General features: G+C 33.7%; 5 protein-coding genes and 1 long non-coding RNA gene across 8 annotated transcripts in view; 4 read left to right on the forward strand and 2 right to left on the reverse strand.

Moving 5' to 3' along the window:
* The window catches only part of LOC132623443 (uncharacterized), a 6,089-nt gene extending 2,492 nt beyond the window's left edge, over positions 1–3,597 (forward strand). The window contains exons 2-4 of the long non-coding RNA XR_009576239.1: positions 2,288–2,392; positions 2,797–2,885; positions 3,206–3,597. This is a non-coding gene — a long non-coding RNA (uncharacterized LOC132623443). The remainder of the gene's footprint in view (positions 1–2,287; positions 2,393–2,796; positions 2,886–3,205) is intronic.
* A 6,792-nt stretch (positions 3,598–10,389) lies between these two features.
* On the forward strand, positions 10,390–11,298 carry LOC132629118 (uncharacterized). The gene has a single exon (XM_060344853.1). The coding sequence runs from the start codon at positions 10,390–10,392 to the stop codon at positions 11,296–11,298; it is 909 nt and encodes a 302-aa protein (XP_060200836.1).
* A 24,640-nt stretch (positions 11,299–35,938) lies between these two features.
* Positions 35,939–37,067, forward strand: LOC132627908 (transcription factor MYB73-like). The gene has a single exon (XM_060343523.1). The coding sequence runs from the start codon at positions 36,175–36,177 to the stop codon at positions 36,913–36,915; it is 741 nt and encodes a 246-aa protein (XP_060199506.1). The 5' UTR covers positions 35,939–36,174; the 3' UTR covers positions 36,916–37,067.
* A 4,408-nt stretch (positions 37,068–41,475) lies between these two features.
* On the forward strand, positions 41,476–43,813 carry LOC132627911 (small ribosomal subunit protein uS14m). Its single transcript, XM_060343526.1, has 2 exons — positions 41,476–41,940; positions 43,511–43,813. Exon 1 carries the CDS (start codon positions 41,592–41,594, stop codon positions 41,916–41,918), a length of 327 nt encoding a protein of 108 aa, XP_060199509.1. The 5' UTR covers positions 41,476–41,591; the 3' UTR covers positions 41,919–41,940; positions 43,511–43,813.
* Positions 43,814–44,386: 573 nt separating this feature from the next.
* LOC132627910 (uncharacterized) lies at positions 44,387–54,055 on the reverse strand. 3 transcript variants are annotated; one of them, XM_060343524.1, is made up of 16 exons: positions 53,589–53,873; positions 53,036–53,299; positions 52,818–52,915; positions 51,039–51,201; positions 50,847–50,957; positions 49,216–50,154; positions 48,659–48,811; positions 48,471–48,570; positions 48,290–48,384; positions 47,072–47,263; positions 46,926–46,982; positions 46,774–46,845; positions 46,171–46,269; positions 45,451–45,582; positions 45,171–45,344; positions 44,387–45,069 (listed from the first exon to the last, which is right to left on the reverse strand). In XM_060343524.1, the coding sequence occupies exons 1-16, from the start codon at positions 53,691–53,693 to the stop codon at positions 44,899–44,901; spliced, it is 2,925 nt and encodes a 974-aa protein (XP_060199507.1). In that variant the 5' UTR covers positions 53,694–53,873; the 3' UTR covers positions 44,387–44,898. The 3 variants fall into 3 exon arrangements, 2 of the variants coding, with proteins under 2 accessions (XP_060199507.1, XP_060199508.1); XM_060343525.1 differs by lacking the exon at positions 53,589–53,873 and having other exon boundaries at positions 51,039–51,190; positions 53,036–53,051; XR_009577996.1 differs by lacking the exon at positions 44,387–45,069 and having other exon boundaries at positions 45,206–45,344; positions 45,451–45,571; positions 53,589–54,055.
* Positions 54,056–54,536: 481 nt separating this feature from the next.
* LOC132627912 (mitogen-activated protein kinase kinase kinase 5-like) lies at positions 54,537–60,037 on the reverse strand. Its single transcript, XM_060343528.1, has 11 exons — positions 59,205–60,037; positions 57,615–58,181; positions 57,443–57,530; positions 56,855–56,917; positions 56,606–56,769; positions 56,390–56,465; positions 56,142–56,201; positions 55,911–56,036; positions 55,605–55,826; positions 55,383–55,483; positions 54,537–55,226 (listed from the first exon to the last, which is right to left on the reverse strand). Exons 1-11 carry the CDS (start codon positions 59,624–59,626, stop codon positions 54,995–54,997), a joined length of 2,121 nt encoding a protein of 706 aa, XP_060199511.1. The 5' UTR covers positions 59,627–60,037; the 3' UTR covers positions 54,537–54,994.
* Positions 60,038–60,948: the final 911 nt, after the last annotated feature.

A 60,948-nucleotide genomic window follows, 5' to 3' on the forward strand; every position in this document is an offset into this window, starting at 1 on the left:
TGCTAAAATGAATAAAGTAGGAGATAGAGGATCCCCTTTCTTCACTCCTCTTGAGGATTTGAAAAAACCCTGAGCCTGCCCATTAATCAAAACTGAGTACCAATTGTTAGAAATGATCCTGTACACCATATCTACCAGCATCTCTCCAAGCCCCATTGTTCTAAGCACTTTTGTTAAGAAAAGCCAAGACACTTATCATATGCCTTTGCCATATCTAGTTTAATAACGGTGTTGGCTGGTTTTCCCCTACTTCTTATCTCATGGACTATTTTTTGCACAAGAAGAATATTCTCCACAATGCTTCTACCTTTCACAAATCCTGTCTGCTGAGGTAAAATTAATTGTGGAAGTAATTTCACCAATCTCTCATGGATAATCCTGGAAAACACTTTGCTAATAAAATTGCTAAGGCTGATTGGTCTTAAATTTGAACATATGACCACTTCTTTTTTCTTAGGCAGTAGTACAAGATTAGTGCTAGTAACATATCTTGGAAGTTCATTCCCACAGAAAAATGAATGCACCATAGTTGTAACATCCTTAGCAATAATGCTCCAAGCTGCTTGAAAGAATCTCCCTGTATACCCATCTAGACCCCTGCACTATTAGCATTTAGACCAAAAACTGCATTTTTGATCTCATTCTCCTCAGGAAACTCATGAATTTCACTATTTTGCTCATCTGAGATCATTTTAGGGATATGATTCAGAAGTGCAAAATCTGTGGCTTCAGTCTCTGCTGTGAACTGATTCTGAAAGAAATTAATAGCTTCCTCTACAATATCTTCTTCTCTGTCCAACCAATCTCCCCTATGATTCTGGATTCTAGAAATTTGCAATTTCTTCCTTTTTCCTTGCACATGTTCATGGAAATATTTTGTGTTCCTGTCACCATCCATAAACCATTGCATACCAGACTTCTGTTTGTAGAATTGCTCCTCTATAGCATAGAATCTAATGAGATCAGCTTGTACTTTCTGCAACTTGGCCCTATTATCACTGTTAGGACATTCTTCAAACTCCTGTTCATGAACTCTAACCACTTCTTCCAATGTAGCTATCTGCTTGAATATATCCCCATAAGTATCTCTACTCCGTTTAGACAATAATTTACTCAATTTCTTTAGCTTACTATGAAAAATGTAGAAAGGATCTGAACCATGATAACCAACCCAATGTTCTTTCACAACATCTAGAAAAGTAGGATGTTCAGTCCAGAAATTTAAAAATCTGAAAGACTTCTTAATGGTCCTACTGTCCTCCTTACAAGTGATTAGTAAAGGAGAATGGTCAGAACCTTGCTTGATAAGGTGTTCAACTTCACAATTAGGATATAATCCCTGGGAACTCTTGATTAGAAAGACACCTATCCAGCCTTTTGAAAATACATTGCCCATATGATCTCCCATTCCACCATGTGTACATGCTACCTTTGAATCCCAAATCTGCAAGCTGACAAATATTAATACACTGATTGAAATCTTCTACTTCCACAAATGGCACTTCAAGCCCACCATATTTCTCACATTCATCCACTATCACATTAAAATCCCCTCCCACAAGCCAATGAGCATTAATGTTACAAGAGATATGGTACACATCATTCCACAATGCCACCCTTATATCTCTATCAGTGCTAGCATAAATCAGAGTAATAATACTCTCCTGTCCTCCATCAACACAAGTCAACTTAACGATAAGAGCTGATTAGTGTCTAATTGAATCTCCACTTGATACCCCTCTGCTACAAACAACCAAATTTTTCCATTAATATTATGCCAAGCAGTTTCCATTCCCACCCATAATTTGTACATCTCAATATGCCTTGTATGTTGAAAAGGTTCCATAAGAGCAATAAAATTGAAAATTTTCTGTCTGTTTAAACTCACCACTCTTTCAAAAGCTTGCTGAGTGTTAACAGATCTAATATTCCATATGATTGCACTATTCATTGAGAACCTTTAGATTTAGAAGCAGTTTTCCTTGTTTGTACACCCCCAATGAATGCTAAGGGTACACTTTTCTCCCTTGTATGTTTCTTGTTTGCCTCCTTTTGAGCTTTGCAAGGTGCCTTGGTGATATATCTCCTTTCTTCATGGCCTGATGCATGTCCTGTGTTGTAGCATGATCTTTTACCCCTTCATCATCCCCTATATCAATGTTGTTTTGCTTCTCTTTTGCAAATGTTTGTTCTGCAGGATCTACTTCTGATGTTTGCTCTTGTAACTCTTTTGTGTTGTCCCCCGTGTCACTGATTATCTCTTTATTGTTGTCATTTGATGGTGCAGCATCCTCATCTCCTTCCTTTTTCCCATCAGTTGAGTGGCTATCTCCATTTGATGTTTCAGCATCCTCTATCCCATCAACTGTTAGATCATTGCTCAAATCAAGAGGTTTTTCTGGCACTTTATTAAGATCAACATCATTTCTTACAAACTCTTTCTCACGAGCATCCTCTGTTTGTACATTTTCTTTTGCATCTGGTGCATTTATTCCTCCACAAATTTCCCCTTTATCATGTTGCTGCACCTGAATGTTGTGATTTGCCATAGAATTTCCAGCAAGCTCTTTCAATACTTCACCTTGGCTTTGACTTGTCATATCACTGACTTTTCCTTTAATTTCTTGTTGTTGTACCTTATTGCTACAATTTCCTCATTGGTTTCATTGTTGCTGGTTATCTCCTTGGTATTACTGCTTTCTTCCTTGTTCCCTTTGTTCTCTATTTTACTGCATGAACTACTCCCTTCTTCTAACTGATCATTCACTTTTATTGCATTTTTTTTCTTTTTACCAGAAGCAGATTCTGCCCCTGGCTTTGCTGCCTTTATTCTTTTTTCCTCCTGCACATGAATGATCTCAATGGATTGATCTTCTTCTACTGTGGTAAGAGCCTCAAAATTATTGCCTGTATTGATTTGCTGCCATTGTTATTCTCCTTCTGCATCTTTTCCCCAACACTGCTTTGTGCCAAGCCATTTCTTTGCATCTCTTCCTTATTCATATTTTTCCTCTTCTTATTTTGTACCACATTCCATTCCTTATTAAAATTGTTTCCCTGATAACTTGAATATTCCCTTTCGGAGCAGATTTGCCATTTTTGCCACTCTCCTTGTTCTGCTTCTGGTTATTCTCCTTCTTATGCTCATGATTTTGTTTTTGCTTAGCCTGCTGCTCATCATTTTTCTGTTGCTTTGAATTCTCAGGTACACTGATAGGCTCGGACTTTGGTTCCTCTTTTTGGGCCGAAATTCTGGATGAACCACCCAACAACTACTCACATCATGCCCTTGTAATTTACAATTTATGCAATATTTAGGAAGATAATTGTATTGTATTCTTTGCCATTTGGATTTTATCTCCCCAGTCTCCTCATCTACACAACTTATATGTATCCTCTTTGGCAATTCCTTTAACAGATCAACTTCCACTTTCACCCGAGCACAACTTGGTCTAGTTTGATTCTTAGTAGCTTTATCAATCACCAAATGGTGTGCCCACTGCCTGGGCCATTGAGAACATCGATTCTTTATCAAAAAGATTGGTAGGTAATCCAGGAAAAGAGATCCATGCTACTGCAATAATTGTTTCCTCCTCGGGATTATCATATAAGAAAACGAACATGATAAACCCTTCCTCTGGAATGTAATTCAAAAGCCCCTGTAGAAAGTTTTGCATAGTCCTCCATTAATGATAACCGAATAAGTATGTGCCTTTCTTCTAATAATCCAACAGTGCATCGTCCTTTGACCTCCAATTGAATTGGTAGGATCGTTTGCAGTTCATGAACATCAAGTCGACCATATGAGAATTTCGCTATTAGAGCATATTTTAAATTTTGACGTCGCGCGAATTCTTCAAACTCCTTTGTCCACGCAATCGTAGGTTCCCCATGCAAATACGTGATTGGTTTAAGATTGAGCTCTTCTACATTTTCAGATGGTTGTAACGCTTTTGCATAACTAAAGGTTGGTGTGTCTAGTGTTGTGTTTGGTAATATGGTAGAAGGCAAACCAACCACCGATGGAGGTAGGTGGCCGCCGGCCGCCTACCCATGGATGTTTAGGTTTAGGGTTTTATTTTTATTTTTGGAAGAGAGAAGAATATCGTAAAATTAAAAATTGTGTGTGTATATCATCCAATTAAAATGCTCTTTGAACCACAAGACTGGCAAATAAATCCTATAATTTCTCTAAAGGTTTTCAAACAGATACTTGGAAAATATTTTTCCTTAGTGCTTTGAGATTTAAATAAAATAATTATGACAGGAATTAGTGAAGATGATATACGCCCGTCAGCACATCACAATCAGGTTCTCACCCTCATGCATTAAACTAATGGAATTATAAGCAACAAAAGTCCAAATAACGAAGCCAACTACATTTGCACGAGTTGGATCTTTTTTTAATAGTTGCATGCATAATGTTCAGATATAAAATTATCTCGTTAGATTCCATATCTTATATATGCGTATCTGTAATGCAGATTTTCATCTGGTTTATTTTATTTTATTTTCCTACAAAGTTTGGTAGCTGATACATATTCATGCATTCTAGAATGTGACTTTAAAAGACCAACCAAACAATTTTGTGGTAGTAAACTCGAAATTCATGCGTTCTGGCAGGTGAAATTAAAGTCGGAGACTTATGAATTTTTCCATTATGCATTACATTTGTAAGATGTTTCAATTTTACCAAATGCCGTCCATTTTCTTACCACATATTCATCAAGGTAAATGCTTACCTGCATCATGTGCTTACATCAAATCATGTAAATTTACTATAGTCAAGTGATTTAATGAGATGCGAATTCATGAAAAATAATCATTGTTAAGTGATATAAGTTACAAACACATATCATGCATTTATTTGCTTGATGTAAACACCAGATGCGCATATAATTTTGCTTATTCACCAATTCACACCCACTAAAAGAACCTTAAGGAAAGAAGTTAATTAGAAAGTCATTATCAAGATGGGATGAGGCTCCGGCTAATTCAATTAATATTGTGTATTATCCATTAAAGGAAAAAATAATTATTATAGGAATTAGTGAAGATGATATAGGCCCAATACAATCAGCTTCTCACCCTCATGTATTAAATTAATAGAATTATAAGCAACAAAAGTCCAAATGACGAACCCAACTACACCTGCACGATCGAGTTGGATCCTTTTTTCAATAGTTGCATGCATAATGTTCAGATATAAAATTATCTCATTAGATTCCATATCAAGAAGGGATGACTTTCTTTTTGTTTTTCACTCAGATGTTAGGTGTTTGATTTGAGGCTCCGACTAATTCAATTAACATTGTGTAAGATCCATTAAGGGAAAAAACGCCTTCTGTCATGACTTTTCCAATTCCAAAGTTTTATTTTTGACACTCTAAATAATTGTGGTAGTGTACATTTTATGTGCCTAATCAAGAGGGGGCAGGGTAGATCTAGTGGGAGTCCGGAACCAAAATAACCCAAAAAAAAGGGTATAAACTAAAATACCCCAGGAAAAAAAAGAGGTACAAAAGTACCTTTAACACATGAAAATCATGCGTTAAAGGTTTGTCTTTTAAAAAAAAAATCTTTCTTTCTTTCTTTTCTTTCTTTCTTTCTTTCTTCCTTTCTTTCACACTTTTTTACATACTTTAGCCATAGATTAATCATGCTTCGAGACTCCAAAACTTGAATATTTTATATAGAACCCTATTTATTTTTGTGCGATTAATAAGGTAGGCTCAACACATCAAGGATACACAAAACTTCGGATTGTCGTTTTAGTGGTTGAAAAGTGCTCGAAGTCCATTTTTGTTTGAAGACTTGTTGTCATTAGCTTTAAGTTATTTATGTTTTAGGGTTTCGTGTTATTTTTATATTAATGCGTAAATTTATTTTGACAATTTCACAAATAAATAAATTAACAAATTAATAATCCATAATCAATTAACAAATATTAATTCACAATCAATTATTTCTATGTATTTTTTTTTTGCGTTATACCCTTCAACACCCAACTAATTGGAGTCCGCAACTTAAATAACTTCAAAAGTGGGTTTGTGTACCAAAATAATCCATTAACGAATAACGAACAATAAGTTAAATCCCGAATAACGAATAATAAACTAAATCCCGAATAACGAACGATAAACTAAATCCTGAATAACAAACGATAAGCTAAATCCTTAGTTTTGGATTGAACATCATTAACAAAATTTCCGAAAAGGATTAGTTAGTTAACATAATTTTTTGACGAAGGATTAGTTAGTTAATATAAAATTTTGTTCGTTATTACTTTAACTACATGAGTTAAGTAAATTATAATCAACAATACAATATCATGGATTATTCGAAATAACTAATTAAATCCTCCATAACTTATCCTAGTTAAGTAAGTTCTAATTAGAGAATTTTTTTTAGTTAATTTCAAGAATAATGAATAATTTAGTATTTACAAATACGACACCTCCATGGATATCCGTTAATTATTTGTTAATTATGGCATTGTTAATATTTGTTAATTATGTCATTGTTAGTATATTTATTTCTGAAATTGTTTTTCCCATGTTATTTACTTGTTTATTCCATGTTAATCGTTAAATAAATTAGTTCATTTTTTTACTAATAATATCTTCTCAACGCTCCCGCTGAGGTTTGATCCTTGGTGAATGAGATTAAAAAAAGTCAAAAGCCAAAGGCTTTACCACCATGCCAAGTTGGTTAAAGTAACAATGTAGACACTTTTTATTATTTTGTATGTTCACTAATGCTATCTAACTTGTTTTCTTAAATTGAATTTGGAACCTTGAAATTGACATTGAAAACATCATTATCACGGGATTATGGAATTGAAATATATTTTTCACCATTAGATTTAAAAAAGAAATAAATGAAAATTGCGCACGAATTTGGGTGAAAATTGAAATTGAATGGGATAACTGACGTTTTTCGAAAATTCGGGGCGGCCGAACAGCCTTGCGGCAGTTCAGACGCATAGATCTCGAAAAAATACCCAAAAAAAAATATAAAAAAATCGCCTCAAATGGACATCCGAGCGCAAATTTATGACCATTTAAAATTTCACCAACTTACAAATAAATTAGTGCGCAAAAGGTTTTTTAACGGGTTATTTTGGTACCCAAATCCACTTTTTGGGTTATTTAAGTTGCAGACTCCAATTAGTCGAGGGTTGAAGGGTATAACAAAAAAAAAAATTACACATAAATAATTGATCATGAATTGATATTTTGTTAATTGATTATAAAAATAAAGTTATAATCACTAAAAATAAAGTTACGCATTAATATAAAAATAATGTGTAACCCTAAAACATAAATAACTTAATGCTAATGACAACAAGTCTTCAAACAAAAATGGACTTCGAGCACTTTTCAACCACTAAAACGACAATCCGAAGTTTTGTGTATCCTTGATGTGTTGAGCCTACCTTATTAATCGCACAAAAATAAAAAGGGTTCTATATAAAATATTCAAGTTTTGGAGTCTCGAAGCATAATTAATCTATGGCTAAAGTATGTAAAAAAGTGTGAAAGAAATGAAGAAAGAAAGAAATTAATTTTAAAAAAAAAAAAAAAAAAAGACAAACCTTTAACGCATGAAAATCATGCGTTAAAGGACTTAACGGGTCCGTCTCCATTAAGTCCTTTAACGCATGATTTTCATGCGTTAAAGGTAGTTTTGTACCTCTTTTTTTCTTGGGGTATTTTGGTTCCGGACCCGATCTAGTGGTAGGCTAAGTGTGATTTTTTTTTTTGTAGTAGGTTGTATATTGGGGTCCACGTGGGGCTATATAATTTGGTAACCACAAGCTTAGTCAATATATAGCTAGCTTGAGCCAACATATCTCATGCTACTAACCATAAATCCTATCTAGAAGTTATGAATTAGTCAGGAACAACCTCATGTTTAAACACACATTTTGAACATTCAATTAAATGTCATAGTAAAATACAACAGCTGTAGAGGTCGTTTAGTTCCAAAATTAGAGGATGAATCAATGTAGATCAGCCGGAAAATAGAAATTATTCTGTAGGTGGGTTGGTGAGGATCGTTTAAGAGAAAATTAGGAATTTCATTCTAGAATTAGTTTGACATTTGGTAGTTGACTTCTCTATTAGCTAATTACTCCTCGCATTTATTTCAAATGAGTTCATCAATTAGTTCAAGGGAGAAGGGTTTGGATTAGATAAGAAACCTAATATTTTGTATGTAACAACCAATATATGAGCAAACATTAGACCCGAGTTTAACGTTATTCAGAAGCGTAATTTTTCAAAGGCAATATTTACACAACTTTTAAAAATGACACAAGATGTAATAGTGACTTAAAAGTGAAACATTTATGTAAATCAACCAATTGACTGAGTTAATAAATGAGCGGGTTTATTTCAATAAGAGGTCACAATTAATCAAAAGTATAGTGTCATAAGGGGGAAATTCAGTAAAGATCTATGCTATCTTTCTTTCTTGTTACCTTTTAGTAAAAAATATACTAGAGCAACATATTTGACTAATGATGTGAATAATTATTTGGGAAAAGGGTCAAAAATATCTCTCTACTTTGGGAAAAGGGCTAAAAATATACTTCATTACAAATTTGGATCAAAAATACCCCTCCCGTCATTAAAGTTTTCAAATATACCCTTGTCTTAACAGAAATCCCCAACATAACCTGATTTCATTTTTAAACCCGACCCAACTAAATAAAAAATTATTTGGGTTACCAGTTCCTGTGCCTAATAGCTCTAGATGTAGGATTCGGAAAAAAGTTGGTCGCATATGAGTTTTTTATGTAGTTGGGTCGGTTTAAATGGAGCGGGTTTAAAAATAAAATCGGATTATTTGGGGGGATTTGGGGATTTCCGTTAAGATAGGGGTATATTTAAAAACTTTAATGACAGGAGGAGCATTTTTTATCCAAATTTGTAACGGTGGATATCTTTAGCCTTTTTTCCAAAATAGAGGGGCATTTTTTTGACCCTTTACCCTAGTTCTTTTTTTTTTTTTTTTACCTTTCCATTTAAATCTTCAACACCAAAGCAACAATTAGTCAAAGGAAAGCTGTAGTTGTTGAAAAAGTGGAATTACCTTTTGTTAATTACTGAGTAGCAGTAATTTTGAAGCCTCGCTCTCCCTCCTTTTATTAGAACTAATAATCTTGCTTCCCACGTTAATTATATAATATGATAAAAATTATAATGATAGTCTTATCTCTTATTATTCTAATTATCTCACTTGTAATCAATTTGTCTTCACATTAGCCAACCTACAATAGAGTTTGAATATTACTAGAACCCCAAACTCCAACATTTGTTTTAGGATAACTACCCTTAATCTGCAAAATTCACGTAAGTTCCCCTTCAATTTCTTAAAAATACAAAATCAATCCCTTCTTTATGGAACCATGATACACTATTTACTCACTTACCATTAGGACTAACAATTCCACTAATCTCAAGTTTGAAGTCGATTATATATATCTTCATCATTCATGTCATTTCATTTAACTCTATCTCGATCCAATATTATTTTTTACTAGTATTAACTTTCTTTATCAAAGAGCTCAAACTTGATGAAGCTATGAGACCCTTTATTCATTATTAAGAAATTTAAAAAGGAAAAAAAAACGAAGAGGATATATAAAAGAAGTACATAGAATGTTTTCATTAACGTCTAATCCTGGAGTAATAGATAACTTGGTCACCACTTTTACGATGATACTTTTAATAATATAGAGTCATCTTTTGCGCTGAGATTCTCACTCTCAGAGTGTAATTTTTGTGGCAAATTTGAATTAGTCGATCTCAAAGTTAATGTTGGAAACCAGACGGAAAACGAGCAAAAGAAATATACTTTTAAGACAGGATAGATCAAAGACTACGAGGATGTCAATACAATTCTAGAAACTATAGAGTGTTTTTTGCTATTACAAAACAGTAAAATCAACACAAGATGATGAAGCTCATTACGCATGGCTCTACCCTCTTTAATTACAAGTAATTCGTCATGTCATTTTCCAAATATCTACGTATAACTTTTACTTGAAGGACAATCCAAAATTTATATAATTGTGGGGTCATCATATTACATTATACAAAAATCAACTGGACATATCTGTACCAAGAAAAACATGACAAATTTTTTTGTTTGTATATAGAAAGGTAATAAAAGACGGCTCTTTCTTTAATACAATTAAACTCATTAGCCCCACATTAGTCAATAATATTTGGCTCACCTCCTTCTTTGTTATTTCAAAATCTTAGATCCATTTCTTTATATACACATCTTAAAAAACTCCATTTCTTCTGTTTCTGTTACTTCTCATAAACAGAAACCAGCAAAGAAAAACAAATGGAAGTTATGATACCCTTTAACGAAATGGATAATTTCGATTTCAATAGTGCAAGATCAACACCATTTACAAGTCCACCATCAACACCAAAGCCCTTTAATGGTGATTATTACTTCAGTGCTCCACCAAGTCCTTCTCATCTTAACCAATTTTATCGCGAATTCGACAGTTTATTCATTGCTGATGATGACAATAAGGGTGAGTTTGCTTTTGATGTTCGTCAAGAATTGGAAACTAGCTCTGTTTCAGCTGAAGAATTGTTTGATGGTGGAATGATAAAGCCATTAAAACCATCCCCTGTTTTGCAAACTGAAAAGAAAAACAGAGTATTTTCTCCAAGAAAGAAAAAAGATCAAGAAAAAACAGAGTACTCTGTTTTACATACTCAAAACCAAAGGGAAAGCAGGGGAAAACAGAGAGTTCATTCAAATGGTTTGTCAAATTCATCAAGTAGAAGATCAGCAAGGTCACTTTCACCTATGAGAGTTTCACAGTATCCATGGGAAGAAGAACAACAAGAAATTACAAAAGAATCTTCTAATTGTAATTGCTCTGTTTTAGCTTCATCATCATCTAAAGGAAGCAAAAAATGGAGAATCAAAGATTTTTTCTTGTTTAGGAGTGCATCAGAAGGAAGAGCATCAGATAAAGATCCATTAAAGAAATATAGAGTTGCTTGCAAAGAAGGAAAAAATTCAAGCTTTAAGGGAAATGATGGATCTGTTTCTTCTTCAAATAAATCAATTGTTACAACAAGGAGGAAAAAAGGACAAGTTTCAGCTCATGAATTGCATTATACTGTAAACAGAGCACTTTCATCAGATTTGAAGAAGAAAACTCTTTTGCCATACAAACAGGGGATTTTTGGACAATTGGCTTTCAATCCTGCAGTTCATGCAATGGCTAATGGCTTTGGATTATCACGAAAAAAATGAAAATTTTGATGTTTTGTTATTAACTCCATTTGTTCTTTTTCTTGTATAGACAATATTTGTCTTTTCTTTTATGTAATGTTGTTTTGTTTACGAGTTAAAGGGAATGGTTATTGTCGAAAAAAGTGGTGACACATATCCATATTCCTATGTAAGTTTTGCTTTTGTAAGATGGATTAGATGAATAATTCCTTTTTGTTAAAGGATTTAACTTATTATATATATATATACACTAATAATTATTTTAGTAAAATTCAATTCCCTGTGATTGCGCCGAATTTTGAGTTTTTATTAGGTTTTCTTCTTGATCAATAATAACACTTATATATACACACTAATAATTATTTTAGTAAAATGTAGTTCTCTCAATTCCTGGTGATTGCGATGAATTTTGAGTTCCTATTAGATTTTCTTCCTGATTGATAATAACTATAGCATTGTCATCACATCGTATTATCATTTCATTATCATGTTTGAGTTTTTTCAAGTTCACACAATTACCAACGCCGAAATTTGAGTTCCTGTTAGATTTTATTTTTTATCAATAATAATTGTAGCATTGTCATCACATCGTATTATCATTTCATTATCATGTTTTGAGTTTTTTCAAGTTCGCAAAATTACCAATCTGACTACTTGTTATCCTTCTAGGGTGTATACTTGGTACTGCTTGTTTAATCACAATAACAATAACAATAACGTCACCAATATAATTATATCGATAATTACTGGCTCCTGTGATTCGAGTACATGTCAATTCACCTAGCATGGCAGATGAGTCTGGTAGAGAAAAACATGAGCATGTACATAATCCAAGACAAAAATGTTAGTAGTAGTACGATTTAGTCCACGTCACGTGCAGTTTTCTTTGACAATTCGCTACCCTTTAATAATGACAAGATGGATCCATCATCTATGCTATGCTTTTGTATTAAATTAAAGATCATATATTGAAATTCGTTTTCCTCGTGGCTAGTTTATTGAGATGTCATCTTTCTTCGTTTTCTAGTCACTCAATCATGAAAATATCAAGAATATTTGTGTTTTACTTTTAGATTGATTTGTGATATATAACAACAACAAAAAAAAATATCCAGTGTAATTTTTACAGGTGGGATTAAACGATTTCAGTTGTCCAGAACTTAAACAAGCTCGAGTCATTCATCCTATTTTAATATATTCTGTCTTTGCTTAAGTCGATACATATATTCATTTTTATACTTTTACCTCATTTTTCTTTTCTTAAAACCATATGTACTGTTCATAATTTGAACCTTATTGGGCTATGCCCTTATACTGGTAAACATATAGTATAAACTTGAGCCCAAGTATCAAAGAACTTACCCGACACATGTTGTGAAAAGTTTTCAAAAGAATTTATTATGTGCTTCACTTATTTTCAAAAAAGAAAAAAATGGATCGCATGCTCAGATTCTTTCTTGAAAGTGCATATTATTTCAAATATATTTTTAAGGGAATAAATCAAAAATCACGCCAACAAATTATCGTTTATTGTTCTCATGAGTACTTACTATTTTTTATTTCTTTGTAAAGACAATATTATTTATATCCATATATTAATTGGGCATCTAGAACTTCTTATGCTATAGTCAAATTAATACAAAGACATTAATTCCCGTCACTTTATCCCAATAGTTTCGCTATAAAGTAGATATAGAGGTGAATAAAGGGATTGAACGTCAACAACACATGCTGTGTTACGCCAAGAAATGACAAATTTGACAGAAGGCCATTTTTGAAAAAGTAGTGAATTTATCATTTTGTATGTTAAGCAACTTGATGTGTATGATTATTCTATTAGTTCTATAAATTTGGCTGTGCAGAAAATTCTTTTTTTTTTTTTTTGAACTTCTAGAAGAGCCAAATTTCTATCCACATACATAATAAATAAAAGAACAGAATATATAAAACTGATTATGACCGGAATCTTAGTTAATTGAGTTCATTTAAAACCTAAAGCAATTGAAAATTCTAGCCCACCGGCTGCACCATCAATATTATTTTAGTTAATACTTTGTCATACTTGTAAAGTATATAAGATAAAGTTTGTTACAGACACTAAGAATAATTTTGGATAGCAACCTCTCCATTAAACTAGATTTGGTATTAGTTTCTGCTCTTAGACTTTTATTAGCGTGACATATTGTCCGTTCTGTTAGAATCAATTAAAAGAATTAGAAGAAAAATAATCACGTATTGGTCACGTAACTACGCATATCTTTATGATCTTGCTTTGCATGCCTTGTGTTCTTACAATAGAAAAAACACAAAAATGGACAATAACAAGACACATTTAAAATGAATTGATGGCCTTAACGGTCACTCAACTGTGATAATTGGCCATCAAAATCATCTATATTTAGTCTCACAAAAGTAATCTTATTTTTTTCTAATTATCCTATAATCATTCTTTTAAAGAAGAAGCATTATAAGTAGGCTTCCAAAATTTAACATCAACAATCAAATGTTCTAGAAATAGCAAAAATGTGCACTCCTAGCTAATTTATTCCCAACCCGACTAAGAAGAATCTGAAATTTAATGCTAGCTATTTTTACTATTGTCAGTTGTCACCCGTTGCATTGCATAGATTAGGCTTAATAAGCATAAACTATATTGAAGTAGGCTTGCAACTTTGCTAATTAAAAGAGCCTGAATTTTTATTCTATCGGTATTGTGTTAGCCCCTAAACAAAAGAACTTTATATTTGTTTCCATAATTTAATTTTCCTTGGTTCGTACACGATGCGGTTCGTCTTTCTTATCATCACAATTCACACATAGGAGGACTCACCGAAACAGTCCTGTTAATTATGAGCTCATCAACAAATTCATAGTATATGATAATATCATTTTATCAGCCCTTATAGAGACATTTTTTCTTTCTTTTCGAGAGGGTACTCTGAGTAGCTGTTAGTACTGAATAGGACCTCGAGCCACGCACAAGGAATCGGGTAATAATGATCTACAGAATATTCATCTACAGAAGCAAGAGACAAGTAGGAATGGTATAAGATATGAAGAGGATGTGTCATTGACAAAATACAGTAGAATTAACATCAACTGGCCACATTTCGATCTTGTTTCTGAAAAATAGTCATTGTCATGGAATTTTAAATTTCACAAGTAAAACTCCATAACATTATCATGAAATTTCACCGGTGGAATTTGAAATCCATGACAATGACTATTTTGTCAATTTTAAGGACCAAAAGTAGTTGTTTGTGAATTTTGTCCCAAAATATACTAGCGACCACTCAAAATAGGCCCTTTCATTCGTTCGTTGTTATAACGAAGAAATTGCACGATTTGTCCTTCAAATGGTTTGGTCCTTAATTTTTGTCCTTTAAATGGGTTGGTCTTTAATTTTTGCTCTTTAGCCATCGAACTTATGCCTAGTGGACATAAGTTCTTTCAAGGCGCGAGGTACAATTTGTAAAATATTATGATGCGAAAATATAAATTATATCCCGCGAAAAAATTGTTTGTTACGAGGGACAAAAAGTAAAGACCGACACAAAATAAGGGACAAGTGCCAACGAATCTATAATAACACAAAAGTTTCCCCGTGACCTGTTGGACCAACATAGACCAGAAAAAAAAAAAAAAAAAAAAACCTCCTGCTTAAACATTCCTGGACCTCATGCCCTGAGGCCCAAAACTGTCGAGCCAAGTTAGACATGACTGGTTTAATGGACTAAGCAAGCAACAAGAATTACAGTTTTGGCCCAGTTAAGGGATATTTTAAAAAAATATATAACTTTTGAAAATATTTACGCCACGTAGCCCAGTATACAATAGGGATAACTACATAGCATAACTAGCATTACTACATATTTATATTTAGTAGCTATAGTTTTAAAATAATTACATTCCATAGCTAATACTTATATGTTAAATACAACTCATAGCTATATATATATATATATATATATATATATACAAAGTAAAATACCCCATCATCACATTATTCACTTCCAACCCAATTCTCCCATCTCTCTCTCTCGCCTCTACCCCACCCCTGCTCTGCCGCCTGCCACCACGACCTTTCTCTGGCAAACTTTTACGGTCAGATCCGGTCAGATCTTGGCTGGATCTGACCGGATATACATCAGATCTTCACCTATTGGCCTCTCATCCTTCTCCGGCGAACTTTGACGGTCAGATCTTGGTCGGATCTGACCGGATATAAATCAGATCTTCACCGATTGGCCTTCCATCCTTCTCTGGCGAACTTTGACGGTCAGATCTTTGCCGGATCTGACCGGATATACATCAGATCTTCACCGTCGACAAGTGTTGCTTTGTCGGAGTCTGGCCGACGGTGGCTTTTCTGGTCAAATTCCGGTACCGAATATGAAAAATCACGTTTCTTTTTCAGTGTATTCATTAATTTTTTAGCATACAATTTAGTGTATTCATTATTATTTTTTTTGCAGTATTTTTTGTATATTTACCGTGTATACAATGTTTTTCGCTTGTATTTGTTAATTTTTTGGTGTATCTATGTTGTATACAGTATTTTTCGCCTGTATCTGTTGTATACATACCAGAAAATATGGTGTATTTGTGTAATTATTGGTGTATATGTATTCAGTTTTTTACTTGTTGTATTCATGAATAAAATAAGCCAATTTATGAATACAAATAATTATTTCATGAATACAGTGGGAAAAAAATTATTTTAGTCATGAATACAGCGAAAACAAAAATTGAATACAGCGAAAAAAATGAATACAACAAACAAAAAAGTAGCTACGAGCTGTAAATAAGCAAAATGTTGTTATGCCAGATTTTTAACCCTTAAAATATAGTCATTTATGAAATTTTCCCTATACAATATTATGCAACATTATAGTATTATACAATATTATACATCATTATACCTGGGGGAAAAGCATTATACATAATATATCAACATTGTATAAAATGTGTAATAGTGTATTTAAATCAGGCGTTTATACATGAAGTATCAGCTATTGGGCTTAATATTTTCAAAAATGGACATGGAGCGTAATTTCCCCCCAGACTATTAAAATGAGTTTGGTATAGAAGGCCTTGTGATCTTATCCCACTGAATTGATACAGCCCACACAGTTTGGACTATAGTCCAATCCGGTTCAGTCGGGCTAAAAAAATAAGGCCCAAGAAATCGTAGTTGGAAATTCTTCAGCCCAACAACAACAAAACAAAGTTATTAGATCAACGCAACTTAAAGAGAAGACACTTTATTTTGTCGGTCCAAAAATAATTGAGGTTTTTAGCTTGGGTACATGGATTGAGAAATTCACTAACTACTAAAAATTAAGAGGAGTTTTGACTAAAATATCTTTAATTATGATTTTTTTCTTTTTAGGTTGGCATAATTATTATAGGGATATGGAAATGTGTCAAGGATAAATTTGAGAAAGAGAACTAAATACTTTCTTGGTTTTGTAAAGTATCAATTATTTTGGACCAACTTTTAAAGGCTAAAACCTCAATTATGTTGAACCGGAAGGAGTAGCTTTTTTCTTTTTAAATTTTCCAAGAAGCTCAGCTTGTATAATTAGTGTTCTCAACCTCATAAATGAAGCAGATGACAAGTTGTTTTATATGTGATAAATAAAAGTTTAAATAGTAAGAAAATCGCAACGCAGAACTTGCAAAATTCTGCCTTGCAAATTTTTTTTTAGGGAAGAATAAAAGTTAAAGACCACCAATTTGAGGGCCAAAAATTAAAGGGAAAAGGACACTGTGTGTCCACTCAGCCAAATTAATCCCACATTTAACCACTGTTTGGGCTTAATCCCACTAGGTGTCCGGTCGGTCCAAATTAATGCCAAAAATGGTCGGTCAACCCAAAATAATGCCAAGGCTGGCCGGGCCAACAGCCCAGACGCTTAAAAAAAAGACTTTTTGTGGCGACTAAGTCCCCACAAAAACGTTGCCTCTAAAGGACTGCTACAGCATATATACATATGTTGAAATTATATATACACTTTATATACAAGAATTATACAGTTTATATACATATGCTGGAATTAATCATACATTTATTATACATAAATTATACGTTAATTATATATTTATTATACACATATTATACAATAATGATATGATATTTATTTTTAACATATACAATAGTGATGCATATTCTATACCACAATGATACGATTTCTATAATATATTTTTTATACGTATGGTACACTTTCTATACAAGACTGATACAGTTTATATACACATGTTGGAATTATATATACACTTTCTATACAATAATGATACATATTATATACAAAAATGATACAATTTTCTATTCTATACAGGGCAGTTGCACTGTGCTGATACACATTATATACACAATGATACATATTATATACAAAAATGATACATACCTTAGTGATTCATATTTTATACAGTTTGTATACATTATAGATAGGTACTGATACATATTTTATACACAAATGACACATATTATACATAAAAATCGCCTCAAACATTTTTGTGTTTGGATTTTTACTTGAAAATTGTCTTATTTAAGTTTTGGCTAATGGATGAGATTTGTTTAATTGCTACATTTTGGGTTTGGAAAAAATTGGCTAGAGGATGGGATTATTTATGGCCGAGCGGCCATATATGTCCTTTTCCCAAAATTAAAGACCAACCCTAGTGAAGGCCAATCCTGCAAATTGTCCAAAAAAAGCCTCCTGCTTATACATTCCAGGACCTCATGCTATGAGGCCCAAACTGTCGAGCCAAGTTAGACATGATTGTGGTTTAACGGACTAAGCAAGCAACAAGAATTACATTTTTTGGCCTGGTTACAATACCAGAGGGATATTTTACAAAAATATACAGCTTTTGAAAATATTTACGCCACGTAGCCCAATATACAATATTATGCAACATTATAGTATTATACATCATTATACCTGAGAGAAAAGCATTATACATAATGTATCAACATTGTATAAAGTATATTGAGGCAGTTTATACTCAAATATGGGTTAAATTGGGCGTTTATACATGAAGTATGAGCTACGTGGCGTAATATTTTCATAAATTGACATAGAGTGTAATTTTCCCACAAGACTATTAAAATGAGTTTGGTATATAAGGCCTTGTGATCTTATCCCGGCAATTTGCAGGATTGCCCTTTGCTGGAGGTGGTATTTAATTTTTACCCCTCAAAATTGTGGTCTTTAAAATTTGCCCTTCAGGTAGAAATTCTGCCTGAAGGCAGAATTTTGCCTATCGAAATTCTGCAAATTCTGTCTATCGAAATTTTGGCTTGCAATTTTTTTTTAACTGAGCTGGGGTTCGAACCCACAACCTCAGGATGTTAGGCGAAGGGCAATACTTAAATACCACCAATTTGAAGGGCAAAAATTAAAGACCACCCCAAATGAAAGGCAATCCGCGCAAAAAAAAAGACCTTATCCCACTGAATTGATACAGCCCACACAGTTTGGACTATAGTCCTAGCAACAACAAAACAGAGTTATTAGATCAATGCAACTTAAGGAGAATGCACTTTATTTTGTGTGTATTTATTACTCCCGCCGGTTCAAAATAATTGAGATTTTAAGCTTGGGCACATGGATTGAGAAATTCAGGCTAAAAATTAAGGCCCATGGATTAAGGCCCATGAAATTCTGCAAATTCTGCCTATCAGTCAGGCTAAAAATTAAGGCCCAACAAATCCTAATCGGAAATTCTTCGGCCTAGCAACAACAAAACAGAGTTATTAGATCAATGCAACTTAAGGAGAATGCACTTTATTTTGTGTGTATTTATTACTCCCGCCGGTTCAAAATAATTGAGATTTTAAGCTTGGGCACATGGATTGAGAAATTCAGGCTAAAAATTAAGGCCCATGAAATTCTGCAAATTCTGCCTATCAGTCAGGCTAAAAATTAAGGCCCAACAAATCCTAATTGGAAATTCTTCGGCCTAGCAACAACAAAACAGAGTTATTAGATCAATGCAACTTAAGGAGAATGCACTTTATTTTGTGTGTATTTATTACTCCCACCGGTCCAAAATAATTGAGATTTTAAGCTTGGGCACATAGATTGAGAAATTCACTAACTATTATAAATTAAGAGGCGTTTTGACTAAAATATCCTTAATTATGATTTTCTTTTCTTTTTAGGTTGACATAATTATTATAGGGATATGAGAATGTGTCAAGGGAAAATTTGAGAAAAAGAACTAAATACTTTCTTGATTTTGTAAAGTATCAATTATTTTGAACCAACTCTTAGAGGCTAAAACCTCAATTATTTTGAACCGGAGGGAGTAGCTTTTTCCTTTTTGAATTTTCCAAGAAGCTCAGCTTGTATAATTAGTGTTCTCAACCTCATAAATGAAGCAGATGACAAGTTGTTTTATATGTGAGAAATAAAAGTTTAAATAGACTGAAAATCTCATTGATTGTAATTCTTTTTTATTTATTTTAGTGGAGGGATACGTGTACAGTGAGATCCCTGCTAATCGGAGGTGGATCCTTTTATTTAAACTTGATGATTTCAACCTTCAGTAATTTTAGTAATGAACTCATTGTATTTTGTAAATTATGAGTACAAATTTAACATTTGTTGAATTCTGATGGTATTTCACATCTATATATTTGAATTATAGGTGGAAAATACTGAATATGATTGACCTCGCAACATAAAGCTTGCCTCCACCAATGCCGATAATGAGAATTACAAATGAGATAAACTAATTACAAATTCAACTATAGAAAATTGCAAATTATCCATGAGGAAGCAAAAAAAGTAGAATTGCCATATCGTAAATTTCAATAATTATCACACCTTAACCTTACCATTTAATAATGTTTTATATGTAGTACACAAACATAATCTTTTTATAATATCTTTTGAAATTAAAGATAGGCAACAACTCCATAAAAGCCAATACACACTCAATTTCTCAAATGTTAGCATTTACAAGAATCAACACAATAAAAAAGAAAACAGAAAGCCAAAACAAACAAAAAAATTGTAAATACCTGCCGGAACCTTCTTGGAAATGGCATACCGAATAATTTTCAGTATTTAAAGTTTCCAGAAGGAATGCGTAATAGCTCTATTGATGAATGAGAGTCTCATCCTATTTTCATTTTATATTTTTTTCCATAGTTCATAGTATCTTGTTTGATTCTCTTTGCATTTTACAGGTATACCTAATCCATTTGCGTATCTACAAGCACCATAATTGTATCAAATTTAGGCGACATTTTAATAGAAAAAGGGAATAGAAAAGATGAACAATAAATATTCATGAAGATCTTTTTTGGACATATTAGGTATCAATGGGTACATTGCACTAAGACTAGTGTGGGATTTTTGTATAGGATGAAGGGAACCTTAAAGATTATTGTCTTTGTGAATAAAGCTAATGTAAACACTTTCTATAAATGGCAAAATATTCAAAGGTACGTAATTTACTGTTATAAGCAGATATTTAACTAAATGCAGTGATCCAAAAGGGAGAATAACACTTTCCCCCAATTATTGAAAAATACTAATTTTAATCTTTATAATATATGACTATGTACATTTAACATTCAATTAATTATAATGTGCATTTTTATAGCTTTATATAGGAAGAGTGTAACATTTAGACGATTTCTATTTGCCTCAAGTATGGAGTAGCAATACAAACTTAACATAAAATATGGATAATTAAATGATATGACGTTAATGGTTCATTAAATTTCTGAAAATTCACGAGAAGAGAGATCAAAAGAGTATATTTTAAATAGTTAAAGGTTAAATATGTTGAGCCATATATCATAATTAAGGGCCTGCTCAATATTTAATCGACTAAAGTACGATTTTCCCGATCCAAATTGATACTCTAAAATTAATGAGCTGGATGTGCCCCATTTTCAGCAACAAATTTACAGCACTATTATACAAAAAGACCAGAAAGATTAATACTCTATAGAAGTCAAATGGTGAATTTAATAGATCCAATATGCTTGGAGACATATGGGCAGAGGAATCTTCACTGTGTTGCTTTGAAATAAGTTGAATGGTCAATTTAACAGGTCTGAAATCCTTAACAGACAAAAGAGTCACTTTTCATCTTCTCCTTGGATCATTTTAATTATATAAAACGTTTCTAAAGACACATAGTAGCACATGTAGAGATATTAGAAAATAGACGGAGAAAAAAGGAAGAGGAATGCAAAACCACAAAGAAGAATTGAGGTGTGATATTGTCACTGTTTCAAAACGGTGATTGTCTATCCATAGAACTAACAGAGACGACATTCCTTTGGGACACAACAAACATATAATTGATTGAATTTGAAGAGTTGATGAAGTGACCTGTATGAAGTGAATTACGATTCTTTTATAGAGAACTCGTAATTTAGGTTTAAGGTTGTAACTTTAAGTTTACAGACATTTTCTGCATCCACATCAGAATGTAATCATGTTCATGGGTGGTACTGTTATTCACTCGTGCTATCGAGAAAATAATTTTGATTTAATTCCAATAGAGTTGGTTGCTTGAATGATCATTCAATTTATAGTAATTGGTTAGCAACGTCGCTTATCTTTCTTTGGTCTACCGAAGTCATCTAACTTTGCTTAGTCAATCTCCATGGTCATTTTAGCCGAAAATACAACTTTCAGTACCTATTTAATGATGTGGAAGCTATAAAACTTTTAGGAAAAATATTTAAAAAATTAAAATCAATACTTGAATTTATTTAGGACCCAACCCACTCTAAACCCGACTCAATCCCTAATCGGTGATTAAAGCAATTTCCCGAGTCACATTTGTATTAAGCCAAATGTTATAATTCATGTTTCACGCGGCAAGAGTGGTAGTACCGATGCAAAATTGCAAATTAATGTTAAGATTAAGAATCGGTAGACTCAAAAAAAAGGACAGAAGGATCTAATAATATTATCAATACATTCAATTATTAATATTCACAATATCATTTGTGAGAAGGAGTTGTTCCATATCTACTTAAACTTGGGATATGCCTTGATAATATGTGAAAGGTCATTCATATCATCATCATAACTTTGCATTTGGTAATTCTATTATCTTCCTGGTGATTCTAGGTACATTTGAAATAAGTTTGTTAAGAAACTACCGGAGAGATATCTCATTCTCTATCCAGTAACACGTCAGATCGATATTTTAATAGAAGTGTCATTCTGGTTAATACCAATATTAACTTTGTCAATGAGTGGTCCGTATAGTCACTACAACAAAATATGCTTTTAGTGGAAATTAATTGCGGCAATAAATTAATTGACGCTAATTATATTCTAGAATCAATTATTAGCGGCAATATCAAACTTCAACTCTAACAATAAATGCCGCTAAAGGCTTTACCGACCTTGGATCTAATGACATTAACCAATTGCTGGTAAATGTTTTTGTGGCAATAACTATTGCCGCTAAAAGGAAAATATATTGCCGCTAAAAGCCTCTTTTAGTGTAGTGAGTTCAGCTTTTGTAATTTCTATTATGTGGCATATGTATAAAGGAAAAATAGAAATTTGATAGGAAAGAAAATGTCTACCTACAGATCTGATATGCAAACATAGTAGAGATAATGCGATGAAAATTGTTGAAGCATTTTCTAGACAAACATCTACATCTAAACAAGCAAACTAATATCTTGGTCTCCTCCTTGCGCATGAAAGGTTAAATAAACTGAACATTGACAGTAGTGTGAAGGCTCAAACACGAGAGACTGACTTTTTACAGATGACCAAGGAAAATGGATATTGAAAATTTTAGGTAAGATTAGACCTGCCTCTAACTAAAATTAACTAAATAAATGATACATAAAGAATTAGAAATGAAAACATAGTGTCTACTTAAGCTTATTGTTAAGTTTATCGAAAGATGATGATATACAATATATCTTACACATCTTGAGGCTATTAATTAAGATTGCAAATATTTGCTTGAAGCCAACAAAACGAATATTGTAGACATCTCTTGATACGCAAATGAAGGACACATGCATGGCAGACATATGCTACTATAGAAGGAGCGATCAAGGATATGAAATTTTGCTCTTGACAGATTTAAACAATGTAACTTATGAGAGGTTTTAGTATTTCTATTTAACATTTCTATTTAACATTTTTAATATACAAAAAGAAAAGTAATCGAGGAATAATTTTACTTTCTGAATTTGTAACCCCAAACACTTGGGATTTTGCAAGTAAATAAACTAAACGAAAATTTTGGACTACGTTAATTATAAAAGAATATATACATTTTCACTTATATTAAACAAGCTAAAAACCTACTGGAACCTTCTTGGAAATGTCATTCCAAATGTTTCTTCATTATTTAAAGTTTCCAGAAGGCATGTGTAAGAGGAACAAGTATGCTTAATCCATTTGCGTATCTACAAGCAGCAGGATTGTATCAAATTTAGGCGACATTTGATAGAACATGGAATTAAAGGACTAAATTGTAAAGATTTTTTGCCAGAGTATCATTGGGTACATTGTACTAAGCGACTAATGTGAGATTATATAGGAAGAAGCGAACCTTAAAGATAATTGTCTTGTGAATAAAGCTAATGCAACCATATCCAATAACAGGCTTAATACCAAAAGATAATGTACTATAAGGTGCTGAAACTTTAGTGAATGCAGTGATCCAAAAATGATACTATAAAAAATAATGAGCTGGATCTTCTTGCATTACTGTCGATTCCTTTTTATCATACAATAGTTTGTATACGAGCAATTTCACCTCCTTCATATGAAGTTTCAAGTCAAGTTCCTAACCAGTATTGCTGACACTGTCTCATAGATTTTCGTCATTTCTAAAATATACTAGTACTGGTAGTAAGCATCTCAATAGTACTAGTACTGTATTCAGTTAACAATATGTTTTTAGTCACAAATAGATAAGGGAGAGACTAGTCATAAAAGTGAACGTTAATTTTTTTAACTGACATGGTGGTGGTCGTTCAATATAGAGCTTATGGAGCTGTAAAAGCCCCAATTCAAAATTGACCCTAATTAAAGACTTTATGGTCTGGTAATATTTCTCATCACAGCTCATAATCGATAGAGACAAGACGAAAGCAGAAGTCCCACTCTCCTTTTATTTCAACTCATAGTCTCCAATATTACCAATTTCATCACGAAGAAATTAAATGGTGTAATATTTAGAGTGGAAAATAAATATATTTCCGACTGTTATAGAAGTAGAAAAAGAATGGTACAACCACCGTAACCAATTATGTTGACTATGAAAAGGAAAAGAAAGGACAAAAGATCTGTACTCTCCCCATGTCTCACGCGGAAACAAAGTAAGTAGTATGTACCAACTGGCAACAACAACTGTAGTCTAGAGGGAAGTACTTTTGCCGGAGTGTTCTATTTTGGATATAAAATATCGATCCACGGGGTGGAAAAAAAGAGTAACAAACAAATAGTGTCAATTAGGCCAGGCAATTGAATAATGGCCGGATACAGCCAAAACTGAGCGGCAGTAAGGGAACACTATGGGTCCTTTTATTTCTCTTTATATTTGTATATACGGAAAAGGGTCAAATATACCTCTCTATTTTAGTTTATTGGCTAACTTTGTATTTCGTTAGTCAAAGTAGTCAAATATACCCCTTCCGTTATAAGTTGGGCTAAATATACCCAGACCGTTAGCAAAGTTTTAAAAATATCCCTTATTTCTAACATATTCCCACATAAGCAAGTCTAGTCATTGGAATTGGGTGACATGAACGCCACATGACATTTAACTTATTCTATGTGTTGCCCACATGACAATTTTTTTTAAAAATAATCTGGAAAATTGATTTTTTTTAAAACAAATGTAGAAAAAAATGACTTTTATTAAAAATCTGAAACTTTTTTATTTTAATAAAACCTTTTTTTTAAAATATATTCTCGAAAATTGGACTTTTTAGTTAAAAAATTTGGAAAATGTTTTTTTTTTTTAATTGGAAACTGTAAAGTATTTTTTTTTAAAAGTGTCCTAATTGTTTTTAAGAAGCGGGTTTTATAAAGTCAAAAAAATTCAGATTTTTAATAAAAGTCATTTTTAATAGACTTGTTTTTAGACAAATCAATTTTCCAGATTGTTTTTAAAAAAATTGTCACGTAAGCACCACATAAAATAAATTAAATGTCATGTAGCGTCCATGTCACCCAATTTCAATGACTAGACTTGTTTATGTGGAAATATGTTAGAAATGAGGGTTTTTTTGAAAACTTTGCTAATGGTAGGGGTATATTTGGCCCCATCTTGTAACGGGAGGGGTATATTTGACTACTTTGACTCACGGAGGATAAAGTTAGCCAATAAACTAAAGTAAAAGAGTATATTAGACCCTTTTCCCTTGTATATATTACTATTGGCACGGAATCTATCTAATAAGGGACTACATATGGTAAAAAATACTGCTGAATGATTAATCTTTTCGCGTGGTAAGAACACTCTTCTTAATAGGAGTAATACTTTACCAATATTGATGGATCTCCAAAAATTCATCGAGCTCTTCTAGTTAGTATAAATTAAGAATTAATTATTAGTACTTATTACTTAACATGTGCCACGATACTTTCCTTTGGAGATGCTACTCATTTTTTTAACACGTACAGAACCATTCACCCATATACTTTGGTCCAAGTCCTGCAGGATATTTACACTCCGGAACCAAAATGCCCAAAAAAATCATTTTGAACCAAAATATTCCAACAAAAAAAAATGTTACAAAAGTATCTTTAGCGCAGTAATTTACTGCACTAAAGCAGTTCACGGAGGCGGAGCAGTTAACTGCTTTAGTGTAGTATTTTACTGTGTTATAGAAACAGTTAAAAAAAAATTATTATAACGCAATAAAATACTGTGTTATAGAAACAATACAAAAAAAAAAATTGGCCAACTTATTTTTTGCAACACTTAGTGTTTTTTTCATACTTTGACCAATGATTAGTCGTGTGTCAAGACTCCGAAACGTCAATATTTTATATAGAACCTGATATTTTTTTCTGCTACAATAATGTAGGCTCAATACATCAAAGATACATAAACGTTCGGATCGTGATTTTAGGGGTTGAAAAGGTGCCCGAAGTAAGTTTTGTTTGAAAAAAACTTAGTGTTTGACTGTAAGGTTATTTTAGTCAACTTTATATGTTGAGAAAATTAGTCAACTTTATTTTCAAAAATTGAAACCGCAGAAGTGAAATTGACATTCATAGCTACATTACCCCGGGATTTTTATGTTGAAATCTATTGCATATCATCATCTTATAAGTAAATAAAACTGAAAATTTCACGCCAATTTAGGGAAAAATTGAAATTGAATGGGATAAAAGGTATTTTTTTTTTTAAAATCGGCTTGGCCCGCATAGATCTCGAAAAAATACGCAAGTTAAAAAAAAACGCGTAAAACGGACGTCCGAGCACAAAGTTATGACCATCTAAAGTTTGATCACTTTACAACTAGTTTTTCTCCCTATATTTTTTAGAATTATATTTATATTCAAAATAAAGTTATGTCTTGATTAAAAAACATCACGCTTAAATCAAAACCTTAAAAAATAAAACACTTAAACCTTAAACAAAACTTACTTCGGGTACCTTTTCAACCCCTAAAACGACGATCCGAACGTTTACGTATCCTTGATGTATTGAGCCTACATTATAGTACGCAGAAAAAAATATCAGGTTGTATATAAAATATTGACGTTTCGGAGTCTTGACACACGACTAATCGTTGGTCAAAATATGAAAAAAACACTAAGCGCTGCAAAGAAAAGATTTATTAAAATAAGATGTTGCGATCTTTTTATGGAAAAAAACACTAAGTGTTCCTTAAGTGTGTTATTTTTTAATGCGTAACTTTATTTCGAATATGTTGCACAAAAAAAAAAATCGCGTAAATCGGACGTCCGAGCGCAAAAAATCGCGTATATTCGAAATAAAGTTACGTTTTAAAAAATAACACACATAAGCTAATGACAACAAGTCTTCAAACAAAAATGGACGTCTATGTATATAGAACACTTAAACCTAAAGTTTACAAACAAAACTTACTTCAGGCACTTTTTCAACTCCTAAAATCAAGATCCGAACGTTTACGTATCCTTGATGTATTGAGCCTACATTATTGTATGCAGAAAAAAATATCAGATTCTATATAAATTATTGACGTTTCGGAGTCTTGACACACGACTGATCATTGGTCAAAGTATGGAAAAAAACACTAAGTGTTGCAAAAAATAAGTTGGCCAATTTTTTTTTTTTTGTACTGTTTCTATAACGCAGTATTTTACTGCGTTATAGATTTTTTTTTAACTGCTTCTATGACGCAGTAAAATACTGCTCTAAAGCAGTTAACGGCTCCGTCTCCGTGAACTGCTTTAGCTCAATAAATTACTGCGCTAAAGATACTTTTGTAATATTTTTTTTTATTGGAATATTTTAATTCAAAATGATTTTTTTGGGGCATTTTAGTTCCGGACTTGGATATTTACTACTCAAATTACGTACTATTCCAAAAGGTTAAACTTTTGATTAGTGTATGGGTCACGTGACGGCACAACGTCCTGTTCAGCCATTGTCAAGATTTGTTTATAATGTAAACCGTTTCATGAGTCAACAAAAATTGAATTTTGAACACAGATAAACTTCGAAATTGTACAAATCTTTAGAACTACTAATTGTTAAAGTCCACTGCAGAGTTTGGCGTGGATCCAGAAAAATGCTACTGTATGTAGTTGATTTCTAATCAAGGTTCTTTCATAGAAGTTGTCTTTTTAATTTCTTTGTGTTGTCAATAAACTCTTATTAAGGTAAACTCCTTAAAGATAATTTTTTTAAAACTGCTTAACTGATTCTTCAAACGTTATCTATTCAGTTTTTTCTTATAGTTGTTACTACTAAATTTTCACCAAAGCATGTCATTCAACTGATCATAATGATCTAGTGTGTATATATATATATATATATATATATATATATATATATATATATATATATGATTGCGTCCATTTCACTAGAAAAATGATTGTAAGCACTAGTTGCTAGTTGCCACTAAGATTGAAAATCAATATACTATTTCAACAATTAAGAAGAAAAAAATAAGCAAATAATCATGCAAACCATTGATGTTTTTGTCTTCTTTCTTGAGCTACTAACCTGTCGACTTCATTAGTAAACTACAAAAAGAGATAGAGAAGGGTCATTGTCTAATGAACAATATCAGAGAAACAACTACAATAACCACGACAAACTCAGTGTAATCCTACAAATAAGATATGAGGGTAGGATGTAAGCAGATCTCCCCTACCTTTATAGGATAGAGAGGTTATTTTTAATAGACTCTTGGCTCAAAAGAAGTGTAATCTAATCAGGATTGAAATCCATTCAATTTCAATAGTCCCTAAGGGGGTAAAAAATCATAAGTTGAACAATAGTTCACAAGAGCGGGGCCGAATGTAGATAACAAAGTTATGGTTTATTCGAACCCAGTGACTTTAACTCACGTCATGCATATGTGCTAGCTGAAATATACATAATAAATTTGAAACACAGTAATTAGACAAGATATGCTACAATTTCGAACCAAAACCTAAAAAAATTAAAATTCTTGAGTTCATTTCGTGCCCAAGCTAAGTTTGAAGTTTAATAAGCTCATAGTTACTTCGCTAGCTCAATATGCAGGCAAAAAGTATATAAAAAAACACAAGGGAAATACTAAAATAATGAAAGGACAAAAGAGAATGATTTAGGAGTGAAAGGGGAAGGTAGTTTCGTGATGTAGGAGAAATAAAGAACAAGTCGGTGAGGTCCAGCTGTAGTTATAATACTACTATCAACTGCCCAACTGCTTCTCCTCTTTTCTAACAAAGCAATCAATCAAAATGCCGCGCTTTTATCGAAATCCCCCCCACTTATTTTTCGACACGTGGGCGGCCTCATTCCCCTTTCGGTTCAGATTTGCAAACGTGCGTCTCCTATTTCATCAATCTCTTAGAGCGTGCAACACAGCCGCTCTTTTTAGTTTTTTTTTTTCCCCTTGTTTAAGATTTTTAAATATTGTGAAAATCATAAACGAGTGATTATATATGCATATTTAGTGAATTTTTCAAAAATATATAGAGGTTGAACTGAAGTTGATGGATCCTATTGAACTTATACTTTTCATGTGAAAATTGTCGATTTTTCCCATGATAGTATTGTTAATATCCAATAACATCAAAATTAATGACTATTTATAAGTTGTGTAATTCTAAATTTGTAACGATAATGGTAAACATGATATTAAGAACTTTGAACTTTTAAGAGGAAATACTCTAAAGTAGCATTTGAGTTTGATTTTGGCTAGATTTTGAATAATTAGGTTCTAGACGATTTTCAGATAGCAATTATTGGAAAATTTGCATTTGCAAGAAAAATTATTGGACAATATTTGTGTAATAGTTTGGAAACTATTCGTTCTGACTTCCCAAAATAAAGTCTCCTAAAAAAGATATACACTATTTTCCAGCTTTTATAGCTAAGAGAATGTACTCCTATTGTCATATGATATTGCATGAAAAAGCTTGCACGAAGCTGAGCTAAAATATTTATTATTTTTTTGCTTCAGTTTATGTTAGATTTTACTTGAACGAATACTCGTTAAATAATATTACACTAAGTATTAGTAGTTAATTCATCTATTAAATTTGGATATTTCTTTTTATAAAAATGTATCGCTTGGATCTATGAGTGACATTTATTGGTATTTGATAGTAGTATGGCTTCAGAATGTTCTTAAAGGACAGAGCGTGCGGACACGCTCGAAGACAGCGAGTGGAACCGTACCATATTTCTGCAGATAAAAACGAAACTAAAAGTCAAAGGAATTCAGACTGGAATCACGTGAGATTCGTCCAGGCTGTGAGTGGGGCCCATTCTGACGTGGAGCTACTTGAAGTCATCCTCAAGCTGGTTAAATTTATTGGCTTAATATCTCACCTTTTTCACTCGTTTATTGATCACAGCCGTTGATTATATAAGCAACAGAGATCTGGATTTGATCCCCAGCTGTAAGCCTGCAAAGTTAGTCAAAAAGTTGCAAACCCCACTTGATTAATTTTAATTTAAAAATAGTTTAAAATATGCTAATTCTACGACTAATACGGCGTTGGAGTGATAATAATGATAATAGTAAAGCATGATTATGCTATTGTTGATTATGGCTTTACTGTCCCTCATGTTTTAAATGCTCCCTTGTTTCATGTAAAAAAGCCCTACCCACCTAGCTAGTACGAGAATGATTGGTACTGCAATTTTCTTGAGTCCTTGCCTTTTCTTTTATTTCCAAATCACCCTCACTCATTGCAACAAAACCTTCTTGTTTTTTAGCCATTTATTCTCCAAAAAAATAGTACAATAGTACTACTTGACTCTAGTTGGAGTAATTGTTATTGCGTTATTGCAGTGATAAGAAAACATGTAAACGGGAAAGATAAAAAATACGTACATTAGACTCTCTGGTATTTTTTGGAGTATAAAATGTTAGAGCCCGTTTGGATTGGCTTATAAGTTGCTTATAAGCTGTTTTCAGCTTTTTTGAGTGTTTGGTTGGCCAGCTTAAAGTCATTTTGTGCTTAAAATAAGCTCAAAAAAATAATTGAGCCCATTTGACTTAGCAACTAAAGCAGCTTATAAGCTAAAAACAGCTTATAAGCCAAAAAAAATAAGTTAAACTATCCCAACTTATTTTTTTTAGTTTATAAGTTATTTGCAGCTTAGGCATAAGCCTATCCAAACAGGCTCTTACTTATGCTAGTTTTGCTTACAGAAAATACTTAGAGACACTCTAAAGCTGCAACTTACTAATGCTTAAAAGTTAAGTTAGATGAACATTGTGCTTTCATGTACATAAAATTCTTGCATTTCCTAGTTATCTTAACAAGAGCCACTTCTTTTTATATTGCAATGTCTCAACTCTTTTTTCTCTTCGTTAAGGGTTGGAAAATGCTATTGGATCCGGTCCACCCATAAGAGTGCTAATTAGCTTGTTAGTCAATTTAACTTGTCTTCCTTTTAAACACTACTTATATCATGTAAATACATCTTTATGGGTGTTGGAATGGTAAGTTTTTCCACCAGACGGCTAGGGTTTGCAAAGAGAAAATTGCTCTGCATCTTAATTAGTAGAGGATACATAGGCTGTAAACAAGGAATTCATCCATCTTGTGGGTATTCTTAACGACCTGCAAATTAGATGTGGTTGTTGCAGATCTGTCCCTGAGAGAATAACCCGTAAGTCGTCTTAACTTGTATTTACCATCGAAATATATACTACAGTAACACTACTAAAGAAAAAACATAGTTTCAAGTGAATTATGCGCATGTTACATTAGATGTGGTTGTTGCAGATCTGTTCTTGGGAGAAGAACCGGTAAGTCGTCTTAACTTGTATTTACCATCGAAATATATACTACAGTAACACTACTAAAGAAAAAACATAGTTTCAAGTGAATTATGCGCATGTTACATATTTGTGTTGTATAAATCAGGTCATAGGGATATTGAAGAGGAGTTCTTGCTTTCGTCAAGTAACAAGCTGTTGTTCAAGTAAATTTATACTCCACAAAGAACCATGTGGTCATAACTTAGGATTAATTGCTACTGACGTAATATTGATCCTTTTCGTGATTCTTGTAGGAACTATGTACAGTTGTTGTTGTACGGAAGTTGTACACAAAAAGATCGCTAATTAAAGATCCCAACGATTCATTTATGAATCTGGACTATAAGACAAGAGAAAATGCAGTGAAATTGAAGCAATAACACTTAAAAAGCTTCAATCTAACACTCTATTCAATGAATCCACAATGCCTCTCAATTTCTTGGCCTAATATTAATAATAAAAATAGCAATTATCTTCCTCCCCTAGATTATTGGATATCCAAATTTGTCAATCTACGTGCTAATAACGACAAAACATCACCAGCCGCGACAAATCTGTTCATATCACATTAAAAAATGTTTATCGACTATGCGCTTAACAACCAGTTGTAACCGGCCATGATTGCGGTGAACTGATAAGTGTTCCTTCATCTTTACCTAAAGATTTCGAATTTGAATTTAAAATATGAAATCGCTTTTGTTAAAAAACGTTTTACCTAATATAAACTTTTCAGCTTGAATATGAATTTAATTAATCAAGCCTAATCTATATATAATATAAATCTAGGCATAAACAATCTTATGTGTGACCTCTTTATGTCCTTCATTAGCATTTATCTTTTTTTTTTTCTTTTTTTTTTGACATTTTCCCTATTTTCTTATTTATCTTCTTTGTAAAAACATCCATTTAACTCTCTTAATTATGTTAAATGTGCTCAAGTTTTTTTCTTTTAAAGTCAATTTTAATGTTGCAACAATTAATGAAAATAATAATGGACAATTGAAAGACTTCTTGAATTGTTCGTGGCTAATGAGAAGTTCACAAGAATCTACACTAATAATTGTGGAAAATCGTGCATAATTCTCCATTTATTTGATATTAAGATTTTTAAGAGTCCTTATTAATGAAACAACTGTTTCTTCCATTATGAACTTATGAAGCACCCAACTCAGACTACCGTTTTCTTCCCAAAGGCTCATCAATTTTTATAGTGAGCTAGAATTCTAAAGTTTTTATGTAAAAGAAATCCAAAGGTCAACTGTTAAAGAAATGCTCCCTCCTTGAGAAAGTATAAATCATGAAAGAAACGGTGAAAGTGAATGAATTTTCTTTGGACTAGAAAGCTCTTATTTTTTAGTAGAATACTTTTTTTTACATGAAATTTCACTTGACGAATGTCGGATCTCGCACGAGGTAGGTTGATTTAATTTAATATACTTAATTTTCTTTTTTAATTTCAATTTATACAGTGAAAATATTTGAAGTAGATGTTGCAAAAGTACATTTGATGGATGGCAAAGGGCTTCGAAGATTTCGGACTTCAGTTAATTTGCTTAAGTCAAACAGGATTCCAATAAGGTATTTGACATTTAAACTACAGTCCATTTTATTATCCGAGATGGTTCAACTTGAAGTTATAGGTTCGTGCGCCTATTTAATTTCTCAGATATCAAATCATATGGAAATTTTATAGTATAAATTTTGCTAATTAAATACACACCATTTAGAGATATGAAAATTGTTTGTAGTAGATGAACTACCTATAATTTAAGACTTAAAAGTTGCTTCGGTTGAATACTAAGACTCAAAGTTGCTTCTCCAAATGTGTCTTTTGTTGAAAAAATGGTGATACAACATAGTTGTTGAGCAAAATCATTTTTTGGTGATACAGGACTGTAGTTCTCCTTCATTAGAGAAAAGTATAAAAATATTTTTGTTATATATTGTGCTCAAAGAACATAATAAGTAACAAATGAGCACTTATAAAAGAATGATAAAGGTTTTATGCCATTAAAATCCAAAAATGATTCTTTTAATATCTAATAAGAACTAATAGCTATAGTGGAAGAGGAAAAGCTCAATAGTTATATTTAGATTCTTGGGTTTTTTAAAATAAGGTAGATACAAAAAATATATTGTCCACAAATAATAGAAATATTTATAATTATTAACGGTAAATAATATATCTATATAATAAATAACTATAGTGGAAGAGAAAAAGTTAAGTAGGTATATATATATATATTACAGCGGAAAAGGAAAAGTTAAATAGATGCATTTAGCGTAATTATTATAGTGAAAGATGAATCAAGTAGACTTTGGGCTACTTTTGAAGTTATATATATATAAAGTTAGGCAAAAGAAGAGTGATGTGGCACCTCTCTTTGCCCAAAAATCTTATTTATCTTTTTTTTCTTCTTCAATTTTTGCCTTTTTGCCTACTATTTTTAGTTTTTTTTATTGTTCAAGAATAAATGTATCAATTGTTACTCATCCATTTATTCCTATTCTTTATTGTAAAAACTTGAATGTTTCAGAATTTACTACTCCACTTATTCTTATTTTCTATTGTAAATAAACTGAGAAGTGCCAATATTTACTACTCCAACCTTTCATTTCCTCCATGCAGAATTAAAATGGAGTAGTCCTTTAAATATCATTTCAAGTAGCATTTGGGGGGTTCAAGCAAAGAGTTTTTGGTACAAACACGCAACTCAAAAAGTTAAACTTGCTTCCTAAAAGTATTACACAGATCGTTGGATTATCTTGTCCGTATAATTGCAACACTTTCTATATGTGAGTTTTACATATTCTTAGATTATTTATCTCTGTGCATGCACACCAATGCTAATTCCATTCAATTTTATGCTCAATTTCATGATTATTTTGTTTATTGTTTACCTAATTTTCATTCACAAATATGTGCTTTCATAAATATGCATATATAATGTCATGCTCTCTTTCTTCTTCTTCGTCCATCTTTTTTTGTTTTTGAGTTTGAATCTTACCCTCTAATAATTAGCACAACTGAAAAGTGGAGAGAAAATCACATAACTGTTTTAATTTTTAAAAAAATATCTTATGCAATTTTCATTTTTTCCCTTTTTATTATTTGGACAATTATCTTGATCTTGTGGATAACGTGAAGTTGTTCTCTTCTTTGTTCTGCACCTTTGAAGAGTGCTTTTCTCAAATACAAATAGTTATGGGCTTATGGCAATGTTTATCATACAGAAAATCAACAACATAACACATTGCAAGGAGAAATTTTTGTTCACTAACATCATATAAGAAATTTTCTGTGCAAAACTTTATGAGTATGTTGATTTTAATTAATGGTTTAATTTGTGTTTTAACAATTCATACAGTACTCTCTTCTAATAACGTGTATCAAAGAGAGTTCGGAGCCACGAAAAATCTAAGGATTTTTTTTTTTTTGCAAATGGCATGACATAGGACTAGCAATAAAAGATTTACTGTTTTTGATTTCCATCTTTAAATCATTTTTCACCGTTATGTATGCTAAAAGGTCTGTTTTTCTTCCTCATATATGGTTTACCTTATTTTAAAATATTTTTTAATAATAATTAATAGCGTTAATAACATTTAATAGGAATAGAAGGTTAAAGGTCTTATGTTAGACCAAAGGTCTGTAATTATGAATAAAAACTATACCTCTAAATGCAATTACTAATAATTTATTATTTTTAATAGTTAATATTATTTATCAACACCTTTTAATTAGAAAGAATATACGAGACTTACATTTCCATGCATTTTTTAAAGTTAATTTCTTTTTCCGAATTGAGAGGATGTCTCGAGAACTCTTCATTGTAGACCTCTTTTTTTGTTTTCATTATAGAACTTAAAAACTGTAGGTTCTGTTTCTATTTAGATTTGATTTTCTATTGTAGTTTTTTCATGTCTTTTTCCTTCTACATTGATTTTAATTTTCTTTTATTTTTGATATTATAAGAATATTTTTTTTCTTCACATCAACCAAATTTAAAAAAAAAAAAATATCTAACTGCGCTAAGCGCGAATAAATTGACTAATTTATATAAATATCAAATAGTATACTACTTAACAGGAAACGGCAAAGACAACTGGTTTGCAGATCTACGCACCCTTTTTTAGTTATATTATACTATAAAGTTATAACCCCTACCAACTTTACACAAGGCAGTTTCCAAGAACCAACCTTCACCACACAGTCCAAAAAACTCCAATTCTACCAAAAAGGGCAAAAAAATAAAGCTATTGGCTTATGTTCATGCACCCACAATTATATATCTATTGCATTTGCTACTCACATAAATCCCTATATATACACCCTTTACATCACTTAACCACACTTGACTCACTAAACTAACCATTATTATTCAACTTCAAGCAAAACAAGAGCTCCATTTTTACCAAATCCCATTTTTTTTCTTCTGAAAATGGATTTGCTTAACAGGTGTTCAACATCAACATCTTCTTCATCTGAATCATCTTCTTCAGAATCTTCACTTTCTGGTAAAAATAATAAATCAGAGAGAATAAAAGGACCATGGAGTGCTGAAGAAGATAAGATTTTAACGAAACTTGTTGAGCGTTACGGGGCACGTAATTGGTCATTGATAAGTAAATACATTAAGGGTCGGTCCGGCAAATCTTGCCGGCTCCGGTGGTGTAATCAGTTAAGTCCAAATGTCGAACACCGACCATTTTCTCCGGCGGAGGATGAGACAATTGTGGCAGCTCATGCTAAATATGGAAACAGGTGGGCCACCATTGCGCGTTTACTTCCTGGTAGGACTGATAATGCTATTAAGAATCACTGGAATTCAACATTAAAGAGACGCTGTCAGCAACAGCAGAAAAATCAGAGTCCATTGGGCTTTTCTGATATGAATATTAATGGGCCGGGTTCTGGATCCGGGTCGGGCATGGATTATTTTAATGTCGATGAGAGTCCAAAAGGGAATGACAATAATAATAATTACGCCGTTATAGCTAATGGTAGTGGTGAATTTGATGATCCAATGACGACTTTGTCCCTAGCGCCGCCCGGGGTGGGCGGAGATGAGTTGCCAGAGAGGAAAACGGAGAGTTTTCCGGTGGGATTTTGGGATGTGATGAGAGGTGTGATTGCTAGAGAAGTGAGAGAATATGTTGCTTCTACGGGGTTTCCTAATTAGGATTTAACTCTCTGTTTGGAACATTGTTACCCATTGTATTGTATTGCTACCGCAAAAACAATGTTTGTTTTGATTGTTATTTAAAAAGTATTGTATCATATTGTTAAATTCCGTCGTTACGTAATAATGAAAAATCTCATTTTATGTAACAATCGATTTGGTGTTATCCCATTGTTACCTAATTTTTTTTTCCAATTATATCCTTACTTAATATTTCATAATCCTATTTTATCCTTTACCTTATATTATTTAACTCCACCAAAAAATCCTATACCCTACGTCTTCTGCGTAACTCTGTCTCCTTCTAGGTTTGGTTTATCTGCTCCCTGCGTCTTCTTCCTTCTTCTATCTCCTTTTACGTTTTTTCTTTATTGTTCTGCTCCCTGCTTTTTCTTCCTTCTTTTAATTTTATATGTTTGCTTTTTGTTTAGGTTTCTGCTATAGTTTTAAAGTTACAGGTATTTCTTGTTCTCCATGACCATCTTTTTAAAACTTCTTATCATTCTGCCGTTTTTCAAGTTATTATTTGTATTGCGCTCCTTATTCACAATCATCATTAATTTGCATGCTTTCTTGTTTTATTTTTTTGCATAGAATATTTTGCTTATTTGTTGTGCTTTCTCATGCTTTTGTTAAACCATGACTCTGAATTTGTAAACTTATAGTTTAGGATATTTTTGTAAACTTACCAATTAAAATATAGTACGATACATTCAATCCAAACAAAAAATATGTTATGACACATCAATAAATAATACAGTCTATCCAAACATTGTATCTACAAAACAGCACAGTACAATACAATACAGTACATTATGAAATAATGAGTAACAACGTTCCAAACAGAGTGTAAAAGAACCAAAAAAGGAAAAAAAATTGTTTGTTATTATTTGTCAATTTTAAAGTTGGCTTTGAGGTTTGATAATCACTTTGATTGTTGATAAGTTTGCTTATAAATTGTTAAACATGTTCTGGAAGCTTAATCTTGAATTCCATCCCTATCAACTGTTTTTACCTACTTTTTTATTTGCTGCCTACAATTTTGTCCTCCTAAGGTGGTACCAAACGACCAAATTCCCAATAATATGTGCTTAACACGTGAGAGAGAATTTTCTATCCAATTAACCAAACATTTGGGAGACCTAAACTTTTTCTTATTAAATGCTATCGGCATTTGGCCAAAACAAAATAGAGGAAATAATGAGGCATTTGGTTGTTCAATTTCTATCATATAGTTAGTATAACCCCAATCACAATGTGTTGTATTATTGATAGTGTTGGATCAAGATTTGGATGATTTGTGGTTTAAGTTCAAAATATGTATTTAAAAAAATATATTTAACTTGTATCAAATTCGTGAATTTATATCCATCATTTATTATTCAGATACTTATCGATTGATCATACGAGTTAAAAGTCTCAAAATTTCAATGAAGTCAAACTTCTAACTAAGCTTCTATTTTTGGTAGAACATTGCCTCACAGACCGAATGTACATTTAGTTGTCATTAATTTGCAATTCACCTTTTATGATTGGAGGTTTTAAATGGTTTATAGGTCCTACACATTTTATGAAAGAAGATCCAAGAAATCAACTTCTAACCAATGAAGGAAATTCAATTCAATTCCCCTCCCAATGGCTAGATATATTTCTAATTAGGCTTTAAATTAGTACTTAGTAAATACTTACTCGGTGCTTACATCAAATCACACATATAAATCTACTATAGTTAAGTAATTTAATGAGGTGATGCATGCATGTTAATTGATCATGGCCAAATGCTAAAAATCTATGCACAAATACATGTTATTAGATGGTGGGTAAACATTTGTAAATTTTATCCTTTAAATTTTCGGTTAAGAAGTCGATCTTATCCTATTGAGCGGTTTGATAATATTCTCTGCTGATTGGCCTATGGTAAGATTCACATTCCAAAAATTCATTTGATTCCCAATTTGTGAGTAAACTAGAAAACACCAGAAGCATTGTTGCAACATTTCATCATGTGATCTTTTATTTTATTTTATATTTTTTAAAAAAGTTGCTTTCAAGGAAGAATGGGACGAAGAAAAAGAAAGGACTAAATATTTTTCATGTTTGTCTTTTTAGTTTGGAAACAAGTGAGCGTTAGACGGAATGTTCCTACTTGCCACTTTACGAATATAGAATATCTTTTGTTAAAGGCAAAAGCATGATCCATATTTTGAACGTGCTCGAGTCCACAGTTCATGAAAACCGCGGTTTCTTTTTTGCCTTACAAAGTTTTTAGGCAGGGCGTGTAGAATGTGCTCTCTTTTCTCTAGGAGACCTTACAATCGATAGCTTATAGTCCTTATATCAGAGGTGTCAATGCACTCCGAATTTAATAGCTTTTACTCAAAATTTATATTTGTGTTAAAAATTTTATTAAATATGTATAAATTATTAATTTAGAAACTTTAAAAGATTACAATTTCGAATTCATAAAATTTAAATTTTGACTCGGCCTCTGATGGTGTGGCCTAGTTTTAAAGTGGACAACATCGTTAGTGAATTGACACTGTTACAATCATCATAGAAAGTTTAAATCTACATTTCTAATAGTATAAAAATTCATAATAAAAAAGCATAAAAGATGGTTTAACCATTATAGTATTTTGGTCTTTTAATTGATCTCTTGTTAAAGAGTCATTTGCACTTTTTCCCTTATTTTGTGCTGGTCTTTAATTTATGCTTCTCATAACTAAAAATAAATAAATTCACAAGGAATATATATTTTTGTATCAGATATTATGATACAAAAATATATATTCCTTGTGAATTTATTTATTTTTGGTTATGAGAAGCATAAATTAAAGACCAGCACAAAATAAGGGAAAAAGTGCAAATGACTCTTTAACAAGAGATCAATTAAAGGTGGGTCTTTCGGAATCAGCCGCCCTACCTTTACAAAAATATATATTCCTTGTGAATTTATTTATTTTTGGTTATGAGAAGCATAAATTAAAGACCAGCACAAAATAAGGGAAAAAGTGCAAATGACTCTTTAACAAGAGATCAATTAAAGGTGGGTCTTTCGGAATCAGCCGCCCTACCTTTCAAGGTGGGGGTTAGGTCTGCATACACTCTACCCTCTCCAGACCCCACATAGTGAAATTATACTGGGCTTGTTGTTGTTATTGTTGTAATATCTATAAATTTTATTTTAAAAGAACTTCAATTTTTAAAGAACTTATGCCCACTAGACACAAGTACAGTTGCTATAGGACAAAAATTGGAGACCAGCACATTTCAAGGAAAAACATGCAATTTTATGCTTGTTAAATTGCCTTTTTTTTTTTTTGCGCATATTATCCTTCATTTGGGTGGTCTTTAATTTTTTCTCTCTGCCTTTGCAAATTCTACCTTAAGGCAGAATTTTGTAAATCTTGCCATATAGGTAGAATTTGGGTCCTGAGGCAGAGGATAAAAATTAAGGACCACCAATTTTAGGGATAAAAATTAAAGACCACCCCTAGCGAAGGATAATCCTGTCAAATTGCCTGTTAATCTGTATCCTTAGGCTTGGGCCTATGCCACCTTAGTCTATTAACTAGAGCCTGATACTTTTCTCATGACGGCCTGTTACTGATTATGAAACTTTTTACATTTTTTTGCACGGATTGCCCTTTTTTTGGGCTGGTATTTAATTTTTGCCCCTCATATTTATGGTATTTAAATTTTGCCCTTTGCTTGGATACCTGAGGTTCTAAGTTCGAACTCCCACTCAGGCATAAAATAAAAAAATAATTTCGCAAAGCAGAACTGGGGGAGTGTATGTCGGATCCGGCATAAAGTCCTTAAGGAAAAACTAAAGTTATACCGGAGGGGACATAACTTTTCCTCAAGACATAGTTTAGTTATGTCTTATGGGGCAAAACTTTTCCTTAAGGAACTATGCCTTATCGGATAGACTTTTAATTAACGCATAATCAAAAGTATGCCTCATAAGGTAGAACTTTTTCTTAAGGTATAGATTTTGCCTTATAAGGCAAACTTTTAGTTATGCCTTAAGGAAAAATTCCGCCTTCTGTGGCGTACTATAAAAGTTTGCCCATTTAAAGTATGTCCCAACCGGCATAAACTTGTGAAGGAATTACCAAAATTATGCCGGACCTGACATACTTATGCCAAGTCTACCCATAAGGCATAAGTATGCCGGGTCCGGCATAAGTTTGGTAATTCCTTAATAAGTTTATGCCCGTGGGGGCATACTTTTAATGGAAAAACTTTTATGCCGGATCCGGCATAAACTTGTGAAGGAATTATCAAAGTTATGCCGGACCCGGCATACTTATGCCAAGTCTGCCCATAAGGCATAAGTATACCGGATCCGGCATAACTTTGGTAATTCCTTTACAAGTGTATGCCGGTGGGGGCATAGCGAAATTTAAACTCTGCCTTGCGAATTTTTTTTTAAAATTTTAACTGTGTGGAGATTCAAACCTGAAACCCATAAAATTTAGCCGAAGGGCAAAATTTAAAGATTTCAAATATGAGGGGCAAAATTTTAAGAACACCCGAAGGAAGTGCGAATTGCCCAACTTTTTACATAGCCCAAATAAGGCCTGTAAATGAAGCCCTAATAGTAGGATACCCAATAATCCCAAGAACCTGAAATCTCGAAGTTGTACAGCAAATCGTCTCGAATCGCAAAGATGAATTCCATGGTGGCATTGGGGAAGAAATTCACTAGAAATATTCAAGACAACAAACGCAGACTATTATCAGCGAAGTATGAATTAAGGCGAAAGTTGTATAAAGCATTTACTCAAGATCCTGAACTCCCACCTGAAATGCGAGAAGCTCATCGTTACAAGCTCTCCAAGTTGCCAAGAAACAGTTCTTTTACACGTATCAGAAATCGATGCATTTTTACAGGTCGGCCACGTGCTGTTTATGAGAAGTTTAGAATGTCTAGGATTGTGTTCCGTGGTTTGGCTGCTCGTGGTGCTTTGCAAGGTGTTAAGAAAGCTTCTTGGTAGACTACACCCCCCCCCCCCCCAGGTAATTTTGTTTTGCTGGGAATAATTTAGTGCAAGAAACTTGTGTGAATTTGAATTCTGTTTCTTTGAGCAGAAGGTGTTTGTTGAAATGTCTCGCTGGGAATGTTACTCTTCTGTTTTTTATTTTTGGGTTGTTTCTTTTTAAACACTTTAATTGTGCTTTCTAGGTTTTGCTGGAATAATTTAGTGCAAAAAACCTGTTTGAATTTGAATTTTTGATCTGGGTTGTGTATCGCACAAAAGGTGTTTGTTGAAATGTCTCTCTGAGAATGTTAAGCCTTCTTTTTAATTAAATTTGGTGGGAAAAAAAAATGCTGCAATCGAGATTTGCGGTTTTTAATTTGATTGTACTTGAGAATGTAATGTATGTTATGACTCATCGTGCTGTATGGTAACATGCTAAGGGGTTGTTTGGTAGGATGTATTAGAGAGTATAATACATGTATTAGCTTTGGTATTATTAATCCCTTGTTTGGTAGTGTTTCAGTACTATTATTAATGTATTAGCAATACAAGGGTTATTAATACATGGATAAGCATGGTTAAAGATAGAACTGCTCTTAATACACCAAACCAAACAGTGGATAAGAAATAATCCCAGCATTACTAATACGCCTATTCCGCACTATTCTTATACACTCTACCATACGACCCGTAAGCGTATTACTAATCCTCTTGTTGAAATCTTCTTTTATAATGGGATGTGATGAATTTCTAGTCTAGACAGATTTTATTTATTCATAGGGTATAGAGTAGTGAATCAGAACTATCTTTTTTTCGTTTGTGGATAAGTGATCATAAAACCTCAGAGATTGTTGAGACATTTCTGGTATTTACTGCATTTACATGAAATGTTATGTTCTTCTGTATGAATGGAATGGAATAGATACAAAAAGGGAAATGTGTACAAGGAAGAGAATACAAATTAATCCTTTTTGCTGTTACTTCTAGATTTAGTAAATTTAGAACCATGAGAAACATGCATTTATTCCTAAGGCTTAAATACAAAGCATTGAGATTTGAGAGCCTTGGGGATGATTTTATTTAGAGACGCTGAATGAGGATTGCAATCATTTAGGAATACCACATTCTCCTGATGTGGATGATTGTGAAATTTAAAAGATGTTTGAAACTGCGTGCTTGTTTGAACTATTGACAGCAGTGCGGTTAAATGGGAGATGTCTCATGTTGCCACAGGAGTCATAAATATGCTCTGGCTCACCCCATCTCTAAAGGGCTTACATACGAGCATAGTGCTTATGATCGTGGTAGCTGCAAGCCCTGGATCTTTCTCTATTATCTTTTTTAGCTCACCTTCCTCCTGTAATTGCCGACCCCTAGTTATTTGAAATTGAGGCGTAGTAGTTGTTGTTTCCTCTTGTAATTGACCCTTTCTTTTCTGCTACCCCTTCTCATTTGTTGCAATACGTTGAAAATATGATGTTGCTTCTTCTGAGATGTACTTTATTTGAACAAAGTTTTTTCTTCATCAGTATTTTCCTCTACAAATTCTATCTTAACAAAGGCTGATCATTTTGTATTATAACATAACGGCATTTGTTTTACTGCAGGATTTCTTCTTTTCAAGAACTAAAGTCTACCATATCACTACTACTGGATCTCATATACTACAGCCAAGTAGATTACAGTGGGACAAATTTTCTATTTCAGGAGTTTTCACAGCTTCTTCGAATAAATTGCCATGTTACAATCACTAACTCGTCCCATATCAAAGGGTTTGGCTATGCCTGTATACTTTTTTCATCTTTGTCTCAAGATTTCTGGAAGTTCTTAATCTGCTTGGTAGAACCTTACTAAGGTTTTTCATCTTGGAACTTTTGACTTTATGAGAAGATCTGAATTATTAGTTTGTACTTTGTACTCTATTTCCAGTTTTTGAACTGCTCATCAGGAATTTGCATGCACTGGTTCCTAACTTCCTATCCTCTATCACACTAGCTTATCGCTGCTTGTTATGCTCGTATAAAAGTGACGTCCTACATAAGTTTTTTCCTTTACCTTTAAATTTTCTTAATAGAGAGACTAGGAAAATGCAGAGTGCAGCTTGTGATGTGTAGTTACGATCATATTGCAGGTCCGAAAGTTGTTTCGAATCATGTGTTATTAACCCAGGTGAAATTTTTTGGTCATCAAAAAGAAAAAAGGAGAAACAAAGAATCAACGTCCAATTTTTTCAGGTCATTGATGCACTACCGTAGAGCGAGTAAGAATGGGACCTCTTTTGTCTTCAGTCGGCATCCAATCTTCGATTATAGTCGAGTTTCTATGTCATTTATTACTCTTGAATCCGTGAGATAACAATCAAACGATTCAGCATAGAAAGATAGGTAGCTTAGAAGTTAATTACCATTCATATACGGAAGTTTAATCGTTAATGAAAGTTTTATTTCGGTCCAAGCTTGTAGAACCCATAAATGACACAAATCTGATCCAAAGCAGAGGGTGTTTGGTCTTTTTGGCTTATCTACAAGTTTGATAAATACAAGTGTTTATAAGTCAAAAGCCATACCAACACTCATTGACCACTAAAATACATAAAGAACTATTCCTTAGTAGTACATCCAAACAGATAAAAAAAAGAAAATTGCAGCAAATTAAATATGAACATTTCCTTCGCTATTTTGCCACCTGAAATAACTAAAACCGTTGCTTGCAGAAAAACCTTTACATGCATTATGAAGATACAAAAGATTTTGGGATATAACAACACTCTCAACAGCCTCCCCATAATTGCTTTATGGCCTTTGAGATTACGAAATACAGACTAAATGTGCTATTCTTCATTACGACCGGTAGAACATCCTCTCAATGGGTTGAGCTGTTGAGAAAATCCCCCATCCATCATATCCCATGGTAGAAAACACCACCAGTGGGAAAAGGCTCTTTACTATAAATGCTGTACAGCGAAAAAGAAAAAATTATCCCTTCAAGCCTTCTTTCATTCTCTTTGACCTGCAAATAACTTTCCTGGTTTGGAAGGGACAGCGTTAGAGCCAGGTGCATTTATCAAACTTCCGTTATGTGACATATAGAAATGGTTGTAATTGATTCTGGTAACCAGATCTGCCAAATGAGGAAACTGTCCCACATTGAGCTTGAACGATAGAATCTGAAATTTGCAAAATGATATTAAGAGCCAATCGAGTCCCCGATATTGAAGTAGTTATAAGATTGGCATTAGAATCAAAATATGGGAGAAAAAGAACTTACCCTCATGAGAAAAGCTATGCAGTCATCAAACTGTTTCTCTATCCTATTGATTTCCATTTCACACCTCGCCTTGATAGCAGAAACTGCCCCTCCACTGCTAAGAGTCTGCTGTACTGAATAGAAATCCAGAGCTAATCCAAGAATACTGTTGATACGGCTAGCAATCAGAGACCACTGGATAAAGGAAATTATTTTCCAGTTAACCCTCATGGCTTGATTCTTCATTACCATGTTATGGGAAGGGGGGAAAACAAATAAATATTGCATCCATGTGAAGTACCAGTTTCTCTGGAACAGCAAAGCACTGCTTTTGAATAGACATCAAGTAAGCCTCATGTATTTCGATGACTTCATCCAATGATCCCGCTGCAGCCAAGCCTTCACAGAGTTCACCCCATGCACTGTGATACACCTACATAGTCACATGGTGAGAGAGACTCTTTACCAGTCATAAAAGGTAGCAACAATTGATTGCAAAGGCCAATCTTTTTACTGATGTTAATGTTGTTACAGTCAAGTGCAGATGATGAACAGACAACTTTTTTCTATTATAAGAGCTTTGTGAAACCACAATTTCTTCAATTTTGTCAAGTATGTCAGAAGCAGCATTTACCCCAACTAGTCTGAGATAGAGCATTGATTGATGTTAGAAATTGCATATACTTTATAATAGGGGGTCAAGCACCGCTAAAAACACACAAAGTAGAAATGTAGTAACACTGTGATAGTAGTAATTGTTTATGAGAGCAGAGAAGAATATAAAGGCAAACCATAAATTTCTTCTGTCTACAAACAAATCACTATGTTTCAACAATTTTCCGTCAATACCAGTGCCGTATAAACAAATTTCTTCACAAATCAAGTGGCAGGGTTTACTGGCATTCAAAAAGACACGTTTATTAAAATTATTAAAAAAGCAGGATTCGTGAGTCCAAAATGTGCCCCAAGTGTGGTAGAAAATCCACCAAAAATTACTATCAAAGAGAGAGAGAGAGAGTACCCTGTCCATCACATATTGGTGGAAGGCCTCCACAAAATGTAGCAGTTTTTGTTCCAGTAACCAATGATGTTTGCGGTTAATAGGTGCAGAGCTTCTGTCCTGGAAGACAAAGTTGCTATAATTAAGTTACTAGACTTAACATTTTAATAAGAGCAAGTACATGAATCTGTTAGATGACACACTAATGTTAAAGAAAATGGACCTTGGGCCTAACTCAACCCAAAAGCTTAGTTAATGAGGTGAGCATAGTCCAAAACCATATAAGTAGATAAACATCCCATCTCTTAATTAATGTCAGACACTTAACACCCCTTTGCATGCCCAGACTAGATATCTGAAGCGTGGACAATATAACATGGGGCTGAACATCGGATAGACCAATACTAAGATGGGTCTGGCTCTGGTACGATACTAAAAGCAAATGGACCTCAACTCTAAAAGCTAGTTCATAAGGCGAGGATTGTCCAAGATCATATAAGGAAGACAAATAGCCCCACCCCTCAATCAATGTAGGATACTCAACATAATTGTTATTGAACTAGCTAGCAATTTCTATTTGGTTTCCAAATTAACTATAGCAAAATAAGATAACATAGAGCGAACCTTCCACATCCACATCCGAGCTTTATCAAGAACGAATTTTGCACGTCTCACCTTCAGTAAGAACCTCATAACCTAAAGAAGACAAAAAACTACTGAGCAGAACATTCAAATCGGTTGCACCACAAGGGGAACTACAGCAGTCCATTAGCTACCTGATTATACTTCTTTATTGCTTCTGTATTAGCAATAAGTTCAAGAGGCCAAGGAACCTGTTGCATTTCAACATTAACACAATTTGACAAGGTTGTAAGACACCATAGATCAGACAGCCTAAAGCACCACAAAACAAGTAGCATACCTTGTATGTAAACATGAGTGAATCCAGACCATCAATGCCAAAGTTCTGCCCTCGACTCTTTCGTGGTGTCGAAGTTGGAACAGGCATACCACGCTGGTCATCCTCACTAGTGGCATTATTTCTTGCTACAGACACAACTAATGACTCGGGCGTGCTTAATAGCGTGGCGTCAGCAGAGTATCTAATTGATTCCTGAATTATAACAAAGGTTAAGTAAATCTTCCTCACTTGCAGACGCAAAGAACTGAAATTAGAGAAATCAGTAGCAGAAAACAACTTAAAAGTCCGGATAATAGGACAAATAGGAGAAGGAAACACCTCCAATAATTTGATTCTACAGACGTCAAAGGCTGCTGTAGTTTTAGTTCAACCCCTTCTCAACGATTAAAGATAAAGGCAAACGGTCTATTTGATTGTCTATCCTCCTCTTCTGATATTAGAGAGAGGTCACTGAGACCTAGTTTCACACAGTTCTCTCTCTTTTTTTTTTTCTCTTTTTTCCTTTTTTGGGGGAACGATGGTGTCCATACCAGCTAGCACATACTTTTTTCCTGTTTAACACAAATAACATTCTCTCTTTTTCTTTTGTATGAACAGTGTTGCTGTCTTCTTGTCTTGGTTACTTGGAACATGCCTCTCTGGTGGAAAACAGGATGTTCCGTAACAATAGACATAGCAAGGTTTATTTGCATTACTCGATTAAAAGAAAAAGCATATGTGCATAAATAACGATATGAAGGGTATTACTCCCTAGCGAAACAGGTGCACTTCCAATCCTATGTCTAAACTCTATCTACGTAGAAATACTTGCCCACTTATTGTTGTTTCGTCAACCCTAAAATAACAAAAGTAAAGGATTTTTCGATAACTTAATCCATGTGAACTATCAAGCAGCCTCAAAGAACTACAAATTATCTAATGACATTTCAAGGTAATGTAGTTAATTGAAATTTGTTTCAAAATATTGTCCGCTATATTACAGCTTAGTATGTTAATTATAAAGTAGCCTAGTGCAACTATAATTATCTAATGATGTTTCATTGGTTATTGATGTTTGTCTTAAAATATTGTCCAGGATATTTGATTATGCATGTAAAATGATATTACCACTAGACTCCACTCTGACAACATAAGAGAAGAATCTTCTTAGAAAAATTTTGCTGACAGATAGAAGGGAACTAATGAATCAAGGAAAAGGATTGAGTTGACCAATGGGACCTGCAGTGTTGTGTTTAATTCAAAATCATCATCCAAGTTTTCTCCTTTGTCTAGTTTATTGAAGACCACTGTCAAGAAGTGCTGCAGCAGATCACCTGGCGAAAGCAATATAATTATCCTGTAAAGAACGCCAATAACAATTGACTACTAACAAGTTAGCTCAACAAAAACCAATGCGGACCTGAGCCTAACAAGTATATAGCACGCAGCACTTCCAGCTCTTCTAGCAGTCTCCACTCACGTAGTAATTTTGACAAAATATTCCTGCCAATACAATCAGCCTGCAGTGTGTAACAAGAGGCAATTGGACAGATTAAACCTCAGGCATGTAGATATAAAATGGTATTTCAGATGATTACGTGCTACTACCTGTTTCTTTATGAAGATAATAAGGCATTCTTGAAGAATAACCGTAGGCAACGGAGTATTCCTTGGATCAACCCTTCCAATCCAGTTTAAGGTTCTTGAAGGGAGTGTACTATTTTCCTGAAAAGGAAAAACCTCTGATACATGATGATCCTCCTGTTTCAGAAATCATGTTAATTTTCAATTTTAAAAGATGGAATAAAAGCTAGAGTAAGACAAATACTAGCAATAACTAGCCCAGATGAATTGATATGAACTAGTTAAACTAAAGTCACGCAAGAAACAAGCTAAGTAAAGCCTAATCTTGAAACAGGTGCACTTCCAACAGAAGGTCCAACACAATTTAGTCATTCTGTTAAATTTCAAACTTCAAACCCATTTTAGTCAGTCAATAACAGAAATGCTATAATCCATGCTTAGCTCATGGTTTGATGTCCCAAAAAAGATTGTACTACTATTCTCTAGGGAAGAAGCAAGAGGAGGATGGTGGAAGAGAGCATGTCAAAAACAAGTTAAACTATTTTTGCTTTTAGGACTACTGAGATTACAGATATCAGTACCTGAAAAGGAGGAAGAAGAGTTGGAAAGGGGAACAACTCCTCCAGAAAATTGACATCTTCCTCTAATCGATCACGTTCAGATTCACCAAACTGAAAACCAAAGGTATAGTTTGTATTTTTGGTTGCCGCGAATGATCCACCACTTCCATCAAATATTGCCTGCCTTAATCCCTCATCATTAAGAGGGGGAAGGTAAAATTCTCTAGATAAATTCAATGCACCCCAAGCATCCCTATTTGCATGAAGAAAATTCTGGCTAGTAGTTATAGCTGGATTTTCAGGACGGTATCCTAAGGTCAGAATATCATTTCCATCTAAAGCTAGCTTATCTCCTTTCACAACCAAGCTATCCAATTCCTCTCCAAGAGCATGACATGAAAGGAGGTCGGCTTTTCCTTTCTGAGCCAATGTATCAACCAGGAACTTACACCATTCTTTATCTGAGCATGTCATCTCTTGAAAGCTCTCGTTACTTCTTTCTACTTTTTGCCTTCCAATAAATGATTTTACTAATGGAACAATTTTCTTCTCCTGGAAAAAGTACTCAGATATGTGATCCCCATAGCCAATAAGAGCCGATAAGGTGACACAAAAGATCTCTGACAAGCTTAACCCAGCAATACGACCACTGGGAGATACTGAGGATGTCAGAGGAGTATGTTGAACAAGCTGCAATGACTTTCCAGCAGAGATAATGTCCCTGGCTATCTCTTTGATAAACAGAGGACATACATCCAAATCTCTCTCCTTTGCCTCTTTTTCTTTGGCCAAACCAGACGCATCATTAGGTTCTTTTCTACTCACATTGTTTGTCCGCTTTGTTGAAAGCAAAGAATCAGCAACACAGCCAGTGTCCAATTTTGCAGATCTCAACAGGTAGCTCTTCTCCCAAAACTCAGACTCCTCAACTGCAATTCGTTTGTTAGCACGAAAGAACATCTGCATAAAAACACATACAGGCATAAGATTGTCTTACAGAACATTAATGTCTAAACATAGGTGTTGCTGAACTGTTTGCTAAAAACATAACTATGAAATTCGCTCGGTCACTCTTGTAATGTCCCTAAGTCTATGTTTTATCATTCTTTCCAGAGTTCCATGTATGACTCATAACTTATAAGTTCAATGCTAACACAATTTTGCATATCTCGTTTGTTCTTATAAATTGGAATTGAATTACTCTTTCTCCACTCGTAGAGCATCCTACCACTTAATATAGCATTAAATAGCTTGGTAAGCCATCCTACTCCCATCTTTCCAAGACACTTCCAAACCTCTATCAGAGTATGGCTAGGATAATCACAATCACAGAAATAAAAGTAGTAAAAGCTTATAGCGATTAGGATACACATATTTGAAGTACATGTCTCCTTTAAGTTGCTATTACAGGAACATCTTCAGTGTTCTATTTGTTCTTATACATGTGTGCAGATAAAAAATGATAGAGCATCTACTATCACAAGCTATAACTAACTTTCACAATTTTTAATATAAACGCATCCATTTTCTTTCTTATGATGTTGAAACATGCAGATATAAGCGTGCTCCTGGAAGCTATTATTCTGATCTATGTTGAAAGCTATATGAAATCATTCACTATTCCATTAACACGACCACCAATAGAAACTTACCTCCTCAAAGGGATCATCAAGAATTCCTTCATAAAGCCATGAATCAAGGCCCTCAATATATGGCAAAAGACTGCTAACAAATGCATGTAATATCATCCTGTAGGCATCCTCCTGAAATTATTTACTCCGGATAATGAATTATAAGATGAAAGACTCAGCAAATATGTCCAGTAAAGGAAAGTAGTTTCACACCTCGCCTCCTTGCACAAGACAAACTTCAGTCAGCTTCTTATATAAATAATTAAGAATATGCACAACAGTAGCCATAGCAGAGATAGAAGAATCAGTTTCATCATAAGCTTGTGGAATGGCTCCTTGCACTAGTTGAAACAAAAACTCAGCTCCTGCACACAAACTAATATAGCATTGATAAATCTTGTTGGGAACTTCTATTAATAACCCCTAAAAAAAGGACAGGAAAAGATATGTCAGCAAGACCTGTCAAACAAGTGAGCTGTTAAAATTCATTTGGGTTAAGGCAAGCAAAGGGGAGCGCCATTGGATTCCCTCTTGGCATTTCAAAAGGAAAAGGAGTTTCGCGAAAACATGTACACATAATCAGGAATGCAGAAGAAAAGCCAGGAAAAAAAGTCTTAAAGAAAGAAGATACAACGAGGATGAGCAACAGGTACATCAAAGATGGGCACAACAATCAAAACACATGTTTAAAAAAAGGGTAGATCAATCTATACCCTCCATCCCATTTTATGTGACGGTGTTTGACTAGATATGGAGATTACGGAAGAAAGACAAGAAAGACTTTTGAGCCGTGTGGTCTAAAACAAGCCATAGACATTTGGGTGGGTATATTTCATCTCATTACGGGGAAATGAGAAGTTTAAAGTTAAATTGGTTCTAAACATAGAAGAGTTCCATTCTTTTCAGAGACAGACGAAAAAGGAAAGTGGGCCCATAAATGGGACAAACGGAGGACATCTTTATTAAAACATATTTCATCAAGCAACAATCTAAACTGCTGCCAGATCAGAATACAACAGTCCTTGTTGGACGAAGTAAATCCAGGAATTTCTCAAATTAAGAATTTCTGTCATGATACCTACATGTTCGCAAACAAAGAATAAAAGAAGAAAACAAAACATAAGATGCATAGATTACAATCAAGAAAAACATGTAACTGAAACTGGGAGGATAGGCAATAAGCAATTCCCTTGCTTATAGGTATGAGGATGTGCATCAAAGCCCAGGCCAAATATCCAGCACAAAGGAGTTTAGAAATTTGAGATGTATGAATATTTATATGTATAGAGGTTAAAGGAAATAAGTCACTCATGAAGCTCTCCATCAAACACTTTGTGATTTACCAATCTTAGGGAATTCTTCTCTCATCTGCAGAGCCAGGATTTCATTAACTTTCTTCAACTCATATTAGTTGTAATTTCCCATATGTGGAAAAAATTCTCTTGCCACCCTTTTGGTTTATCTGATTTTGGAGCTTATCATAACTATACTAGACCTCTATCGCAACAAACCCAACTACATATCCTCGTATCTTCGCTTAGTAACCACTGTTTAGCTCAATCATCCCTGGCTCAAATTCCATTTACGTCTATGATGACTAACCTACATAATCTTCATTCTTCACATCTTCTTTCATTTGATAACTTCTTTTTCTTTATTCTTTTTTAACAACACATTGCTGATGCCAGGGGTATGTATGTTTTTCGACCTTTTTTATTTTCATTATGCTTAATCACAGTAGCATCACTGAACTACACGATGCTATACAACAACATACCTAGTGTAATCTCACAAAATGGGATCTGGTGAGGGTAGAGTGTACGCAGACCTTACCTCTACCTTGGAGGTAGAGAGGTTGTTTCCGATAGACCCTATGCTTGAGGAAAAATAGTTCAAAGCAGTTCAGAAAAGGAAATAACAAAAACTACATGATGCTATATTCTTCAAAATTTTCATTTCATGAAGTAATATATTCGGATACAATGTACCAACCTTGATAAAGAACTCGGCAACCCCAAGAGGGTTGGAGTAGTTAAACTACAAGAATCAACCACCTTCATCTCCTCTTTCAATGCACCATTGCGTAACCACTGCTCCATCAAAAAAAGGAAAAAAAATGTCTTATTAATATAAATGCATCCACATACAACGATACAAACACCCAAAAGTGCAAATAATATTACGTTAAGCAAACAAAAGTAGTTACTTACTGTTAGCCAAGTGGAAATAGAGCAACAAAATGCCCTCAAAGTGGGTGGCGGCGAAGGCACAGATTTCTCAACCTTTTGAATTCTAATTTCAACCATTTTCAAACAAGTTGCTGCATATGTGAACTGATTGAGAACATGATAAAGACTTGTATGTGAAAGATGGGTCACATATATCCCATTTTGGACACAAAAACGTTGCCCTAATTCATCCCAATACAACAGCCTACTCGAAAACCCTTGTATTATTTGCAGCACATTTCGCACCTAAAGATGAAAAATTCACAATGGGGTTAAAAAGGGTAAATAAAAAATGAAAACTTTAAGCAAAATCAATCAATCAACTAACTGAATCGGCTATGTGAACCTTCATAACTTAATATCAAAAGGGTAAATTAAAGATGAAAACTTTTAAGCAAATTCAATCAATTGAGTACGCTATATGAATCATCATAACTTAATATCAAAAGGGTATGAAAAGATGAAAAATGAAAACTTTATGCAAGAAATCAAGTAATTGGGGTTGTGATATATGAATAAATAAAGATGAACATACTAAATCAAGTTCGTCAGTTCTGGAAGAGGAAATTGGCTTGGCAAAGTGTATATCGTTGGAATAACAAGTGTATAATTTGCGGATTAAACTCTGTGGAGCTTCCATTATTGTTGTTGATGGCACTACAAGTGTTTGAATGTTTTCATGGATTCATTTTCAGTTTGGAGTTACGAATTGCCCGCTTTTTGATTTAAAATAGAGGGCAAATGGAAAAGAAGGAAAATACAAGGGGGAAAGTGTGCTCTCAATTTTCTAAATTTTAAGTAGTTTTTTTTTTTTTTTTTTTTTTTTTAAGGGTGTTTTTGGCACGAAGGGAATTTTCTAATGGAAAATGTTTTTCTAAAAAATATTTTTCGTAAAACAAGTGGATTTATTTTCTAGTATTTAAAAAAAAAATCAAGAGCATTTATAGGTAATATAGCACAATATTAGGGTGTGAGATGCGAAGAGTGGGGATTTCGGGGTGGCCAAGGGTGAGATAGTCAAGAGTTGGGGTGTTGAAAGGGTGCGGAAGAGACCATGAATTTGAAAGTCATAAACTTATTTGTTTTTATTTTCATTAGCAAAGTCATTTTTCTCATTTTAATGAATTTATTTTTCTGAAAAAGGATATTTTTTATAATAATTTGACCAATCAAACATAAGAAAAACTGAAACCGAACACACCCAAGTAGAAATAAATAAGTTTATCTAAGAAAAGTTATTGAAAATGTAGTGAAATAAACAAATGTTGACTACACTACTAGTAGTAATGCACTATCACTTTTATGCCAGAATCTTTAGCTAGTAATAATCTCTTTTTAATTTTCAAAGTGGTTGACCCTATACTTTGTATAATACTGTTTTCACAATTTACTCTTCCAAATACTACTAAAAGAATGCAGAAAGAAAATTACCATAGAAATTTATTGTCAGAATTGTATCGCGCCCGCAATTTAATATTGGAACTACTCCCATAGTCAAAGCCTCAAAGGAATATGTCTTGAGAGTTTTGAGATAATTTATTAATGAGAAACTTTCATACAAGTTCATGATAAAACTAATGATCTTTACTCAGTTCAGGCTATCAGCTGAGGAGTTGGAATAGATGTCCTCTACGTTGGCATTAAGCACAACAAAAACATTTACATCTAAAAAACCTTTGGCTTTTATGTACCTAAGTCATATATTCAGTCTAAGTTGCACTATTAACTTCAGAATCATCTTTCAAGTCTTCGTGAATCTGATCCAACACTAGGTAAGTCTTTGATAGCTTCAAAAACAACATCAGTAGTACACAAAAGACGTGGATGCATACGGGAATAGAATTGCATATCTCTTCCGGAAACATTGTGACTAATCATCCAACTAAAGTTGTCTATCTAATTCTCCTGATCTGTACACGATCTTTTTCAACTTTTACTCATTTATGATCTTATACAGAGGTTTGGAATTTCCTTTCCTGTGATCCTATAAGGACTTCTGTTTTCAGGTCCCAGGCGAAAGCTACTAGGAACGCTTGAGGGGCTGGCTGCACGTGAACCCGAGTTCAGCTCCATTGAAGAAATACAGGGAAGAACTTCAAGTGTAGAATGCGGAGAGTGGTGAGAAGCTGCTCCATACTCACAGGTTTCAGGATGAGTTTGCTGAGAAGTTTCACTGAAAGAGACACAGTTTAACTTTGCTTAAGATGGACATGATAGTCAATGGCATAACACGATACTAATACGACAAAGAACAATTTCACAGAATAAAGCGCTTGCTTTGTAACAAACATGACAAGCACAGATAGAAGAAGTACAAGACAATTATTACCTGCCACGTGGTGATTTTCCATGCCTGGCAGATGTTCCTGGTGACGGTGGCTTTGGTTCCTTCTTATGGTTAGTTGGGTTCTTAGGACTCTGCAGGGTATCCTGAAATGCAATGAATTCAGAGTTTAAAGCCATTTGGAATTTTTTTCAGAGAATCTGATAAATAATACAGCAACGTGAACCATTAAACGTAGTCACATCATCAGCAGCATGTACCACTCACATGTAATTTCGTCCCTGAAGAATCCTCTGAGCAACCAGTAACAGTAATACTATGCTCATGCGAACTAGTATTACGTAAAAAAGCATGTTCAAGTAGCATCATAGCTGATGGCCTATCTTCAGGTTTCCTCTGAAAGCAGCACTGAAGGAAATCCTTCCCCTCTGACGATAATTTTTCGGGTATAGGTGGTGATTTGTTCAAGACACCAAACATAGCTTGCACCTAATAGGGGCCAAAGGACGAACATTAGACACTTACAGAATCAATTCTAGAAGGCCCGAAAAGTAAGAACTTTAAACACTTTACCCCAGTAAGTTCACCCCAAGGGGGCTGTCCAGTAAACATTTCAATAACAGTACAACCCAGGCTCCATATATCGACAGCTAAGGCAAGCTCTGGATTGGCATCTCTGCGCAACACAGCCTGCATTACCTGTAAAAAAAGTGAAGTCCAGATATAAGTACAAGCCAACAACCAATAGAGGGGAAAGAAAAAAGAAGCCAGGCAGTAGCTGGAAAGTAGCATAACGATGCCTACCTCTGGAGCCATCCAATGAGGGCTCCCTTTCAGAGAAAGATCAGTTGCACAGCTGGAAAGCTGGGAAAACGAGAAATGATATGAAATTACAACAGTAAGGTATGCATGAAAACTAACTGATGAAAGATCCAGCTCACTCGTTTTCACTACAGATCAGGGTTTACAGGAAAATACTAAAAAACAGTTAATTAGAACAAACAAAGGAACTCTGGCAGTTTCAGTTCGGCATTAGAATTCAGAAAGCTTACATGTTTTGCTAATCCAAAGTCTGCAAGCTTAACAACTCCAGATGCATCTACAAGCAAATTTGCTCCCTTAATGTCCCTAATCAGCAAAAAATCATTGAAACCAACCATTAGACCGAGCAACACCGCCAGAAAAACAAGTTTGTAAAGCAAAAGGGTTCTGTTAATGAATCTTTAAATCAAGTGACATTTTCCACAGTGATGAAACCCAGTATCTACCTGTGTATTGTCATAGTGCTATGCAAGTAAGCCAACCCTGATACAATATGCCTAGTAAAGTTTCGAACTATTGACTCTGTCATAGCTCCGCAATGTTCCCGAACATACTTATTAATTGATCCCGGGTGCACATATTCCAAATATATGCAAAAGCGGTCTTCCATCTGAACAGCAAACAACATTTATCTTTCCATATTCTGAAGAAGTACCTGAACATGGCAAAAGAACAAGAAAGATAGATGTTCTTACTATTTCACTGCCATAATATTGAACGATATTTCGATGCTTTAACTGCCGGAGAACTCTTATTTCCTACAACAGAAGTAAGGAAGAAACTGAATTAATTTAGAATAGCATAAAATAGTGAAAAATGAGCCATGGTCATTGCAATCCAGTACAAAAGCTTCATCCTTTCAGATGCGATAAGCTGTGTATAAGCAAGTAAAATAAAAAAATACTGCAATATGAATCCTCAACCTTGCCAGTTACCAACATTCCGCAATTATTTTCTAGCTTATGCAAAACGTGAAGGAAGCTTATGAAGTCAAAACATATGATCAATAGAAGTCTCTATTGGATACATTATTGATTTTGCATCTTCAGGCACATGATGGTTAGCTCAAAGGTGGATATAACCTTGATTTTAATATTTTGCTAACGCAAGTTATCAGGAAGCTATTATATAACATGCTTATTAAGTAGTTGTTTAGAGTTCACTTCAATTCACTTAACAAAGATTAGGCCTTTAAAATATGGTTTCTTCACCGTGTATCTCAAATGATTGCAGTTTATGTAGAAATTTTAATTATGTAGACTAAGAAGACATGGGGAAGTCACCTGTTCTAACTGCTTTATACATTCAGCAGATTTAGGATCATCCGGAGTGAGATCAACTTCTTTAATTGCACATAAAGCACCGGTTTCACTGTCAAACCGGAGAAAAACAAAGAGCAAATGTTACATTCTTACCAAGTTACTTACTAAGGTCTAAGCAAGCTTTATCCCTTACCGGTGAGTAGCTTCAAATACACTTCCATATGTACCACGACCTAAAAGCTTTCCCTTTAGCCATTGACCCTTTGTTGGTGATACACAAGGTTTATCCATATTGCTGTGGATGGTACCTAATTCTGGTTGTCTTGAAACTCCTGGTGGAAGGGGTAGCGGGTGCACATTGATGTTGTTAGCTTCATTCCAAGCTAGAGAACTTTCCGGAAGAGATTTATGATGAGAATGCACAGCAACACTTCTGTTATTCCTGAGGCTACTCAGTGGAGAATGATCAGCGCTATTTATAACCCTTGTGGGTGAAAGTTGGAAAGAGTAAGCCTCTGAAGGTGATGATGACGCTTGATGAAAGGGAGGATGAAAAAGGTCCTGTGTACTAAATCTTTCTGGGCTCGGGACGGGGCTTGTAAAGCCACTACTTGGAGCACTTCTAGCAGGAACGTTCAACCGGAATTCAACACCCTCGTCATTGAGATCCTGATGGAACCCCCTACGCCGATAAGTTGGAGTAGATGATCTTGGATGCTGAGAACGCGTCACCTCAACTGGAGTTCGATCAGAAGTATCCCTGCAACTTCCAACAGGTTAGCAGTTCCGCGTTCGGTTTTTGTTCTTACAAAATCATCATAGCTAATCAATATTGTTACTGAAAAACAAGCTAGCACAAAAGTTGAAATTAGAACTGTTACATGTCCTTAATACATGTCAGGGAAATCAACTAAGCACCACGGACTCTTCACAATTCCAAACCTACATTCAGTCGCGGAGGTAGAAGCCTGGCTGCGATTCGGCCTAGTAGCTTTTGTTAAATCAATGTATTGAAAATTTCATTAGATATATACACATTAAATCAGGATCCAGTTATTGTCACTTGAGATCGGCATTTTAAAATCCAGAAGGCATAAATTTGAAATCTTGGCTCCGCGTATGCCTACATTTATGTTAAACCTCTTAGCTTATAAAGTTAACTGCAATTAATCCACAACCCTAAAAGAAAAGAAAAAAGGTCCATTTATGGTAAAGACCTATAAAATGTTACTGCAATCAATCCATCCCAAAAATGGTTACTTCAAATTCTAACCAACTACCTACTACCACTACATGCCTTTAGATACAGAGTTACCCAAGATGAAAAGCTTTCATCATCAAAACAAAAAAAACTTTGCCTCAATCCCAAACCAGTACAATTGGCTAAATGAATACTTCAGTTACTTCCTTCATTTTAATTTGTTTGTCTTACTTTTCCTTTTTAGTCTTGTTTCTAAAAAAATGTCACTTTCTATATTTAGTAAATTTTTACGCCTTTCTATATATAGTAAATCTATACCGCCAATGTCCTACATGGCATACATAAGACCACGATATTCCAAGAGTATCTTGATATATTGCACACATCTTTAGTTTAAGAGCAAAAGATTCAAATGTATTCTTTATTTTCTTAAACTTCGTGCCGAGTCAAACTAAGACAAAGAAATTAAAACGGGGGTTAGCATTTTTCACTTGGAGCTTAAGACATATATGTAAGAATAAATTTTGATAAATATAGTACTATACTAAATTTTGAACAATGGGTTTACTATTCAAGACTAACCTGGCAAGAGGAGGACTTAAAGGATCCCGGTTAACTCTAACTGGCAAATCAGAGTCAACCGGATTTTGTTTAGGCACAGAATTAAACTCCGGGAGCGGCAACGGCAGTGGCACGGCGGAGCAGTGACGTAGGTGGTGGTGAGGCGACCGAGAACTCGACCCCAAATCCACATAACAATCAGTAGAAACCGGTAAGGACTTTGAACGTTCATCAATAATTAAAGCCTGAATATTAGGACTCCGTAAACCAAGATCATCATCACTAACATGCCTCAGTTTACGCTGCCTAGTGAGCCTCCTTCCACCACCGTAAATTCTACGTGTATTCGGTGAAGAAAACCTATTACTACTAGAAGAAGAAGAAGAAGAAGAAGAGTGATGGGAATTTGAAGACAGTGAAAATGCTTTCCATATAGAAGGCATTTTTCATTTCAATACAGAGAAAAAAAAAAAAGAATGACGTTACGTACAAATGGTTAGTGGGATTTTGATGATGCATTTAATGCATTGAAGAAATGGTGGAGTCTTATATACTCCATGAAAAGTTTGTATTTTGTCAATGCTTTGAATATTTCTAAGGGAGAAAGAGATGATTATTATTTCATGTTTATGTTCTTGGAAGTCAGAAACACGATTTCTTGTGTTGTATAAAAGTCAAAACTAGTAAAGTATTTCTGAGTATACGTGTGAAAATATATTGAAGGATTTTCCATGATATTTACGAGGTCAAGGTTGACACTTGACAAAAAATTACAGGAGCGAACTCCACAAGTACGCTGAAAACCGAGGACATGCTCTCTATATGCCACTCATCTGCTCCTCGGTACAGTCCCTATTCTCCTCTTTGACAAGTCTTTTTTTGTTTTCCAACCGATATGTATTGGTGTTACGCTCAATTAAATTTAATTTATGTCTGAAAATCTCATATTGAGGAGTAAAATATTCTCTACCAAGATGACTCTATACTCAAGATTTGAATTCAATAATTTTGATCCCTATCACAAATTTGTTAGGGTTTTGCCCTGATTTTCGTTAGGGGGAGATTTATTTTCTCAATAATTTTAGAATATTTTTTTATATTAATAATATCATGTATAAGTCAACTGATCAAACTCATAGCATATAATAAAATCTTTTTTATAGTTTTCTTTATCGTCAGATTTATCGTCATTGAACATTTGCAATTATTAGCTGCCGTGTGACGCCTTGATTATTTCGATCCCACTTAAAGTAAGCTCCCCTTTGGACATGTTTTCTTTTTCTCTCCTTTTTGTTAAAAAAAAATGAAATATTATTTGGTCATGAAATTTGATTAATTTTTGGAAAAAAGATCTCCAAAACTGATGAAAATCTTTCCACTCACAAACTTCTTTTTTATCAAGTATAATGCATGTTCAAATACAATTTCAAACTTTTAAAAATTATTTTTCAACATAGTTTTTCAAAAACTCTTTCTTTTTTTCAAATTTCAACTAATTAAATCCACGTCCAACACTATCTTATTGGACTTGACAAGTTTTTCCAATTCCCATAGTTATTGTTTTGACAGGGAAAAGTGGGGTAGTGAGGACAGGCTCTACTATAGTTATAGTGATACAGTATTAAAATAATAATGGGGACGCGTATAGTAGAAAGGAATGAAACCAAAGTCAGGGGGAAGCTCTTCAGTCACTGCCACTTTGACACTTCAACACTCGTCTTCAAATGTTCGCTGTTTTTTCTATTTTTACCACTTGAAAGCCGTC

Source organism: Lycium barbarum, chromosome 2 (assembly GCF_019175385.1).
Source record: "Lycium barbarum isolate Lr01 chromosome 2, ASM1917538v2, whole genome shotgun sequence".
In the NCBI taxonomy this organism is placed as follows: Eukaryota; Viridiplantae; Streptophyta; class Magnoliopsida; order Solanales; family Solanaceae; genus Lycium; species Lycium barbarum.

Coding starts and splice junctions, on each gene's coding strand:
- LOC132627908 (XM_060343523.1), top strand. CDS start 36,175: ATGGATTTGCTTAACAGGTGTTCAACATCAACATCTTCTTCATCTGAA.
- LOC132627910 (XM_060343524.1), bottom strand. CDS start 53,693: ATGGAAGCTCCACAGAGTTTAATCCGCAAATTATACACTTGTTATTCC. Junction 53,300..53,588: donor GAACTGACGAACTTGATTTA/GTATGTTCATCT, acceptor TTTCATCTTTAG/GTGCGAAATGTGCTGCAAAT. Junction 45,345..45,450: donor TTGCTGTTCCAGAGAAACTG/GTACTTCACATG, acceptor TCCTTTATCCAG/TGGTCTCTGATTGCTAGCCG.
- LOC132627912 (XM_060343528.1), bottom strand. CDS start 59,626: ATGCCTTCTATATGGAAAGCATTTTCACTGTCTTCAAATTCCCATCAC. Junction 58,182..59,204: donor TTAAGTCCTCCTCTTGCCAG/GTTAGTCTTGAA, acceptor TGGAAGTTGCAG/GGATACTTCTGATCGAACTC. Junction 55,827..55,910: donor CTTGGGGTGAACTTACTGGG/GTAAAGTGTTTA, acceptor GGCCCCTATTAG/GTGCAAGCTATGTTTGGTGT.
- LOC132627911 (XM_060343526.1), top strand. CDS start 41,592: ATGAATTCCATGGTGGCATTGGGGAAGAAATTCACTAGAAATATTCAA.
- LOC132629118 (XM_060344853.1), top strand. CDS start 10,390: ATGGATAATTTCGATTTCAATAGTGCAAGATCAACACCATTTACAAGT.